The sequence below is a fragment of the Dama dama genome, chromosome 23 (genome assembly GCF_033118175.1).
Source record: "Dama dama isolate Ldn47 chromosome 23, ASM3311817v1, whole genome shotgun sequence".
NCBI lineage: Eukaryota > Metazoa > Chordata > Mammalia > Artiodactyla > Cervidae > Dama > Dama dama.
This window is the reverse complement of record NC_083703.1, coordinates 80,814,990-80,887,078: the sequence shown is the minus strand read 5'-3', so window position 1 is coordinate 80,887,078 and position 72,089 is coordinate 80,814,990. Positions and strand designations below refer to the sequence as shown.

The following is a 72,089-nucleotide window of genomic DNA, read 5'->3' as shown; positions in this document are numbered from 1 at the left end:
CGCATAACTCCTGGAAGCTATTCTTCAGATCTACTCCCACACACTCGGAATAGTGGACAAGGCTGCTTATTGAAGCACTGCTTGTCAGAGCAAAGGGGCGGAAGGGATTTAAATTCTCATCCATGGGAGACAGGTTACATGAGTCGAATGGAATACTATGCTGCAATAAAAAAAGAATGAGGAAGTACTTACTTCACTGATATGACGCCATCTCCAAAATACACTGTGAAATAAAAACAGACAAAAATACAGCACACAGCACAGAAACTGCACATTCACAGAGTAACTCTGGAAATACACGGGAGAAATTTGTAAGATACGTTTTTATCCTGAGAACTAGGTCACTTGAAACAGGGTTAGAAGGAGATTCAACACCCTTTTGTACCGTACATATCATGGCAAGTATTGATTTCTTTAAATAAATAGGGCATTTAAAAGGTTAAATAATATCCCCCCAAAATAAAATATGTGATTATCATATTAATGCATCTTTCCAACGTTTTTTAAATTAAAGTTTAGTTGATTTACAAGGTTGTGCCATTGTCAGCTGGACAGCTAACTGACTCAGTTACACACGCACAGACATTCTTTTTTTCTCTATAATTTTTATTTATATTCAGCCGCGCTGGTCTTTGTTGTTGTGTGCGGAGCCTTTCTCTAGTTGCGGCGAGCAGAGGGGCTACCCTCGCAGCGGTGTGGGGCTCCCCTTGCCGCGGACAGGCTCTAGTAGCCAGGCACACAGGCTCCGTGGTTGGGGCTCGCAGGCTCTCGAGTGCCATCTGGGTAGTTGGAGCTCACAGGCTTAGTTGCTTTGCGGCCTGGAATCTTCCCAGGCCAGGGATTGAACCCGTGTCCCCTGCATTGCAGGCGGATTCTTACCTACCACATCAGCGGGGAAGTCCCACATTCCTGTCATTATACGTTCTTTTCCATCCTGGTTTATCACAGGATATTGAATATGCTTCTTCACTGTGCTGTAGAGGAGGACTGCTTGCTTTTCCACCCTGTATGTAATAGACTACATGTGCTGACCCCAAACTCCCAGTCCTTCCCTCCCTCAAAGATGCTGGAACTTGGGTTTCCGGCTCCTGCTTCGCTGTCTACTCACAAGAGTCTGTTTTGTAAATTAGGCGAGTTACTTAGTCTCCTGCTTTTGAACTGTGGTGTTGGAGAAGACTCTTGAGAGTCCCTTGGACTGCAAGGAGACCCAGCCAGTCCATCCTAAAGAGATCAGTCCTGGGTGCTCATTGGAAGGACTGATGCTGAAGCTGAAACTCCAATACTTTGGCCACCTGATGTGAAGAGTTGACTCATTGGAAAAGACCCTGATGCTGGGAGGGATTGGGGGCAGGAGGAGAAGGGGACAACAGAGGATGAGATGGCTGGATGGCATCACTGACTCAATGGACATGAGTTTGAGTAAGCTCCAGGAGTTGGTGATGGACAGGGAGGCCTGGTGTGCTGCGATTCATGGGGTCGCAAAGAGTCCGACACGAGTGAGCAACTGAACTGAACTGAGTCTCCCTCAGGCTTGTAATCCTCATCCACTAAATGGGAGTAACTTCACCTACCCCAAGCTTTGAAACGCTTACCTGAGGTCGTGGACTCTAGAAGGGTTCAGTCTATGGAAGGTTTTTTTGTTTGTTGTGTAAACCTGTTCTCACCTGTGGCTAGAAAAGGAGAAGGTAGCCTAGGTGGAAAGTCACTAGCATGATGCAGAAAAGACTCAGAGTTAAACTAGCTGAGGTGCATGGGAACTCTATCCAAGCTCCTGGGATAAACCATAATGGAAAAGAAGATTAAAAAAAAAAAACAATGTAAAAAAAATAAATAAATAAAAACAATGTGTGTGTCTAAAACTGAGTCACTTGGCTGTAAGCAGAGATTGACACAGCGTTGTAAGTGAATTAATTCATTAAAATGCAAAAAAAAAGTCTAGCTGAGCTGTTTTTTGTCACTAGCTGTGACAGAACCATTCTGTCACAGACAGACACTTAAAATGCAGTAGGAGCTAAATGCTAGAGAGATGAACCAATAAAGCAAAGGCAGATAAAGCACTAGCTCCGCTTCTCATTGGATTCAGTAACCATAAACTGAATCAAATTCCATAAAAGTTTCACAGGACTTACTTGATTTCTGTACTTTCCACCTCAAAAACAGCTAACAGCCAACAGACCGCCCCGGTCCGCGGGCCAGCCACCCGGAAAGCCGTCCGGGGCCTCAGGAAAGGCTGGTGGGTCGTGTGCTGGGTTAGTCCTGCAGACAGGCGCTCGTGGGCGTCGGAAGGGAAGGTCCGCGCCCACAGACCCTGAAGGCCAGGGGCGCAGACGGCGGCAGGTACGGAGGAAGCCGGGTGCTCGGTAAATGTCATCGCGTGAACCAGTGAACCTTGTAGACTGAGTGGGTGAAGGAGCAGGGGCCCGGGGGAGGTGGGGGGCCGCGAGCGCATCCTGGTTTGGGCCCGTCAGGGCCGGGGTCCTGGCCCGACTTCGGTCCCCCAGGCGCTGCCCGCGGCCGGCTTCCCCGGGCCCACCGTCAGCCCTTGCGGACCCGGCTCGGCGCCGCTGACCTGGGCGCTGGACCGCTGTCTGCTGGGGGCCGGCCTGTGCCTCGTGGGAGGGTCAGCGGCACCGCGGTCTCTACCCAGCGGATGCCAGAAGCATGCCTGCCGGCGCTGACTTCGCCAGGGACCCCCGGGGCAGAAACCCGCTTCTAGAAGCACCGCGTTGGGGTAAGCTGCCCCTCTCACGTCCCGGCCTCCGAGACCCGGGGGTCCTGCTTCCCGTATCTCTGAGTGCGTCTGGGACTTCCCGCAACATCCGCCCTGAGACCCCCGGCGTTTCCCTGCGGAGCCCCTTTCGGGGGCGGGGTCTCGTGGGTGGGTGTCACGCGCGCGCACAAGACACGCATTTGCGGGGCTCTTGTCCTTAATCCAGATGCGTTATTCTGGAAATGAGGATGCCGAGGCCCGGGGGCTCGGTGACTAGCCCAAGTATACAGCGGCTAGCTGGGGGCGGGGAAGGCGATGGGTTATTTCTAACATGAGCTAACTAATTTGCATGCCGACAAATAATGCATTTTTGAGTGGACAGAGGGCGGTCATTTCCCCCCTTGACCTCAAGCAGAGTGAGTGACGGGGTCAAGCGCCCGCGGCCCGCGCCCCATCCAGCCTGCTCCCGGCGCCCCCTGCCCCGCCAGCGGCCTGAGGGCGGCAGGCGGCCCCTGTGTCTGCCCCGGCGGCGGCGGGACGCGCTGAGGGCCTCTGTGAGGTCAGGGGCAGGAAAGACAGGCGGACGAGGGGGAGAGACGAAGTCACGGGGGCCGAGAACTCCGCGAGGCAGTGTTTTGCACCAAACAGTCTGGCGCGAGTGACGAGCTGAGTTTGTTTCTAAATCAGGCCGTCCCGTGCCGCGTGCTGCCCTCACCGAGGCCTCGCTCGCCCGAAGGTGAGTCAGAGCTGGCCCGGACCGCGGGGATCCGGGCTGCGTGTCAGAGGGCGCCCGGGCACCGCTGAGACGCCGAGATGCCCGCGGCTCCAGAGGCGGCGGCCAAGCGTTTGTCCGGACGACCCTGGGCAGCGGTGGTGGGCAGGCAGCCAGGCGCCGCTTGGCCATTCAGTATGTTTTTACTGAGCATCTACTATGCCAGCCACTGTTCCAAGAGCCGGAATACAGTCAGGGCGAGTCCTTACTCTCCTGGAATTCGTACGTAAGGCCTGGGGACAGACAAGAAAGAGATCAGTACCTGAGGTATAAGGGGAATGATACTTAATGAGATCAGTACAGCGGAGTGGATGGCGGGAGAGTGACAGAGGAGATGGGGAAGACCTACAGCAGGAAGGACGTTTGAAGTTGTTCAACAGTGTTTTGGGTGAAACTGAAACACACTTTTGAAGGGTGGGGGAGGGCTGAAACAGATTCTTGGACACCAGTGTTCATCGCAGCGCGAGTCACAGTAGCCAAAACGTAGATACAACCCAGTGCTGAATCGATAAACGTAATACGGTGTATAGTTCAATGGAATATTATTCAGCCTTAAAAATGAAATTCATGGGAGTTCCCTGGTGGTCCAGTGGTTAAGACATAGAGCTTTCACTGATGGGGCTTGGGTTCAGTCCCAGGTCAGGGAACTAAGATCCTGCAAGCCACACAGCGAAGCCAAAAAAAAAAAAAAGAGAAGAATTTAATTCAGACATACAGTACAAATGCATTAACCTTGAAGACATTGTGTGTTAAAGGAAATAAGCCAGACGCAAAAGGAGGAATAATGCAAGATTCCACTTATGTGAGGGACCTAAAGTAGTTAAATTCACAGAAGCGGCAAGTCGAACAGTGACCGTCAGGGCCCGGGTGTGGCGGAGGGTTGGGCGGTACTGTCAGATGGGTCCGGAGTTTCAGCCCAGGATGCTGAGGTTTGGCGGATGGATGATGACCGTGGTTGCCCAACAGTGTGAATGTACTTAGCACCACTGAACTAAACACTCAGAATGGCTAAAATGGTAAGTTTTATGTTACATACATTTTACCACAATTTTTTTCTAATAGCTGGGAGAAGAAAAGGGTAGGTGTCGGGAAGTAGGTGTCGGGAGGAGGCAGGGGGCAGGAACACTTACTGAATGAGGCGTGCTCTGGGTCAGTCAGCCTGCTAGATCTAATTCGTTATCTCATTGAAGCTTTACAGTACACAGAAACGTTAGATATGAGCCCAACTTACAGATGAACAAGCCAGCATTCAGAAGCATGCAGGGCCTTTCTCAGTGGGGAGTGACAAGGCTGTGATTCAGCCTCACGCTCCTGGCTCCCTGCCCGCACTATTAACCTACCACCTTCACCCACACGGAGCACCTCATTATTTGCTTAAGCCGTTTGTAGAAACCACCACCTCTTATGCAACTTTGAATAGAGTTGGTTGCTAAATAAACCCAAAATGGGAGGAGGCTTAAAGGGGGCTCAATTGTGGAGGGTGAATTCATGAAAAAGAGGAGTCCCCTAGCATCTTGATAGTATCTTTTCATTTTGAAAATAGTTCACGACACTCATTCCACAAGCAAATCTAGTGTTTCCTGGGCACAGGAGAGAGTCAAAGAGATTTAAAAAAAAAAAACACACACACACAAAAAACTGGCTATTTGATGAAGAGCCTGGCCTAACCGAATAAGAAGAGAAAATCAATAACACCAATTCTGCATGGAAAATGCTACATAAATGTTAACAGAGACTTGCCCAGGATGCTAAAGAAGGTTAAAGGATCCCAAAGAAGGATTTTTTTTTTTTTGGTCAAGGCAAGGAAATCTGAAAGCTCTTCTTTCCTAGAAAATTTTAGTTACCCTAGGACTTCAACAGAAGAGCTAAGCAAAAATGTTAACTTGCAATTTCTGACACACTCTCACTTCCCCACCCCACTTCCTTCCCACTGGTCAGTTTCCTGGGAAACATTCACATTTTGAGAACAAAAATACCAGTAACATGTCATTAGAATGACATCAACATGACAAGAACATTTTGTTAAAATAACTACAAGTCCTAAAGTACATGTGACAATTATTTTTAAATGGGATTAATTCCACAGCAGGGAGGCACTAACGAGATGCTTTTTTTTTTTTTTAATACAAAAGGATATTTTATTTCTCAGGATGCGTGTCCTTTGGATTAGAACAGAGGTTGAGGCTTAATATTAACTTTGGAATAATTTAAGTGAATTCTGGTCCTCGGAAAGAATTAGCAGAGCCCCCGGGATTTGGTGATGGAGATAGTCGTTTTGTAGCAAAACCTCATTTTTAACTTTCTCCGGGGAAGAGTGGGATGGTGCTGTTTCAGTAGATGTGGGTTTAAGTTATGTCTTGAGCGGAAGACTTTGAGAGTGTGTTGTCCTGGAGACCCGTGGGCTGGCTCTGGGGAGCTGATCTGTAAGTATCTTCTCGACTCTGCCTCTGATGATATCACCACGGTGGGAGTAGTTATGCCACTGAAACTGGCAGACAGCACTGAGCCCCCGAGAGCCAGCCTGTCCACACGCCACTGACGGGACAGCCGTCCGCCTCTGTGCTGAGTGTCTGCTGCATCCCTGAGGCCCGAGACAGGCCGCGTCTGCTCCTGTGAGCGGCGCCCCTGGGGTCGGAGGCGATGCTGCTGTAATTCACCATCAAGGCGGAGCCTTTTCTCTTGCTTAAAGATACACTGCTAGGGTGTTACTGGCCCCAAATGCGGGTTATCATGGCTTGCTTAGGAAGGGGAATTTGTAAAAGAGGCCATTTCTAGTTCTGGCAAGAAACCCTATCTGGGCTCCCAGTAAAGGATTAAGTATCACGCAAACGCATTCTTGAAGCAGATTGATTCAACGGGGAAGAAAGTCTTGCCACAACTGAGGGGTTTAGAGGAAAATAACAAATTGCTTCTCAGAACTGGCGAGGAGGAGCTTGTAAGTCAAGAACACACATATGGCAAAGTACACAGAGTGGAGAGGCAGGGTGAAATTTTTTTTTTTCCCCTGCTTCTTCAGGGAATCATGTTTACCACATGCGCTGGTCCCATGGATTGAAAGCATATTTTACCCTATCTGTAAATAGAGTATTTAAGATTCCTGAAATATTTTTGAGCTTCCTACAGAATTTTACCCTCAATTGATTATGCCTCGGGGACTGAGTTTCAACCTTAGAAAAGTCACACGTGTGGTAAAATCCAACGTTGTATTTTTAAGATAGACAGTACCTCGCTCAGTCACTTCAGTCATGTTCAACTCTTTTTCAACCCCATGGACTGCAGCCTGCCAGGCTCCTCTGTTCATGGGATTATCCTGGCAAGATTACTGGAGTGGGTGGCCATTTCCTCCTCCAGGGGATCTTCCCGACCCAGGGATCAAACCCGTGTCTCCTGCAGCTCCTGTATTGGCAGGCGGATTCTTTACCACTGAGCCACCTGGATAGTACTTTGACTACTTATAAAGTGAGGTCTCATGAAGAAAACTAACTCACTACTTGTGCCCTAGCCAGGAAGTTTGAAAAGCCAAGGAAGCATATCTTTGAGGACAGGGATGTATGAATGCAGTTTGCCTAAAATTGTTCTAGTGTGCAGTGGTGTGCAATTATTCATGTGTATCCTCAAACATTAAAACAAAGACACACTCAGAGGAAGGGACTTATTTTGGCTTTGGTATCAAGCATGGTTTTAAAATACAGTTTCAAGTTCTAGAGAAACCCTCCTTTATCAGGACTTCTGAAGAAAAGACTTGCCTTAAAAAAGAAAACCCCAAACTGTTTTTCTAAGTGTCTCTTCCTGAAGATTAACCAGCAGAATTACAGATGGAATGCTTGATAGGAAGGGGGAAAAAACGTAATCAGTGCAAAACACCTATTCCGAGCTGGGCCGTGAGGTTTGGGTGTGGTTTCTTTTTCATCGTCTACTTCTCCTCCTCCTTTTTGGAAACATTCTGCCTAAAAATTGAATCAGGCAGTTCCTCAAAAAGTTAAACATAGAATTACTGTATGACCCAGCAATTCTCCTCCTAGATGGAACCCCAAAGAGGTGAAAACAGGAACTCGGTCAGGAATGCGTGCCCCTGTGTTCACTGCAATACTATTCACAAGAGCCAAAAGGTGGAAGCAACCAACAGATGAGCAAATAAACGTGGTGTAAACGTGCAATGAAATGTTATTCAGCATTAAGAAAGAACGAAGATCTGATACATGCTACAGTATGAATGAACCTTGAAAACATTAAGTGAAAGAGAGCAGGCAAAAAAGCAAATATGGTCTGAGTCCATTTGTAGGAAACACTAGAACAGCCAAATTCATAGCAGAAAGCAATACCAGTAGTAGCAGCCCCTGTACGAGGTGCTACGGGAAGAGGAATTTATTACTTAATGGTACAGTGTTTCTGTTTGGAGTGATTTTGGAAATAGATAGTGATGACGGTTGCACAATGTTGTCAAAGTGATTAATATAACTGAACTGTACACTTAAAAATGGTTAAAATAGCTAACTTGATATATTATATTTATATAACCATAATTAAAAATGTTTTTTTACAAAGCCACTATAGGGGCTTCCCAGGTGGTCCAGTGGTAAAGAATCCACCTGCCAATGCAGGGACATGGGTTTGATCCCTGGTCCAGGAAGATCCCGCATGCCTGGGAGCAGCTAAGCGTGTGTGCTGTAACTACTGAAGCCCAAGAGCCCCAGAGACTTCACGCCAAAGCAGGAGAAGCCACTGCAACAAGAGTGGTCCTCGCCCTCTGGACTAGAGAAAGCCCGCACGGTAGTGAAGACCCAGCTCAGCCAAAAGTAAATGAATAAATACATTTTTTAAAAAGACACTATAAAAGATTGACATGATTCTATGTAAAAATTGACATAATTCTTTGTAAAAAACACGGGTGCTACCCATAAGAGGGACATACTTCATCTTGCTTCCACTCATTTTTGGTTCTGTGAATCTCAGACTGTAAGATTTTGTTCTTTACTGTCTGGCATTCTTTCCAAAGACAGGCTCTTTAGTCATTTATATAATATATGTATGTTATATTATTGCTGGGATGCATATGATATGTGTGTCACATTACTGCTGGACTGTACATGTAATATGTATATTGTCTCATTGCTGGAATACTACTCAGCAGTGAAAGGGATTGCACCACCACCAACTTGGATGGATTTCAAGAACCATATTCTGAATCATGTTGTGTTGAGTGAAAAGTCAGTTCTGAAAGGTCATACTGTATGCTTCCATTTCCGCGGTATTCTAAGAATAACAAAGCCTTGAAGATGGCAGACAGGTTAACGGTTGCTAGGAGTTAGGATGGCTGAGCAGGAAAGGAGTGAGGATTCCTAAAAGGAGTCCTGTAGGGGAGCTCTTTGCAGTGATGGAGCAGTGCCGTGTCTCGCTGGCAGTGGTGGTCACACGTGCCAAAGGGGCCGAGAACTCCGCTTGCACACATTGCCTCGCTGTTGTTTGCCTGATGTTGACACAGTCCTCTAGTTATGGATGGGAACCAAAGGGGAAACTGGAAGAAGGGCCTCTCTCTGCTGTTTTTGCAACTTCCTATGAAACTAGTTACTTCAAAATAAAAGTTTAAAAAAATATATGTGCAAAGTAAGAACAATTCAGTAGATACTGAGCCCCATAGGAAGAGGACTAGGGGACTTCCCTGGTGGTCCAGTGGCTGAAACTCCATGCTTCCAGTGCGTGGGGCTCGGGTTCGATCCCTGGTTGGGGAACTAGATCCCACATGCCAAGAGTTTGCACGCCATAGCTGAGGATCCTGCAGGCCACAACTAAGACCCGGCTCAGCTAAATAAACAGAAGGACTAAACAAATATGCTGCTCCAAACTTAATTTTAAAACGATTATATTTTCAGTGTTTGAGTTTCCTAAGAGTCAAACCATAACGAGGAGGAAACTGGAAGAAAACAGGACAAATTCTTGGGAGCCTGGCGAGATTTTACTTTTCAGATGCTAAATTCTGTGATACTCCATGGGAGTTTCTTTGTTTGTTTGTTTTGTTTGCTTGTTTGTTTACTTAAGTTCCTAATGGGGACATATTCTGAAGAGCAGTTTCTACATGTGCAGATTACTTTTTATGCCCCTTTCTTGTAGTGATTCTCAATCTGAATCTAAGGAAAGGGAACTAAAATTTGTCAGGCATTTACAGATGCCGGGGGCTTCCCGGGGGGCTCAGATGGTAAAGAATCTGCCCACAATGCAGGAGACCCGGGTTTGATCCCTGGGCTGGGAAGATCCCCTGGAGAAGGAAATGACAACCCACTCCAGTGTTTCCGCCTGGGAAATCCCACGGACAGAGGAGCCTGGCGGGTACAGCCCACGGAGTTGGAAAGAGTTGGACACGACTGAGTGGTGTCTCTTTAACTACAGGTGCCAGGGGGTTTGCATATGTTATATCCTTTATTACCCCCATTTAAATCCCAAGAAAACTGAGATTTGGGGAGCTGGTTAATTATCCAGAGACAAGGGCTTCCCTGGCGAACCAGTGGTTAAGACCCTGTGCTTCCACTGCCGGGACAAATGCGAAGGAGGTGCCCGCTCAACTTTGAAACCCAACTTCTCTTTATTCCCTTGTTTTCACCCACATTCCTGACCACAGTGACTCTTGTCACCACCTCCATCTGGGGCCTGGAGTTCTATAACTCAAGAAGCTTGATTCTGCAAACTTCAGTGTGCATTAAAAACCCTGGGGGAAGATACAAATTCTTGGGCCACATCAGACGCCATCCCTCACTGGTTGAAGAGGGGACAGGTATCCTCATTTGTAATAGTTGCCCTCAGGGATGCGGGGTTGGCCCACTCTTAGTCTGCCCTGGAGGACCACTGGCCAGACTCTCAGGACTCTGCCGTCAGAAAATTCTGGAGTTCCTAAGTATTGAGGGCAGTCTGCTAAGGTGACCAACTATCCCAGTTTGTTCAGGATTGAGGAGTTTCCCCAGATGTGGAAATTTCAGTGCAAAAGCTAGGAAAATCCCAGACTAGTCAGAACCACCTGGTCACCCTGTGGGTTCAAGAGGCCACTCACAGACCAGGCTTGCTCCCTGATGTGCAGAAATGTTGGTAGTTCAGCCACAGTCTGGTCACTTCCCCAGGCTAGTGTGGCTGAGCAGAGAGAAATTCCCCACCTAGGAGTGTCACTAGAGCGTTGATGTCTCATGTTTCAGAGCTGGCTGAATGGACCATCTAGAACCAAATAAAGTACGTTTTCTATCACACTCATAAGAGAAGAATGATCGGCATCTGAGAGTCCTTATACCCCTGTAGTTAAGAACTCAGGCCTTGGGATCTTTTTTCGGTCAGGCTGGTCTTCCTTACGGTGAGGGCGTTCTCCAGTTTCAGAGAGAGGGGGCTACTCTCCAGGAGCGATGCTCAGGCTTCGCCCTGCAGTGGCTTCTCCTGTCTCAAAGCACAGGCTGTACAACTTGGGCTTCCGTAGTTGCAGCACATGGGTTGTGTGGGATCTTCCCCAGACCAGGGACTGAACCTGTGTCCCCTGCATTGGCAAGCAAATTCTTAACCACCAGACCATCGGGGAAGTCCCGTAGTCTACTCCAGAGGATACTCACTTCATTTCTTGAAAGCTCTTCCTATAGATCTTGAATTCTTTACCTCCCTTTTTTTGCATCTACGTATTGCTTGCATTTCTTACTAAAATCTGTATTTATTAAAAGAAACAGTAACCCACTCTAGCTAGCTTAGGTTGAAAGGACAGATTTCTGGAAGGGTACAGGCAGGCAGTCCAGAACTACAGGTCTGACTTGGCATCAGGAAGGACCAGGACTAGGAAGTGGAGGCACTGGGAGCCGGGGAGACACCGTGTCTCCACTCTGCCTCTCTCTGCCCATCTTCTTCCTCCTCTTCCAGGTAGACTGGCTGCATCTGCAGAAGATACAGGTGCCCAGGGCTCGATGTGTGACATGTTTCATTGTCACTGTGGAGACTGCATCTGTTCAGCATGTGGGCGTCTGTGTGCGTGCTCAGTTGTGTCCGACTCAGACCCCATGGATTGCAGCCCACCAGGTTCCTCTGTCCATGGAATTTTCCAGCAAGAATACTGGAGTAGGTGCCATTTCTTGCTCTAGGAGATCTCCCGACCCAGGGATTGAGCCCGGGTCTCTTGCATCTCCTGCATCGGCAGGTGAATCTTTTACCACTGCGCCACCTCGGAAGCCCATCTCTTTGAAAAACAACTCCAGATTCTCAGGGAAGAGCTGGATTTGCCCAGCCTGGGTCAAGTCTTGCCCCTGATTTACTCAACGGTAGTTGGAAGAGCATGGCCTTTTAGTTCAGTCCAGGTGGCTGGGACCCGACCCCTCGGCAGAGGGTGGAGGGAAGGCAGTGAAGGAGCCGCCGTGAGCTGGCCACACCGCGACGCGTCACTGACCTTGAGCTTTCCCAGCCTCACTCTTCCACGCGCCACCGTCAGAAGAAGAAGACAGTGCCAGCTGCCTGGGTGCCCATCACGGCTCTGCCGCTTCCTTGCCGTGTGACTCGGAGCAGGTCACAAAGCCTCAGTTTCCTCATCTGTGCGGTGAGTGTTGTGAATGTTGCCCTAAGTTGACTGGCCTAAAATTCTTAAAGCCCTGATTGTCACAGGACTTCCCTGGTTGGTGGTCCAGTGGCTAAGACTGCACGACCCCAATGCAGGCACCCAGGTTCAATCCCTGGTCAGGGAACTAGGTCCCACATGTCGCAATAAAGACCCAGCTCAGCCAAATAAATAAATATTAAAAAGAAAAAACTCTGATTGTCACATAGTAAGGACATCAAAGAATACTTAGCCATTATACTAAGAGCCTTTATTGTTTTTAAATTTCCCTTGTGGACCACAGAAGATTATTACCACTGATTATTTTTAAAATAGTGTTCTGCTTTAAATATAATGTCTGAGAGAAAACACTTTGTCACTGCTATAAATGGAAATCAATACCATATTCCATAAAAAGAAAGTAACTATTTTAGAAAATGTACAAAAATATAATGCTAAATTCTAGCCATATCGTGTTGCCTGCTGAAGGCGCTTAAGAGCTGATGACCTGCTCTTTCTTGGTTCCAAAGGGAGATTTGCAAGTATTAGAGAGGTGTTAAAGACGTATTAGCGTCACACTGAGATTGTCTTCTTTGAGTAATCATAAGGATGGACCAGACAATGGAAAGAGCATTGTGTTCTCACGTCAGGATTCTCTGTGATTAATGCCTTGTCCCTGTGCCACTGAAACCCTCTCCCAGACCACAGACAGGGAAACTCTGTTGTATCCTCAAGTCTCCATTCACATTATAACAATCAGGTTTTTGTCTAGCAGGGATCGCCACTTGCTGCAGCAGCCCTCCCAGCATCTCCCCCGGCCTGGTGGCGGGCTCTCCAGCATGCTGTGTATTGGCTGAGTCTACGGGTCCTCAAGAACTACTGCACCGTTGTAAACTCGGGCAGTCGCTTTGGAAAGCCGCTGCTAGCTCCTCTAAAGGATAAACCTAGAGTTACGTCACTCCTGAGCAGATGCCCAAGATGACTGAAAGCATACATTCATAACAGCCCAGAAACGGAAATAAGCCTAATGTCCGTTAACAGATGAGTGGATAAATGGAATGGAATATTTGGCAACGAAAAGGGATAAGGTATGGACACATATTGGGCTTCCCTGGTAGCTCAGCTGGTAAAGAGTCTGCCTGCAATGCCGGAGACCCCGGTTTGATTCCTGGGTCAGGAAGCTCTCCTGGAGAAGGGATAGCAGTATTCTTTGGCTTCCCTGGTGGCTCAGACGGTAAAGAATCCACCTCCGGAGGCCTGGGTTCCATCCCTGGGTCGAGAAGATCCCTGGAGAAGGGAGAAGCTACCCACATCAGTACTCTGGCCTGGAGAATTCTAGGGACAGGGGAGCCGGCAGGCTACAGTAGTCCATGGACATGGCTGAGTGATTTTGAAAAAATAACAAAATACGGACACATATTACCACACAGATGGATCTTGAAAACATGAAGTCAAGTAAAAGAAGCCAGTCCTGATGGGTCACGTGTTTGAGAGGTGCGTTCACGCTCAGTCGCTCAGTTCTGTCCAACTCTTTGAGACCCTATGGGCTGTAGCCCACCAGGCTCCTCTGTTCATGGGATTTTTCAGGCAAGAATGCTGGAGTTAGTTGCCATTTCCTTCTCCAGGGGATCTTCTTGAACCAGGGATTGAACCCACATATCCTGTGTGTTGACAGGTGGAGTTCTTTACCACTGAGCCCCTGGGAAGCCCTTTAAAAATGCAGAATAGTCAAGTCCATAGAGACAAGACTTGACTCATCTACTAGAGGGAGGTAGGACTGGGGGGAATTGGGGAATGAGTACTAATGAGGAAGGGGTTTCTTTTTTGAGATAATGAAAATGTTCTGGATTTAGTGGTGATGGTTGCACAATTCTGTGAATAAACTAAATGCCACTGAACCGTATATTTGAATAGGTGAGCTGTATGGTATGCGAATTATATCTCAAGAAAGCTATTTTAAAAATAGCTGACATGCCCGGGGAGGAGTTGGATGACCAATACTACACCTCATAGAATGTGTAGCTAATTGTTGCCCTGCCCATTGCATTGACTCATGGGCCAGGTTGCCCATCACCACACGATTCTGTTTATAAGACAAGGATTCTGCCTGTAGCAACGTATTTGAATACATTAAAATCTTTATCCAGAAGAATGGTCACCATGATGCTTAGTTTTGATTAGTCTTTATCAATCAGAGTGGCTGGGGCCAATCCATTTAATAAACCCATTTAAATTTTAAAAAAAAAATTTTTTTTTTGAGCACCTACTAAGTGCCAAGCAGTGTTCTAGGATCTGGAGGGATGGCGGTGAACGCAACTGAAAAGGACACAGCCCTGACGGAGGAGGCGCCCGGGGGAGAGAGACCGCCACAAACCAGCTCCCGCGGGCACTCAAGGAGGGTCGTGTCAGGAAGTGACACGCGTGCACCTGCGGCAATGAAACAGTGGAGGAGGGCAGCCTTCTCGCGCGTCCATTTGCGTGAGGAGAAGCCAGCCCTGGGGAACACGACCGGAAGGGTGTTCCCAGCGGAGAGCGGCGACTGCTGAGGCCCCGGGGCAGGCAGAGGCTACCAGGCAGACGTGGGGAGCAAGGCTGGCGCATCGGTATCACACGGTGCTCCATGTTGTCATCAGGAACAACATGCAGAGCGGAAGGGGCCACAGGGAGGCAGGTGGCCACGGTCACAGAAGTTCCAGGGCCTTGGGGGGAGTTTGATTAGGTCAGACGGGAGCTGCTGGAGGGGGTGTGAACACATAGGGGCAGGTTCCGATCCGCTTTTCAGACGATCGGGGACTACTGCAGAGAATGGACTGCGTGGAGGCACGCGCAGGGCCGAGAGACCTGTCAGGACGCCAGAGCAGCTGTCTGGCCTGTCTTGTGCTGCCTTATCTCAAAAACAAGACGGAGGGCCTCCACATGTTGTTAAAATTCTCCAAGTATTTACAAGCCTAATTTGTTTGAACAATAATGTAGAGGGATGAGTTGAAACGCAGAGAGCTCCAATGCTTAAATTTATCTGCTCACATACATAGAGTCTTAATCTCAACCGGCCTGAACGCCTGCGTGGATGGACGGCATTGTTCACCAGGCTGCAACATCCTGCAGGTGACCGCTGACACCGCGGTGTGGTGTCCTTCTATGCGAGCACAGACGTCAGCTGGGCTGAGTGATGACTAAAGACATTAAGGTTAGATTGATGGAGATCATATATATATAATTTTTTAATTTATTTGTGTGTTTATAAGTGAATGAAAGATGATGTTTATTCAGTGTATTTGTAAGTAATGAAGGATGAGATACTAATTATAAATTAAAATTTAATAAATGATAATCATTATATATTGTATATTTATGTATAATATAGTCATTGTATATTAAATACTGATATATATGAAGTGTATGTGTGTTATGTGTATATGCATATTCTTTCATACCACATATATAGAAATGTATCAGTTTGCAATTGCCACACATGGGTCTTCCCGAATCAAAATCACTTATTTCCATTCAAACTCATTTAGGCTAACAATTCAAACTTAACCATCAGCATAACCCTGTTCAAGTAGGAACGTGGTTTTCTATCATCCAGCTCATCCAGGTCATTCTACGGCTGCAATACGTCTCAACGTGTATCTAATGGGCTCATTAAAACAGTACTTTTCCCCCTTTGGGGTTAATAATACTTTCTGGATATTGAAAAGCTCTATTATTCTCTTCTTCCCTCTAGGCATTCACAGACCAGCTTAATTCTGTAAATGGACAAATTTGAGGGTATTTTCTGGGATATGTATCCTGCATGTTAAAGGTAGAGACAGCAAAGAACCGCGGGGCTGGCGTCCTTCTAGATGGTTCCGTTTCCACTAAGGCTTTACCCCACGGCCAGTCAGCTGCCGAATCCTGAATCCTCTCCCCGGCGCCCTGGGGGTGCTTCTGCTTGTCCTACCGTCTCTGACTGCATCTTCACGGCCTCTTTAGGTAACAGCTGGACAGCATCTTGTCTCCAGAGTCTTCTGCTTCCCCAGCTAGAAGCATTCATGAGTCAGTCTTGACACCTCTTTTCTCCTCATTCTCCTTGTCCAAACCATCAACAAGTCTGACCAATTTTTAAAAATGTTTACTTATTTGGCTGTGCCGGGTCTTAGCTGTGGCACATGGGACGTTCACTCTTCCTTGCGAATGCCTTCAGTGGAGGCAGTCCAGATTTTTTTTTTTTTTAAAGCTGTCATGTGGGATCTAGTTCCCTGACCAGGGATCAAACCTGGGCCCCCTACACTGGGAGTATGGAGTCTTCCCCAGTGGACCACCGGGGAAGTCCCAGCCCTACCAGTTTTGCTGCCTAGAAATCTCTCACACATCTGCATGTCTCCCACTGACCCCCGTCCAGCCCATCCTCCTGGACTGGACCATCGGAGGCACCTCCGAACCGGCCCCTGCATCAGCTCTTATCCTTGAACAACGCATCCTCCTCCCGCACTACACGTGACGCAGCTGTAAGGCCACACTAACTGGTGTCCCATCTAAATGACACCTTTCACTCCCAGGCTTCCCTGGTGGGTGGCTCACTGGTAAAGAATCTGCCTGCCGAAGCCAGAGACTCAGTAGACGCGCGCTCAATCCCGGGGCTGGGAAGATTCCCCCGGAGAAGGACATGGCAACCCGCTCCCGCATTCTTGTCGGGAAAATCCCATGAGCAGAGGAGCCTGGCAGGCTACAGTCCACCGGGTCAGAGAGTCGGACTGACGCTGAGCATGCGCACTTTCACTCTCCTCCCCCGTATGTTCCAAGAGGACAGAGACCACATCACTTGTCCGTTTGTTTTGTTTGTTTGTTTTTGTCTTATTTAATTGTGTGCTTATTTTGGCCCTCTGGGTCTGGGTTGCTCCCCTCCGGCTTCCCCTAGTTGCGGCTCGAGGGGCAGGGCTTTTCTCGCCGCGGAGCACAGGCTGCAGGCACGCGGGTTTCAGAAGCTGCGGCACAGGCACCCAGGTTGCAGGCTCGGGGCCCTGGAGCACAGACTCAGCAGTTACTGAGTCTCGGGCTTCGTTGCTCCACAGCACGTGGGATCTTCCTGGAGCAGGGACCGAACCGGGGTCCCCTGCATTGGCAGGTGGATCTCTAACCACGGAGCCACCAGGGAAGTCAGGTTATCCATTTCTGAGAAACAAATTATCCCCAGACAAAGCCACTGAAAGCACTGGTGATTTCTGCAGTTAGTATCATAGTGGCTCAATCTGGGTGTGGTTTAATGGATGCCTCTAGTTCCAGGTACAATTAACGCGTAGGCTGGGGGACTTCCCTGTTGGCCCAGTGGCTAAGACTCTGCACTCCCAATGCAGGGGCGTGAGTTTGATGCCTGGTCAGGGAACTAGATCCCATCACGCCGCAGTGAAGAGTCTGTATGCCGCAGCTAAGGCTCCCACACGCCGTAGCAAAAACTGAAGACCTCGAGTACTGCACCCACGACCTGCACTGCCAAATGAATAATTTTTAAGTTACGTAGCAGGTGCATGGAAGCAGTTTAGTCAAGTCAGTCGTGTCCGACTCTTTGTGACCCCAGGGGCCATAGCCCTCCAGACTCCTCTGTCCATGGGATTTCCCAGGCAAGAATACAAGAGTTGATTGCCATGTCCTCCTCCAGGGGATCTTCCCGACTCAGGGATGGAACCTACGTCTCTTATATCTGCTGCTTTGGCAGGCAGATTCTTTACCACCGGTGCCACGTGGGACGCCCACAATGCAACTATGCTAATCATGGAAAACAGAAATCAAGTGCAGGCCGGGGTTGTGCCCTGATGTAAGGTATTCACCTGGGAAGGGTGTGAGGTTGTCAGCAGAACTCGGCTCCTGGTGGCTGCTGGACTGTGGGACTACGTGGGTCTCTGGCTGTTGACCGGATGCCTTGCTGAGCTCCCGCCAAGTGGGCCCCCTCACAGGGCAGCTCACAACACGGCAACCGACCCTCTCAGGGCAAGTGAGCTGTGAGACAGAGCAACAGCGGGCGAATGGCACAGAAGTCACAGCCTTTGTGTAAGCAAGCTTTAAAATGACACCCCCTTACTTCTGTCATATTCTGTTCATTAGAACTGAGTCACTGGCTTCAGCCCACACCCAGGGGTGTGAATACCAGGGGTGAGGGCCACTGGAGCCGTCTCAGAGGTCGCCTACCCTGGAGCCTAGCTCTGTTTTCACTCACCATTATTTGCCCAAGTTATTTGACCATGTGGCTGGTGCTTAGTAAATAAGTAAATAGTCCATAGTAAACCCCTAAGTGATTCTACCTAAAACGCCAACTGAATCATGCCACATCTGTGTTCAAAAACCTTCAGTGGGCTCCTGCTTCCCAAATTATAGAATTGTGATCCTTCATAATCCTCTTATAAACTACCTTTTATTTCAGAAACTACTTGCCACTATCTAAAGGCATCAACAGGGCTTCGCAAGTGGCGCCAGTGGTAAAGAGCCCGCCTGCCAATGCAGGAGATATAAGAGGCTGGGGTTCGATCCCTGGGTCAGGAAAATCCCCTGGAAGAGGGCACAGCAACCCACTCCAGTGTTCTTGCCTGGAGAATCCCCATGGACAGAGGAGCCTGGCGGGCTACAGTCTATGGCGTGCAAAAGACTGGGACATAACTTATCAACTAAACAGGAACAGAGCTTGCTGTGGTGATCATATCACAACATATTAATATGTAAGTCAAGTCATCATGCTATACACCTCAACCTTATACAGCGCTGTATGTCAGTTTCAATAACTGAAAAAAGATAAATGTATGCATGTGTTATGGGGGGCTGGAGAGAGAGGAATTGGTGGAGCACTCACCACCATCATAAAAACCGGCGGGGGATTCTTAGGGGTGTGAAAACACTCTGCATGACACTGTAATGGTCAATATACGTCCTTATATGTTTGTCCAAACCCATAGAACGTCCAGTGCCAAGTGAACCCTGATGTGAACTCTGGGCTTTGGGCGATGATGCGTCAGTGTAGGTTCATCAGTCACAACAAATGCCCCCTTGGGTGTGAGATGCACCGGGCCGGGGGGAGGAGGAGGGCACCAATATTTAGGAAGACTTTGTACCTTCTGCTCAGTTTTGCAATGAACCTAAAGCTAAGCTCAAAACTAAAAACAAAACGTATTTCTTCATAATGAATTTGTCAACTTTTAAGAATAATTTCAATCATCGAGCAGAACACAGGAGCTTAATAAGTCAGCCACCTGTTTCTGACTGTATTTTAACGATCTTCTCATTTAATCCTCATAATGTCATTAGTGAAGTGAAAGTCGCTCACTGGTGTCCGATTTTGTGACCACATGGACTATATAGTCCATGGAGTTCTCCAGGTCAGAATACTGGAGTGGGTAGCTATTCCCTTCTCCAGGGCATCTTCCCAACTCAGGGATGGAACCCAGGTCTTCTGCATTGCGGGCAGATTCTTTACCAGCTGAGCCACAAGGGAAGCCCAGTTTAATGTCGTTAGGGAGGTCACTATTATCTCCATTTTCAGGAATGAAAAACTGAGCCGTGGCAAAGCCAAGTATGCTCTACACGGCCATGTGACTCGTTACAGGTGGAGCAAAATCCAAAGACAGTCTAACCTCAGAGCCTGCTGCTGCTGCTGCTAAGTCGCTTCAGTCGTGTCTGACTCTGTGTGACCCCCATAGACGGCAGCCCACCAGTTTCCTCTGTCCCTGGGATTCTCCAGGCAAGAACACTGGAGTGGGTTGCCATTTCCTTCTCCAATGCATGAAAGTGAAAAGTGAAAGTGAAGGCGCTCAGCCGTGTCCGACTGTTAGCGACCCCACGGACTGCAGCCCACCAGGCTCCTCCGTCTACGGGATTTTCCACGCAAGAGTACTGGAGTGGGGTGCCATTGCCTTCTCTGAACCTCAGAGCCTAAACAGAATCAAACCAAAAGACATCACACTTTCAGTTTCCTTTTCAGAGGAGGGAAGATATACAAGTCAAGTAAGGCTCTAGGCCCTGTGAGTGCCTTAGTAGTTTTTCTTCTCAACTCAACCAGACAGGGTTCCTAGAATGCATGCAGGCTGTGAGTGGTCTTGCTTTGCAGCCAGACAGGTTTGGTTTTGTATCCAGCAATACCATTTAGCGGCTCTGCATCCTTGAGCAAGCTGTTTAACCTCTCTGGGCATTTCTCATGGATGATACAGGATCATGGTATTACTTCTTCGAGTGGTTGTGAGGATTAAATGAAATGACCCCTTTAATGCTCTTAGCACAGGACCTCTGTAAATGTAAAAATAAAGCGATAATTTTCCAAACTGGGTTTTCACCGACTCAGCGTTCACAGCTGCCTGTCACAGAGCCCAGTACCTGGGTGTTTAAAAACATACTTTGGAATTTATTTCAATTTCCAGTCTGCAAGTTGTATTTCATGCAATCAAACTCAACTGTAGTATTTAGAAATACGTTTTTTAAATGCCGTGTGTTACTGCTATTAATTAATTTCTCATGAGAGGAGGCCATCTCATACTCCAAATTATGTAGTAAACAGCACATACTTTACAACAATGAGAAAGCAGTTGATTTCTTTTAAAAGAAAGAAGGGTGAAAGAGAGAGTGAGGGAGGAAGGAAAAGAAAAAAAAAAGGCAGGCCACAAAGTTTCCCCACAGAAGATAAAATATCTCACAAATCAGTGTAATGAGAAAGGTCCAAAATGCCATAGGCAATCGTATGGAATAACAGGTATAATTTCAGTTCTAATATTACAGTAATATGGTTTTCAAAGAACTCTTTCCTTTTTAATCAAATAGTTACGGGAACAGTATACCGTTGGCACAGAAAACCATAAAAAGTATTTTATTAGAGAAAACTAATTAAGAAATGTAGTACACATTTCTCTTAGCATTTCAACGTACCAGAGACTTTCTTTTTTTTTTTAGTCAAAAATAGAAAACTTTCAGTTCTCTTTTGAGTTAGCGATCCATATTGTGCTCAAAGAATCACAGTTGAACAAGGCACAGGTCTCCAGGCAGTGCACCGGCGGGGGAGGAAGGCAAAGGTGAAATTCGAGTTCCCGAATATCCGCTCATCCGCCCGCCCCCTCCCCGACCGGCCGTGAATCAGGCCCCAGACACAGCGGCTTCCTCCCCCAGCCACCTGCTTCCAGCTGTGAGGACCGCAGGCGGCCTCCTCTGTCTCCGTCTCCCCACAGTCACCCCCAGCAGCTGGGGCAGCGGCGAACTGCAGGCTCACCCCAGCCTGCAATTCAGCGCGGTCCAGTCCCATTATGATGGAGAGTTGGATTCCGATAAGCTCAGGGGATGAATTAAGATCAGTCAGAACTTCCTGAACTCTCCCTAGAACACTGAAGATAAAAGACTTGGTGTTTACAGAAAGAAAATATCTGCTCAGCTGGGTCTGGTCCCCAGAGAGGCAACTTTCTGTGTGTTTAAAATAGATGGGGAATTTATACAAATAGGCAAGATTCTAGACTCATTGCACTAATAAGGTTCACTCATTACTAAGTAACATTAGACATTTCAAGGACTGACTGCCTTTATAAAACACTTCTCTGTTAAATGGGGGTAAAACTAGAACTGGTCACACTGGGACATTGTGAGGGTGAAATGAATGAATACTTGCCCAATAATTATCATCATCAAATGCTCAGTCTTCCAGGGTCTTTCTGAGGGTGCCACAACGTCTAATAAGGAAAATGAAAATGTGAGCTCCTTTTTAAAAAATTACTAAGAATTTTGAGCTGGTGACAGCAGAGCATTAAGGCGAGCGCAGGACCCATCCGAACCTGGGGCCCAGACGCAGGCTTGTCAAGCCCACCCTGTGTCTAATAAGGAGAACACCAAGGCCGAGGTGTTCGCTCACATTGTGCACGACGCGAAAACATCAACGCCTCTGCTCAGCCCCAGGCACAAGCCACATTCTCTGTGCCCACGGGGATAAAACTTGGGGATTATGCTGCAGGATCAAGTATCCTTGGCTCGGGCGGCTTCGAAATTTATAAACACTCTTGGGGAGCGGGTCTGAGACTGAGCGGAGGCACTGGTGTTTTAGGGTGACCCCCCACACTGTGCACCAAATGTGGTGTCTGTGTGTCCTTTCCGGGGGACACCAGCCACAGAGGATCCATGAGTCCATCCCAGGAGAACAAAGGGTGGGAACCGCTCTACCGGGCTTCACATCCCTGAAATCCTCGTATTCCCAGCTCTCGGCATAGTGTCTGGTGTTTAAGGGACAATCGGTAAATGCCAACTGGCAAAGCTGGGGAGAAGGAATGAGTGAGTGGGTCCAAGAACAAGGAGCATGAATATGAAGGTGGCTCCTGTTCACACCCCAACATCACTGTCACTGGCTGTGTGACCTCACGTGTGTGAGTCACTTACAGAGTCAAGCTTCTGTTTCTTCATCTGTAAAAGGAGAGTATTAACCAGTACCTCCCCCCTACACTGCTCTGGGGGTTAAGTGAGCTCATCACTGAGTCTCCATCTGATCACCGTGCCTCACGTTCTTCTTCTGTTCAATTTGTTGTAACTTCAAGCCAATCTGGAAAAGAAAGATTGACCTTCCCAGCTCTTAAATTATATGGTATGGCACATCAGTTTATAAAGAAACAAGCAATTTTTAAAATTAACTTTTTTTCCCTTAATTCTTCCAGAAGGATAGAAATTAGCTATTGATTTTCACTTTCTATTTTATACCTTTCTGCATTGTCTGCATTTTATTTTAAGGTCAGCAAATATTACTTCTGCAAATAAAGCCAAATAAAGATACATATTTTCTAGGTCCATGGATCTCAAAGTGTGGTTCCCAGAGCAGCAGCATCACCTTTAAAGCAAGTATTTTACAAAGAACAAACTCAAATGCAGTGAGGGAGGTCCTAAAGGATAAGAGATTTTAGCAAAGTTCACGCCATCAACCTGAACTCGCAGTTACTCAGCCATTGTTGTCATGTGGGGAAACTGCCGGACTTTCCCATTTTTATAGGGGACTTCTTTATTTTATTTATTTATTTGTTAATTTTTGGCAGCACCCCGCAGTGCGTGGGATCTTAGTTCCCAGATCACACATCAAACCCGCAAGGCCTACAGTGGAAGCACTGTCTTAACCACTGGACCACCAAGGATTCCTGGGAATATGTGAGTGTGCCAGCAATCTGCCTCCTTCTGAAAACCTCTAAATACTCCACGAACGAAACACAACATGTCTGCAAGTGCCGTCTGCCCTTGGGTCACCACTTTGCAGCCTTAAATTCTAGGACAGGGATGCTGCTGTCCTTCCTCCTCTACTCAAATCCAAAACTGTTACCTGGCAAACATGACATGATGCTCCTTCCTCCATGAGCTCGTACATCCACTCTCCCCTTCAACCCTGCTGTCAACTATTTGACAGATACCATTATCCTCCCATTTTACAGATCAGAAAACTGAGGCTTCCAAGCTCTAACTAGCCTGCCCAAGGTCACACAGCCCATATATGATGACAGTCAGGACTCTTCCTTAGGACGGATATAACATTGGTTAGTCCTCCTGACAACTGGGGCCTTTTAAATCTGCTTTCACAATCGGCTCTAGGCCTACTTGACAGCCCTTTCTAGGTCTTCTCTGTCCATCTCAGCAAAGCACCTTCCCTTATCACCTGGTGCTTGGGTGGTTGAGTGTGGTTGGCTGCCTCTCCCAAGCTGTGCTCGTGCTGGGGGCAGAGTCACGATGCCTTCTGTCCTCAAGTGACACGGCCATGCGCCGGCAACCAGGCGAGGAGCCGCTCAGGGCACTTGCCGTTGGTTGGTTACAACCATCAATCCAGACTGTTGTCGCTGCCGGCTGGAGGGTGAGGAAGGCCTTTTCGGGTTCCATTTGTTGCCACCGGTTTTAGACACCTCCCCGATTGTCTACTCTGAAGGTGCAGTCCATTTCTAATCCAAAAAAGGTGGCAAGGGGCCCTGGGCAGGAGGCTGGCGCCCAGCCCGGCGTAGCGGGGCGCGGGCAGCAGGGCGCGGGCGGCGGTGCCCTGCTCGTGGCGGCCGGGCCTTCACCGGGGACCGCGCGCACCAGGCTGCCTGCAGCGGGGCCGCAGCCTCCGGGGGCCACCGGGGGTCCTCAGCGTCTCCCGGCTGAGCCCCAGGAGATGCAGAAACACTGCAGACACCCCCATTCCAGGCGAAGGCTCAGTCTGTGCGAGGCGCCTTCCACCTGCAGCAGACGGGGTCGGAGCCCAGGAGCGCCAAGGAGCCGAGTCCAGCCCGCACGGGCTGCGCGACCCCGCGCCCGCCGGCTGCCCGCAGTGTAGGGCCGGGAGAGACGGGTCTTCAGGAGAGAAAAGGATGGGAGAGGAGGAAGGGCCGCAAGGAAAGGGTAATGGCTGAGATCAGACACGGGGTACGGTCCTTACCTCACAACGCTGTGTTCCCCTTCTCCAGGCTCCCAAAAATTAGATTGTAAAAAATTGTAACTATTACAACTTACAGAACCTGCAAGGCTTACCTCTGAAGGAGAACCGCAGCAGAAGAGTTGGGGGTCCGGCTGCACCACACCCACAAGTGCTGACGCTGCTCTTACTATAGTTACTACTGACTGTCTATTTTTGGATAAATTTTCCTTTTCTTTTTTACACAAAACCAACAGCTACTCCCTGTAACCAATAGAGCTTTATTCCTCGAAGCTCAAGTTTATTATGCTTTTCAGAAAATACTTTTTCCACAAGGGCAGAACATAACCTTCATGTAACTGTAAAAGTGTTTACCTTGGTAGGGATTGAGTCCAGCCTCCAAACACCTTGTTTTCTAACGTGTATGAACATTTTCCAGGTACGTGGATTTAGAGGCAAGCCATTCTAAGTTATGACCAATCACACAAAAGCCAGTTCATCAAAACAGAAGCTATAGAAATGATTTTAAGCAAATCCGTGACCACCTATTAAACAGCTTCTGACACCTGCCAGGAACCAGAGGTGAGTGTTGCTCCGTATACATCATCTGCTTTAATTGTGGCAATGACTAAATGGAATAAATTATTACACCCATTTTACAGGTGAGAGGATGAAGGTACAAAGCAAGTGCTTAATTAATTTGTCCAGGACCTTAAACAGTAGAAAGATCAGCCCAGCAGCTGAGCACTTCACTTTTCCTTCCAAAATTATTATCTTGCATGAAATCACAGTAGCTTCGAGTCATGAACAATTCCTGGAAATGTGTTGACAAAAGTTAACTCTCTCCCCATATTCCTGATTTTTTTTTTTTTTTTGCCCCCTACCTTGTGTATATTTCTGGTTTAAAAATAACATTCTTTTGGAACTTCCCTGGTGGTCCAGTGGTTAAGACTCCCCAACCAATGCAAAGGGCTTTTAGTTTTGATCCCTGGTCCACATGCCCTGCCCAGAAAAGATTTGCAAAAGAAATATACTACATCAACATAATAATCCCAGGATGATTATCAAAATCATGAAATTACCATTGATATAGTACCTATGATTTAATCTACAAACCTTACTCAGATCTGACCTATTGTCCAATGTATTTCTTTTATAAGAAAAATGTTACAATCTGATCCAGGATCCTATCCTCATGTTGTGCCCAATTTTTCTTTAAAAGCACAATCTATATTATTTATGTGACACATAAAACAAAAAAGCTGTGGTTGGCATTGTGAATGTCATGTCTTTCCTTAAGAGGTGCTGTTTGTCTGGCCTCTGCATACTGTCCTCTAGACCCTGAGCCAGAGGTGATTTATAGAGAAAAATGCCACACACATTCCCTAAATAATCAGTATCCCATCACTTTCAGGTTAGAACATCTCGACTTGTTTCTTTTTAACCGTCTTCCATCTATTTTCCTGTGTTCTGCGTTCTCATCTGCTAAAAATATTCCAACGTGTTACTTGTTTTAGTTCCTGGTGCCAAGACCTTGATATATGCCTTTGCTCTCACCTCAGGAATTTCCCAAATAAATCATGAAATGGAGGACCATTGAAGTTAAGCACCAACCCCTGGAATCTAGAAAGAAGTGGCCTCGATAAACATCACCTTCTATGTCCCCTGTTTTCCCTTCCTGTCCTAATCCTATCATTGTTCTTTATAAAAACCACACTGTACTTAATAAAAGCACCTGGTGAAATCCTGATTTATTTTTGTCTCTTAAGGAGTTAGCTATCAGATGTTCTCAGGATTGCTGTCTCTGGCCTGCCAGCGCTGGCCAATTAGTCCTTCCAAGAGCGTTCATTCACCTCTTTCAGAGCCAGCCCCCCTGCCTTTCACTTGGGGAAGCCTTAAGTCAAAAAGGGCCTTTGAGTCCATGGCCCAGGAGATCTCAACCAGCTCTTCGCCTTCCTGATAGCAAATGGGAAGCAACAGCCGCACAGGCTGCTGTAGACTCACAAGTTCGCCCTAACGAGACTAAAACCGGCCCCAGGCCACCAGCAGTCCTGTACACGGGCTTCGCGTTTGGGAGCACAGGGCTGTTCGAGGATTTCCAGGTAAACAGTTCTCTGAAAACGGCCTGCAGTCAGGGAGGGACTCAGAACCGACTGTACATTTTTTGAGCTTGAAATATGATTTTTTTGTTTCCTTCTTCAAAATGAACATTTAAATCGCTCCCTCTGCCAGTTGTATTGTAAGTACTATAATGAGCACTATTTAAACAATGTAGCCATAACTAAACCAGATTATCTATCTGGATTTAATCTAGTGAGAACAAAGAAATCCATTCAGTTTGCCCTGAAATCCGATTGAATACATAAACATGAATGGGCAAAGTCAACATCCTGGGTGACTTTAATGTAATCATATGATTTTTCAAGTACAATATGCCAGAGGAAGGTAAATGTCTGTACCATTACAAAGGCCACAGACTCCCACTTGCTACTACTATTTCTCACTTAGGGGCCGTCCTAACTCAGGAGGAAGCCGTGAGGCAAGCTTGCGCTGGAAGGTATTCATCGGAAATTGCTTTCTACATCACAGCTGTTTGTGTATTCCAACACCCTCCCAGAAGCAAGGTCCTCCAAACTGGTTTCTTTCATCAAGACAGAAATATAAACCAGTGTTCAATAAAAATACAGCCTGGCATCCAAAATGCCAAACTTCTAATAGCAGGTAATGTTAGAATTAAATCAAAGAGCGTGATTAGAGTATCTGTGTTCCTAGCTCTTAAAGGAATCAGGAACTAGGAAAAAAATGCTAAATGTTAAAAAGATATTCTTGTCTCTTCTTCACTTGATGTCTTTCTGCTTTGATAAAACTCAAGTGTAGCTTTCTTTTTCCTTTTAATATTGCAATCCAAGCTTTAGAGTTATTATTATTTTGTTAACATCCAATATGTTCGAGCTTTCTATGCCACCTTTGCTTTTGTTTAATGCTATTAATTATATTCTTGTTCAGTCTGCTATAAGCTGCCCCTGTCAGCAGAGATTCAAGGAAGATTTGAAAGAGCAAGCATATTTATCAAAGGAGAAAAAAAATGAAGAAAATAAAGACAGCGCTGGAGCATATTGGATATATAAACTGCTCTTTCTGAAAAGATAAATGATTTGGTAATGAATAGATCCTTTAGGCCATAAAAAATCCATTTATTTTCTTTTGAATTTGAATAGGAGAGATTTGCATTTTTCCGGAGCAGTTACACTTAAATTAAAATGCAGAGCATGAGGCCAGCATACAATCAAACTAAATAATAACCGAGACATACTGTATTATTCATAAAAACAAAATTAATAGTTTGGGTAAAGGAAGCATTATGGTAGGAAAAAAAAAATGTACATTGACACCAAACACCTACTGTTGGAGAAAATAAAGCGGATTTACAGTACCTACGAATTGGTTATAGAAGTTTGGCATTTATTCTTAGTTATTCGAAGGAGGGGGGAATGGGCGATGTGTTTATCTTGTATGTAATGAGCTATGTAAAAAAAGTCTGCTTTTCTGATAGCAAAGTGTTAAGAAAGTTTCTCTATTTTTTATGTCTCATTATATAATAGGAAGAAGCTAGTTTTTTGCTTAAAGCAGAGTAGAATCGAGGGTTTTTCCCCCTCCTCAAAATATGTTTGGAGTAAGTGTCCTGCTGGGGTCAGAGGAACAGCCAGCCAGGACTGGCCGAGAAGCCAAAGGCCGGCAGCGGCCCCGCGTCCTCTGCGTGTGGGCCCTGCGGCGCCCCGCCCCCGCCCCACGTGCGGGGAGAAGGTACCCGGGGCTCTGATTGCCATCAGCCTGCGGGGAGAGTTTGCGGAGAGACGAGTCTCTCCAGAGAGCTGTCCCTGCCAGTCTGGGGCAGACAAAGAACAACCGAATACAGGTTATCACGGGAGGCTCGCGAAGCAAGCACTTAAAAACTGGGAGGAGAGAGAACTAGCCAGTTTCTCTGAATTTCAAGAATAACCTCAGATAAGAAGATCTCCAAGGTACACAGTCCAAACTTAAAAAAAAAAAAGGTGTGGCAAAATCCAGATGCCTGCGGGGCCACGCAGGTGGGCCGCCGCGCCCGGCGCGGGGTGGGCCCGGGCCGTGGGGGGCGGCGGTGCCTCGCGCCCCGCCCCCCATTGTCTGCGGCCGGAGCGCGCCTTCTGCCCAGAAACGCCAGACCTCCAGGTTTCTGTGTAAAAGCTTACTTTAGAAACGGTGGCCATCATTTCAAAATATTTAAATACCACCTGAACCGAAAATATTTTTAAAAAGCCATGCGTGTGGCGCTTGCGCACCCGTTCGCTGCCTCTGTTTATGGAGAACGTGAAAGTTCAGGAGAAGATTTGCTCGGAGCTTGTGCGTAACACCCATCGGTTACCTATGAACAATTGCTGATCAACTCGAGCTGATTAGATAGATTCTGATGGATAGGAAGGACACGACTTTGTAACTTTGCCTATGACATGTATTCATTCAGCTATGTTTTTGTTTTTTTTTGGGGGGGGGGGCAGAGCCCTGAGCCCGCCTGCGGGCCGGGGCGGGGCCCACCCCCCAGCTATGTTTTTAAATTGAGCATTTACTACATTACCGGAAGTAGGCGTTGTTTGAAGTGCCCTTGTCTAAAGGGAAATCCATCTTTAGAAACCCATTCAGGAACTTCCCTGGTGACCCAGTGGTTAAGATTCCACTGCACAGGCCGAGGTTCAGTTCCTGGTGGGGGGACTGAGAGCCCACATGCCTTTAGGTGAAGCCAAAAAAAATAAATAAATAAACCCGCTCATTCTTCAAGACTTATTCGGTCAATAATTCCAAGAATGTTTCATGAAGCAAGTTCCAAATGGCTCAGAGGGTAAAGCGTCTGCCTGCAAGGTGGAAGACCTGGGTTCGATCCCTGGGTCAGGAAGATCCCCTGGAGAAGGTAATGGCAACCCACTCCAGTACTCTTGCCTGGAAAATCCCATGGAGGGAGAAGCCTGGTGCAGGCTACAGTCCATGGGGTGGCAAAGGACAGGACTGAGCACTTCACTTTCACTTTCAAAGGCAGTATCCTCCCTTAAGTGATCAGGTTGTCTATTGTACTTTAGGTAACTAAATCTTGGATTTGCATAGATTCTTATCTACTTAAAGAGAATCCTTAGGCATTTTCCAAACATTGGAAAAGATGAAACTTTTTCTCTTTTGTATCTGTGTCATCTCAGATAGTAAACAATCTGCCGGAAATTCAGGAGACAGGGGTTCCATCCCTGGGTCAGGGTGATCCCCTGGAGAAGGAAATGGCAACCCACTCCAGCATTCTTGCCTGGAGAATTCCATGGACAGAAGAGCCTGGTGGGCCACAGCCCATGGGGTTGCAAAGAGCCAGACACGACTGAGCAACTAACACACACATCTGCGTTATAGTATTGAGTCCAAATTTTCTCTCTATCCTGCTTAAAGAACTACTAATTCTCTCCTTATTATGTGGACAAAATGGAAAATTAACTGGATTCCATATTGTAGGCATTTTTTTTTTTTTCTTCAAAAGTGACCCACTTCACAACAGAACTGATCTTTTCTGCTAGGGAATAGTAATACTTTAAAGTGTAGATCAAGAGTGGTCTTATAAATGTATAAGAATTGCAAGTATAAAAGAAGCAATTTCTTGCACATTTAGAATGAGGGTGGTACTAGTGATAAAGAACCCGCCTGCCGATACAGGAGACATGAGACCTGGGTTCAGCCCCTGGGTCAGGAAGATCCCCTGGAGAAGAATATGGCAACCAACTCCAGCCTGGAGAATCCCATGGACAGAGGAACCTGGTGGGCTATAGTACATAGAGTCACAAAGAGTCGGAACTGACTTAGCATGCATGCAATTTCATACAACCTTTTTGGAAAAAAATTTGGCAACATGGTACCAAACATAAGACAGAGGTACACTTTGTCACAGATATTATTAGAGGTTTACCTTAAGGAGAACATCTTTTAAGTGTGAAAAGCTAGACACACAAGGGTGTTCCCACCAGAATTGTTAATAATCACAAATTGCAAAAAACCATAATGTCCCTCAAAGGTAGACAAAGGGTTACATAATGTATGGCACAGTCACACCATGGAATATTTTCAGCCGTTAATAAAAATGAGGTTGGACGATGTTTATTACTGCAGAAAAAGGCTTGTGACACATAGCAGAGGGTGTATGTACTGTAAAGTTACCGTGTGTGAGAGAGAAGTCAAGAAGGAAGGGCACCAAAGATACACGCGCCCTAGCGCTCACAGCAGCGCGATTCACAACAGCCAAGACATGGACGCAGCCTGAATGTCCATCCACAGATGAACGGATAAAGAAGACGCGGAGCATACACACAATGCAATGCTACTCGGCCTCAAAGAAGAATGACACCATGCCATCTGCGGCAATGTGGACAGACCCAGAGACTATCACACTAAGTGAAGGAAGTCAAAAAGACGAACATCATGTGATGTCACCGATATGTGAAATCCAAAATGTGACACAAATGGACTTATTTGCAAAACAAACTCGCAGACACAGAAAACAAACATGACTATCAAAAGGGATGGGAAAGGATGAACTGGAGTGTGGGGTTAGCAGATGTAAACTACTACACAAATAGTAGATAAATGACAAGATGCTGCTGTGTAGTACAGGAAACTATATTCAATAACTTGTAACAAACCATCTCAATGGACATGAGTCTGAGCAAACTCCAGAAGATGGTGAAGGACAAGGAAGCCTGGCGTGCTGCAGTCCATGGAGTCACAGAGAGTCGGACATGACTGAGCCACTGAACAACAAATAATGGAAAATAATATGAAAAAGAATATATAAATAAATCACTTTGTTGTACACCAGAAACTAATACAACATTGTAAATTAACTATACTTTAATGAAAATTTTTTTTAAAACAAAGAATGAAGTTCATCAAACCGTTGAGTACGCTTTACTACGTGGTAAAATCTTATAACTTTTACTCTTTGTACTTTATTTAAAGCTGAACACAGGTGGTTTAAACAACAACAACAAAATCTCCTCTCCAAAAATTTAGGACTGTATTAAACTATTAAGCAGAGAAATGAAAATGAAAAGTATAAATAAGCAAGATGAATAAGTAACTTTCTTAAGTAATGTGGTGGCAATCATTTTGAAATATATAGAAATACCAAATCACTGTGTTGTGTACCAGAAACTAACATAGTGTTATTGGTCAATTATATTTCAAAAATGAACAAACTCATAGAAAAACAGATTGGGCTCTTGGTCAGCAGAGGTGGGGAGTGAAGGAGGGAGAATTGGATGAAGGTAGTCAAAAGGTACAAACTTCCAGTTATATGATAAGCGTCAGGGATGTGCTATATAACATGATAAATATAATTAGCACTGCTCTATGTTGTATAGGTGTGTGCATGCCCAGTCACGTCCAATGCTTTTCAACCTTAGACTGTAGCCCTGCCAGGCTCCTCTGTCCATGGAATTTCCCAGGCAAGAATACTGGAGTGAGTTGCCATTGCCTTCTCCAGGGGATCTTCCCCACCCAGGGATTGAACCCTCGTCTCTTGGGTTTCCTGCATTGGCAGGCGGGTTCTTTACCTGCTGAGCTCCCTGGGAAGCCGCATGTTATATATACAAGTTGTTAAAAGAGTAAATTCTAAGTGTTCTCATCACAATTTTTTGTTCTGTCTCTTGAATGTTGTCTCTTTAATTTATATGTTCACTCATCTTGTGGTGGTCATCATTTCATGATGCATGTAAGTCAGATCATGCTGTCCACCTTCAGCTTACACAGTACGTAAGCCAATTATATCTCAATAAAACTGGAAGGAAGAAATAACAGTGTTGACTCAAAACTGAGTAGCAGCCCTCTCGGCGACATCCTGAAGTGAGAACAGCCTTCACTGCCTATAAATAGGCGCCGCTTGACACGACGTAGGCTTGCCCTTTGCCCCGAGCACGGTACCACAGGGCCGTACCCGGCACGGGGCTGCGGCCGAAAGAACCAAGCCCTGTTCGTGCTTTTGTCTCACTGTGCAAGCAACAGACGGCACCTTTTCTGCTTCCTTACTGTGGCTGTCATTCACCAGGTCTTCTGCCGTTCGCAGTTCAGCTTTTGAAGCCGCATCTGCACACAAGCACAAGAATCGGTTGAAAAATGTTCGAGCTGGTCATTTGCCTTTCTCCAGCAGTGCTCTTGGAGTTATGTTCCGATCCTCGTGAGCAAACCTCATGTTTGCTTGGATTTCCTGTAGACACAGCAATAGGCTAGAGCTTTCCAGACTGTGTTCCACAGTGTTAATAAGTGATAGAAGACATAAAACAACAGCAGCAATGTCTGTGGTCAGTCAGCGTAGGAAATGCTGGGTTACTGAACACCAAAGTGTTTTCTTTCCTACAGAACTTCTTAGCGCCTTTACTATGTAAACATATGCTGTGGATTTTCAAAGGGAGGAGACTGTGTTTCCTGAATTTATTGACTATGAAACTCGTCCCTCCCCCGAAGAACAATTAAGTTCTTCTAAAGGATAATAATCTTTTTTAGTTCTTCTAAAGGCAGAGGAACCAGAGATCAAATTGCCAACATCTGCCGGATCACTGAAAAAGGAAGAGAGTTCCAGAAAAACATCTATTTCTGCTTTATTGACTATGCCAAAGCCTTTGACTGTGTGGATCACAATAAACTGTGGAAAATTCTGAAAGAGATGGGAATACCAGACCACCTGACCTGTCTTTTGAGAAATCTGTATGCAGGTCAGGAAGCAACAGTCAGAACTGGACATGGAACAACAGACTGGTTCCAAATAGGAAAAGGAGTACCTCAAGGCTGTATATTGTCACCCTGCTTATTTAACTTACATGCAGAGTACATCTTGAGAAACGCTGGGCTGGAAGAAGCACAAGCTGGAATCAAGATTGCCGGGAGAGGATGAGATGGTTGGATGGCATCACTGATGCAATGGACATGAGTTTGAGTGAACTCCGGGAGTTGGTGATGGACAGGAAGGCCTGGCATGCTGAAGTCCATGGGGTTGCAAACAGTTGGACACAACTGAGCGACTGAACTGAACCGAAAAGATAATGATGTGTTAGTCATCCTGGCTTGGGGCTTCCCTGGTGGCTCAGTGGTAAAGAACCTGCCTGCCAGTGCAGGAGATTCAAGAGTGGGGGTTTGATCCCTGGGTCGGGAAGATCCCCTGGAGAAGGAATTGGGAACCCACTCCAGTATTCTTGCCTGGGCAAGCCCATGGATGGAAGAACCTGGCAGGTTACATACAATCCACGGGCTCACAAAGAAACATGATTTAGCGACTAAACAACAACAACAATATCCTTGCTATAAAAAATTTTTTTTTTATTTTCCACTACTATTTCTTACTACTGTTCTTTGAGTCTTTCATCCCACTTCCCTTAGACCAGTAGTATGCAAAAATTCAGAAAGAATGATACACACACACACACATATATATATATATATAAATCTGTTACTCAAGGGGGAAAAACTTTGTTGGGTTGGGTGTGATATATTTTCATGACTTAATCTACCTTCCTTGATGGAGTCTAGGGGTGATGATTAGAGAATGCCTGACACAGTAAGTGTGTGTGCGTTCCATCTCTCAGTCGTGTCTGACTCTTTACGACCCCATAGACTGTAGCCTGCCAGGCTCCTCTGTCCATGCGATTTCCCAGGCAAGAATACTAGAGTGGGTTGTCATTTCCTTCTCCAAGGGATCATCCCGATCTGGGGATTGAACCTGTGTCTCCTGCATTAGCAGGCAGATTCTTTACCACTGAGCCACCTGGGAAGCCTTATGACATAGAATAAGCACAAATAAATATTATGCAAATGTAACTATCCTTGTAATTACAATAATTCAGCAAGCTAAACCCTCTTGGCTCCCTCAATTTACAGATGAGGCAATGGAGGCTCAGAACAGTTAAGAAAGTTGCACAAAGTCACGCAGTCGTGAACAGGGGTCAAGCAGGAAAACCCAGGTCATCTGCCCCAACAGTGCAAACTCTTAACCAGAAAATATTTTAATGGGCCAGACAGAAAGCAAAATCTCCCTTGGTAACTATGATTATACTTGTGCTAAATGCTTGATTTAAGGGAGTAGTTCTCTGGGCTAGACTCGACTCCCATCCACTGAAGAACCTGAGTAGAAAACATGTTTGCATCAACCCTCGAGAGTGAAACAACCCCAGTATGCATCTCAGCATGAAGTAGATCTTTTTCCTCAGGACACCCCATTCCTTTTAGTCTTCCTTTCATTTACAGCTGTATCTTAAGCACCTATTAGAAGCTAGTATTATGTCCAACACTGTGAATACTATCCTCAGCCCACAAAAGCAAGGTTCCCACAATCCTCAGAGTGACTATCTTCAAAACTTTGTGAATTAAAAAAGGTCAGGATTGAAGGTTAAGTAAGGTGTTTGATTTTCAGCCATAAACTTGGAAATAATTTTATTGTATCCTTTTGGGCCTAAAAATGGATTTACAGTCACAAAAGAAGCAAGTGCTTCTTGGGCATAACAACTGATAATGTGTGAGTGGCACATTGGACTTTAAAATAATGTGCTTGTACAATGTTCATACAAGTCTTTTTATACACAACATCTTTTTATATTTTTATTTATCTAATGAAGATATAGTTGATTTACAATTATTACATAAGTTTTAGGTGCACAATATAGTGATTCACAACTTTTAAAAGTTACACTCCATTTATAGTTATTATAAAATATTGGCCACATCCCCTGGGCTACACAATATATCCTTGTAGCTAATTTCTTTTATACGTGGAAGTTGTGCCCCTATGGCTCTCTTAAATCTTAGGAAAAGCTGAGATGGAAAAGCCAACCATCGGGAGGGTAAGTGCTTTGCACCTGGTTAGGTGTCGGTATGGCATTTTTATTGCCGTATGCCAATCCCCGCATATCTCCAGTTATCTGAGACTCTTCCTGACAGGCTTCAAGGATCTGATGTACATTCACAAGGCTGTGGGCTGTGTATGCAGAAGTGTATATGCATAAATTCGCTCTAAGAGCTCCACTTTAACGCTAAGTTCGAAATGTAAGTAAAGTCCCACTATTTGAGAATACCAATTCTGGGGACTTTGCATTAGATGTAATTTTTTAAAACAGATATGGAGTTTGAAAAAGCCTTTAAGATTCTTCTTCTTTTTTTAATGCTATAACAATTTTTCTCGTATTGGAATCAGACCAACCATGACCACCAAAAACAATGAGAGCAATGATAGTAACAGCTAACGTGTAACCGGCCTCCTCGGGGGGAGGAGACATCCTCCGTCTCTGATGCTGTGTCCAGCCTTTCACGCATGCTCTACATATGATCCTCATAAGGCTCAACGAGGTGGGTGCTATTATTAGCTCCATTTCACAGATGAGGAGACTGAGAGATTTAAAATATTTGCTCAAGGTCGTGTGATCTGTGAGTTAGCCCTGGAGACTATTAAACCCAGGAAGCAGTGATCCCCAGTGTGAGGAGCGTCACGGGTAGCAGATCTCCAAAGAGGAGAGGGTGGTTGGTGGCAGGTGACCCACTAGGGGGGCAGAAGGAAATGTCAGCACTTTCATTTCTATCTGCTTCTTATATTGAAGAAAGAAAAAGAAAGAATTTAAGCCTTACTATTACCTAACATACAGTCGACTCCCCACTCTCTCACTTGGTCACTTTCCTGGTGGAAAAGTGGAGATCCACAGCATAGGGGTTAACAGTAGATGCCAGAAAACGCACAGATGCCCTGTTAAATCTGACTTGCAGACAAACAACAAATAATTTTTTAGTGTAAGTATAGCCCCAACTGTTGCATGCTGTTAATAATACTGCTTGGCTAAATCTGACAGTCCTAGCAGTGATATCACCTCTCCTATGTTTTTATTCAGTCGCTTATTTCTGCCATAGTAAGTCGATTTACTGATTATACTTCTTAGTTTTGGCTAGACCAGTTTTCCCCCATGGTGACACTCTGTTATTGTTATCTTCAAGTCTCAGAGCTGTGGCACAGGGCCTCAGATGAGACTCAAGGCACTTTGTATTATATATTTCTTTTTTTTTTTTAATGTATTTTATGTGTTTATTTGGCTGCAGCAGGTCTTAGCTGCAGCATGCGGGATCTTTAGTTGAGGCCTTCAAACTCTCCATTGCGGCAGGTGGGATCTAGCTGCCTGACCAGGGATGGAACCCAGGCGCCCTGCTTTGGGGATGCAGTCTTAGCCACTGGATCGCCAGGGGAGTCCCAGCGCTTTATGTATTTCACTCTTTGAGGCCGTCAGGTGAAGTTCAGGCTGTCCTGCTGGGGGATGAAAGACCTCCTGGAAGAGACAAGCCGTCCAGGCTGAGCACTCCTCCACTGTCCAGCAGGACGGCCCGCAGACACGCGAGGGGGGCTGCCCTGCGTCATCCAGCCTGGCCGCTGATCGCAAATGCATCCGGCAGCGCACTTGGATAGAGTTTCACTGAAAAGAATATGACCTAGAAAAAAAAGATTGGAAGAGGTTGTGCATATATGAAAGCAAGGGGTTTGGGGGAAATCTCTACCTTTCTCTCAATTTTGCTGTGAATGTAAAATTGCTCTAAAAAAAAAAGTCATAATTTTTTTTTAGTTAGTTGACTTAAGCCACTACATTTTTGGAGTGGTTCATTAGAAAAATTGTTTAATAATTTGATAATTGTTACACTGAGTAAAGATATTTAGCTGGCCAGACCTAGCATTGGCCTTAAAACTGTTTTCTTACTTTTACTTTTTTGTTTGTTTGTTTTTTGGGTAAAGCTTGGATCTGCTCTCAGACGCCTTCTGCTCTGAGGACGTAAAAAGCATTACCTAATTGCTTTCATATTTTCTGTTGTTGTTCAGGCCTAGAATTCCTTGGATGCTCACCTGTCTCCCACAGGTATATATTTCCTTATTGTTTCTCCTATTACAAAAGCCTAATACATTTTATACGCATGGTTAATTACAGGGGCAGTGTGCACACAAGCAAAACTGTGGTTGGAAACTTTTAATTGGGCGTGCAAATGGCCGCCTGATCTTCAGATTAAACGGCTACCTATCCATCCACTACACTGCACACACAAGGGAAATTTCTCCCACAACTTTTCATGATCTCAACTGGTGCCTAAAGTTCAGTCTATATCGCAGTAGCTGAGACGGATGGACACCATTCATTCATTCATCCATCTGTTCATTAACACAGCTCCCATCCCCTGCTATGTGCCAGGCACCCTGCCAGGAGTGTGGGATACAGCAGAGAACATAACTTGGTTGGTCCTGCCATTATGGAGCTGGTGTTCTATAAACAAAATGCTTTGACTTTTTACATTTCCTTGGTGAGGGCCAAGTCAAGAAAGTTCTATTTAGCACCTACTCTTTGATGCAATTCTTCATGATACCAAATGATGCATTTTCTGGAAAATTTTTTACAGAATTTCCTGGGTATTTTGTGTGTGTGTGTGTGTGTGTGTGTAAGAATAAAGAATATATTGTTTTGAGCTTCGGAGTGGCATCTACCACGTGACGCACTGCTTGGATGCCTAAGGCTAAACTTCACAATCGCTACAACTGGTGAATTGTAAAAACCCACCCACATAAGTGAGGTCCTGGAGTGCTGACAGCTCAAAAGAAAGTCATCTCTCTTTTTTTTTAAATTGAGTTATAATTGACATATAATATTATATTAGTTTCAGGTGCACATTTGCATACATTGCAAAATGATCGACACAGTAAGTCTAGTTATCATCCATCACCAGATAGTTACACAGTTTTTCTTCTTGTAATGAGAACTTTTAAGATCTGCTCTCTTAGCATCTTTCAAATATGGTGTCATTAACTATAGTCACATTATAACCCCCGGGCTTATTTAGTCATCTTTGATTTGAATTATTTGGACGACTATCTCCACTTCCCCCCATCATCATGACTGAAAGCTTGGGAGTGGGAATGGTGTATAGACTACTTGTTCATTCAGCAAAATAATATTGAACTATTGCTGTCTCGGGCATTGTTCTGAACGCTGGGGACAGGCAGTGAAGAAAACTAGATAAAAACCCTGCCCTCATGGAGTGGACATTGTAAGCTGAAGAGACAGATTAATTGACACAGTAAATAAGAACAGTAGGTGCTATTTGGGACTTCCCTGGTGGTCCAGTGGCTAAGACTCCACACTCCCAATGCAGGAAGCCAGGGTTTGATTCCCGGTCGGAGCGAGATCCCACACACCACAACAAAGATCGAAGATCTGCATGCCATAACCAAGACACAGTGCAGCCAAATAAATAATATTTTAAAAATTTAAAAATAAGAGGCATGGAAAGGATGCTCCAGGTGGAAGAGCACAAGCTAAGGCCAGCATCTCCACATGACGGGCAGGAATACGGAGAGGCAGGACAAAACCGCCAGCTCTTTGGAGTTCCCAGGCCACACGTGAAGTGGGTTGTCTTCTATAACGGTGCATCTCTCCAGCCGAGACCAAAGCCTTTCCACAGTAAATCGCAAGTTTGCATTCTCAGAATACTGAAGTGGGTTGCCACTTCCTCCTCCAGGGGATCTTCCCAACCAGAGATCCAACCTGCATCTCTTGCGAGCGTGTTCTTTACCACTAGCGCCACCTGGGAAACCCCCTTTCCAAGTATTTACTTTCTTCAAACTATTTGACAGATAAATATAATACAGAAGCAAAAACATTTCTTCACGCCCATTGAAATCTTTTCCCTCTTCAAAACCGTTCAAATAAAATGAGTCTTTCCTGTGGAATCTGTTCTATTGATTTAAGAAAAGATCCCTCCTAAAGAGAGAAAAGCCACCTTTGATCTGACTTAACAAAAAGATCTAATCAAACAATACAATCTATGAGGAAAAGGGGGGGAAAAAAAACAAGCGTCTTTGAGCCACATCAAATATATCAAAGAGAAAATACTTCATTTAAAGGCTGAAAAGAAACACAAAACAGCTTGAAATGTAATAACCTCTGCAGAATAACTGAGACCACATGTTGATCTGACATGAGCTCCTCAGACACAATTAAAGGTCACTTCATGTACAAACATCTCATTTCTCATCGAGAAGCCTGAACTGTTCTCGGCGCTTTTGGCCACGGAGGGGCAGGTGCCGCCACCTGGCCCCGTCGGCGAGATGCCGCAGAGGAGAGTAAGGGACCAGTCCACAAACCCCGGAAGTCTGCAGCCGAGCCCCCGGGAAGTGAGCACCCTGGATTTGGGCAGTTCCTGCCTTGAAATCCTAGGCGACAAGGGAGAGATAAATTACAGAATTCTTGCTAACTCAGAGCCTGTCTCTCTCCCACGGAAGCCGGCTTTACTCGGACGCAAACAGGCTTGCTTTCTGCGTTGCCCACCTCCACCTTCTCGGGGGCCCCGGGGTCCAAAGACAGAAGTCCGGGCCCTGCCCGGGGGCAGGGGGTGCCCCGAGCCGCCGCGCCGCGCCGGCATGCCTCCCAGAGGCCGGGGGTTCAATCCGAGACTCCCGACGGGGAAGGCGGGGTGCTTGGGGAGGGACTCCGAAAGCGCTCCCGGGCCCGTGGCCTGCCTCCTTCCACCCTCTCCCTTCCAGAAAGGATGCGCCCGAGGAGGACTTCAAAGTCTTCCCTTCCAAAGGGAAATCACATCTAGAAAGCTTTTCTCAGAAGGAGAGAGAGGCAGATTATTTGATTGGAAAGAGAAGCAAATCTTAAGAGCAAAACGAGTTGGTTCGTCTGAACTGAAGACGGGAGCCTCTCCAGGGGGGCAGGACCTTTTCCGATTTCGGGCAAGACATTTTGGAGACAGCGCGCCAGTGAGGATCAAAATCAAGAAGTGAGTCTGCGTTCCAGAAAGTCACGTGGTCCCTCCCTTTCTCTCTCTCTCTCTCTCACCGACTTTAAAAGACCTGCCGTCTCTGCACACTATGGGGAAATCCGTGGGTGGGGGAGGCAGAGAATGAGAGCAAGACGCCCTCAGAAAGCAGCGGGAGTGGCCCCCACCTCCCTGCACCCCCCTCCCCCCCGTTTCCTCCTGCCCGGCGCCCCGCAGACCCCCTCCGGCTCACCCCTCTGCTCTCTGCTCCTGGGACCTGGAGGGTCTGCCCCGCGGGCGGCAGATGGTCAAGGAAACTTGGGGCGTTCTCTTTGCAGTTTTCTTATTTGTATTTTTAATTATTCAAGTAAAATCTGAATACATTCTTGTAAAAAAGTAAAATCTCCAAGCAAAACAAGCAAACAAAAAACCCGCCTTTCTGTTAGCTTGATTCAGTTAGGAATCATCTGCGAAGGGCATTTTCCGGTTTTAGCTTCCTGGTCTCCATTCTACCAAGTACTATTCTCAATTTGCTCTGAACTTTCCAGATCTTATAGATAAGGATATTATCTATGAATCTACATAGGAGGAAAGAGTTAGTGAACCTGAAAGCAGGAACCTGTGACAAAAAAAAAGATCAATCACTGGTTCTTTGCAAAGTTCAATAAAATTAAGACAGTTCATCAAGCATGAGTAAGAGAAATAAGAGGGAACCCACATATAAACAACATCAAGAATAAAACCAGGCAACTGTATCCAATATCCTATGATAGACCACTTTGGAAAAGAATATGAAAAAGAATATATATGTATAACTCACAGAAATTTATACAATGTTATAAGTTAACTATATGTCAAGAAAAGAAATTTTAAAAAGAATAAAAACATTAATTACAGGTAGAGAGCAGACTTTTAAAAAATTTAGGCACTGTTATTCATCATTTGGCTTGAAAATCTACTTCTAAGGGAAAAAATGAATTGCCAAAATTACTCCAGATATTCTATTTACACCCAAAAGTATTATTTTTCCTTGCCTATTTGCTGGATGCGGTGTATGTTCAATGCCCACCGTAGAAAATTGTGGGGGGACTCAGTTCCTCTTCTCGTGGAATTACTCTGTTCTTAGGAGACGAGACAGGTTCAAGTGTATAGAACTTCTAATCTAAAAATGAGCTCTTTTAGAAATTAATTTAGCTTTTAGAAGCTTCTGTAGTGGATAAACCATGATATCAGAGAGAGAAATTTTCTCAAGAATCACTGACTTTAAATGCTTTCTTAGACATTTAGTTAATCCAGTTCCAGGCTGAAGAAAATCACCATGACTGGGTAGTTTCTTAACAGACAACCCCAAAACAACCACAGAAACCGTGGCCACCCCTTATTTAGAGGTTACTCTGTGCCAGACATACGCATGAAGATATTTGGTTCTCATAATGATGCTAAGGCTGGATACTATCATTATACCCATTTTATAGATGGCAAGACTGAGGTGTAGAGAGGTTGCCCCAAGGTCACACAGCTTTGAGTGGCAGAATGGGGATTCCTGTGGGAAATGGCTATGACTGCTTCGGATGTCACAGACTGTACCTGCTGCCATAAGAAAATCCAGCTCTCTCTCTCTCTCCTTATCACATCTGAACTGGAAACCTCACAGTTTCACCCTGGACGGTGCACCTGTCTTACCTAAGGCCCTTAGCAAGAAGAGGAGTTTAAAGAAGGAAAAACATCACATGCCCTCAGGAAAGATGACTAAAGGATTTCAGGAAACAGGGAGTGGCAGCAAGGGTGAGGTTTCCCTAACTAGATAGTTCAGGCAGTAAGACTAGAAAGCTCTTCTTAGCCCAGACCTGCACTTCACAAACATCCATACTAATGAACAATCGTCATCCTTACCATTATTGTTATTATTACTCCATGTATCCCTCCTTGATTGAAAAAAACAATGCCTTTTCTTCTCTCTCCCTCTTTTCTCTGCCCTCACCCCTCCCAAAAAAAAGAAAGAAAGAAATCCTCTGACTGACTATGTGTCAATCCACTCAGAAGGCCTGACTGGCTGTGAATACCATATCTGCATTCCAAAGGAGAAAAATTATATGTACCACAGCTATTAAGGGGTGGGCGTAGAGAAATGCTCTTGAGGCTCCGGATCCTTCTAAATTCAGCTCCTCCCTCCCCTCCTCCCCCTGCCCCTCGGGGAGCTATCTTCACCGTCTTTCCTCTGTCCCCCCACACCCCATCGAGAGAAACCGGCTCGGGAGAAGCCTGTGGGACCCAGGCCCGGAGTCCCTGCATCCCTCTGCAAGGGCAGGACGGCCACGCCCGCGGTGCTCCCCGGGGCTGTAAACCCCTCCAGGGCCCGACAGGGCTGCCTCCTTCTGTATAACATTCAATAAATACCTGTTCCTCCATGGAGAAATTGTTCAAATACTCTAGTAACAGAAAACAGAAAATACACTGTGAGAACGCCATCTTGGGTTTAATTTACACAAGAATGGAATTACTGTTTTGTTTGGGTTTGGTTTGGGTTTTGATTACTGAGTTTCTAGGTGTGTATGTATTTACCTGGAACGGAGTCCCCTGAAATTAGCTGGGGGAGGAGGGGCAAGTCTTTGAAAGGCTCCTTCTTGCTGTTAACTGTTAAGCCGTGTGTCTCCCTTCCGACATGATAAGAAAGACACAAACCATTTTCTTTTCTTGAAACCATAACTCCAGTGGCTTTTTAAATAGCTGAACTTCTCTGTGGGCAGAAGAAAGGGAAAAAACAATTCACCTGCATTTATTTCATGAGCTCTGTAGAGTTTTAGACATGTTATAACAGCTCAGTTTTTATTTTGTTGCTTTAAGTGAATCAGGTGCTTTCAGATGCTTCAGAAATCCCTTTCTGGGCAGTGAGATAATTCCATCTGACCTTTCCAAATTCTTAATAATACTGCGAGTTTGGTCATAAAGGTGAAATCAGTCGAGAAGCAGGAATGTGGTTGGTCGGTCAGTTGTGTCCCGCCTGTGTTCTGTCGTTCCCTTTCTCAGGCTTGTTGTGTTCAGAAGACACACATTGAGCAACTTGTTTCTGAATTAAAGTATTACTCAATCTGCTTGCTTTCTTAAGAAGAATTACACTAAACCACTGAACTATGTATGTATGAGATCCTGGTTTTGAACAAGCCAGTAATGAACTTTTAAAGTTTGGTCTACCAAGATGAGTCAATGTGATTGATTTATTAATTAGTAAAAGCCATCCTCTGAAATTACCTTGCATTAATCACAGTTCATGCAAAATATATTCAATTATTCTGAGGACGGAGGTTTGACAAACTCTCCCTTCTTCAGAGACCACAGTCAATTTTAATAACTCTTGCTGGATAAATCATTCATGTTCAGTCTAAAATGATGAGTGGTTGAGGAAATTCCCAAAAGTACAAGGGACCCATTCTGGCAAAGATGAAAACTATGCAAAACAGACAGGGAGGTGGGGTGAAGCCGGAAATGAGATTCTGACAATTCTGGATATTCTAGTATCTGCTGCCACTTGCACTAAAGGGATCGACTCTAATTGGATTCTTCTGAGTCAAAAGCTGGTGAAACTGTATAGGAAATGGGCAGGAAACCCCAGCTGCCAGAACCCAGCCTTTTGGTGAAAGCTGGCTAATGCCTGTCCAGGGCAAAACCAAACTGATTCGGGACTTCCCTGGCGGGCCGGTGGCTAGGACTCTGTGCTCCCAGTGCAGGGGGCCTGGGTTCAATCCCTAGTCAGGGAACTGGATCTTACATGCAGCAATTAAGACCCAGCGCAGCCAAATAAATAAATATTAAAAATAATAATAATAAATAAACTAATTCATTTGGTGGAAAAGTGGAGCTGTCGAGTCACCCTGAGACCTGGATGTCCTGTTTTGCATGATCCAAACCCTAGCTCTCAAAATCAGATACATTTAAATAACTTAAAATCATGTTTCCCAGTGGACCCACTTTACAGATGAGAAAATGGAGCCCCTTCAGGTGCAGAACAGAATCATATGGTAAAACCAGAGCCTGCATCCAAAGACACCAGAGCATGCTAACTAGCCTTTCTCAGTCTGAATTTCCCTTTAATAATCAGAGGTGGAATAAAACTGTGTGATTTCTGATTCTCAAGTGCTATGGTTTTGGCATCTTGAATCCTGATCTACTTTCTCAACAGTCTCCCTGAGCCTAAGTATTTGTGAGTGTATAAACATATATAAATATATATGTGTATGTCAAAGTATATACTTCAAAGAAATAGGGACAAAGTTTTGAAGATTCAGATTTAAAACAACTTATATATGACAGAATTTTAAAAACAAATGTCTAATATGTTCACTTCCTATTATTGCATGTGGGTTTTTTGACCTACTGACTATATAAGAAAAAAAAAAGGGGAAGCCAGATATGCTGGAGATTTAAAACTCTCTACTTTTGTGATACAGTGAAATTGATTAGAGATATGGGGAAATAGTGGAGTGTTTTTAATCCCCCTACTTTTATTGCAAAGATTGAAATCTCTCTAGATTTTATTAGAAAAGAAGAATGTAGCAGCTTGGGCAAACTCAAGTAACAAAACAGTGAATTTTAGTGAGTGCACTTCCTAAAGATAGTTCACTGCCGGTGGAGTGTGGTTCCTGAATAATCTTGAGCGCCAAGTGATTAATCAGAAATGAAGGGACTTCCCACGCAGTCCAGTGGCTAAGACTCTGCTCCTGATGCCAGGGGAACACGTTCGATTCTCGGTCAGGGAACTAAGATGCCACATGGTGAGGTCAAAAATTTAATAAAAAGAAGAAAGAAATGAAGTCATGAATAGAATTCAGGGAGGTTTTAAGAAGAGGCAGACAATGTCCAGAGATAATGTTACTGGAGGAAGCCGTTCCCTTCTTGACATGTTTGACATTTTACAAAGTAAACGAGGACATACTCTTGAGTATTAAGGCCCTCCCCAGGAGTTGGGATTACTAAAAGAGAGAAGGGGGTGGGAGAGACAGCCCTGCCCTGTAGACTGGGAGAATGCTCACAGCACAGGCACTGGAAGACAGAGGAAGCTTCCATATTTAGAAGCAGGAGAAAATTGGGGATGATAACCCTTGCAAATGAGTTTACCGCTTCCTTAACTTTGAAACTCTTTAATTCTTGAGCACTCCCCACATAGCTGGCTTCAGTTCAGCAATTAAGGAAATAAAACCCAAAACTGGGTAATCCCTGAGCTCTGCTTGGTCTCTGCCTTTCCTTTCTGACCCAGGATCCTCACTCAGCAAGCATCAAAAAGGAGAACCGGTTTTCTGGGTCCCTTGTTTAAATGCAGTAGTGCCATGAACAAAATACATAGCGGGGAGTGCTACCTCTTAGGATGAATTTCCAGAGCAGTTGATCTTCACTGAACTTTTTTCTTTGGTTCTGAAAGCCTCTGGGGAAGTTGATAAAGTTATGATTTATCGTTTTGTAAGGGACATTCCAAAAAAGCAGTTTGTTTAATTTTTTTAAGACAAGTAAAGGTCATGGAGACCAACACAGCTTTTAATCTAGCTTCTGGAGGGTTGTTTTGAAAAGAGGAGTGTTTAAAGAAATTTGGAATCTTTTGATATATCTGTTGAGAATACGTGGTTTGAAAAAATAATTTTAACTATATAATAATACCTAAATGCATTGCAGTTGTTTAAATAAAAATCACTATATAGTGAAAGCTTTATGAAAAAGTGGATTTCATAAGGGGCATCCAAAACAAACCAAAACATATCACCATCGAACATGTTTAAAGCTAGGTCAAGGGAACAGTGGTAACTTTCCAAGGAGAAACTCCGCATTTCTAAAACCAGATTCTCAGTTCTGGCCCACACGTGCTAATATGTTTGAGCTACTTTTTTTTTTTTAATTGAATTTTTAGCAGCCAGCTGAGGCCTCTGTTTCCTTCAAGTATGAGACAATCCGAGTGACTTCCTTCTGCTCCTTCCCCCTGTAAGCCTGGAGGGCAAAGGCAGAAATGTTTCCCCTCACTGTCAGCAGTGGAAGAACCACTGCTTTCCCCCAGGCTTGGGTAGATCTTCTCTCAATGTTAATATGTATCAGTTTCCCACCTCACTCCCCTAAAAGGAAGTATTAGTTCCTTTCCAACTATAGCTTTGCAAACCCTTGCCTGGCTGGAAAGATCTACCTGCTGCAAAATAGAAATGGCATTTTAAGAATGCATGTTTGGTGATGAACACCTCTAAATGCCACAATAGCTCTTGAATTTCTCCTTCCCAATTTAATCTTTCATGGAGCTTTCCCAGAAATGCAGTGAACCTGCCACATGCTCTTTAACAATAAAAATATAAAAACAGAACATTGAAAGCCCTAAAAACTTGAAGGATCCCTGCCCAAATCACTCTATAAAGAAGCCTTTGAAAATAAAACAAGCAAAACGCCACCTTCAGAGATGAATTACAGGGGATTGATATTGAGAACTATATAATGCTGGCATGAATGAGCTTGATAACCAGCAAAATTGAATTAGCCTCAGTTTGAAAACTCACAGTTAAAGAAGCAAACGGAAAAAAAAAAATCTACTGTGAGAAGTGTTTAAACATCAGTCGCTGTGAAAGGGGGTATGAAAATAAAACCAAAGAAATGGAAGAATTGCTCTCCTAGTGCAGAGGGAAAGTCTACCCAAATGACAAACTGTCACGTGGGGATGTCCCCAAAACATTCTTAAGTCTGTTCGCTTTGATCAAAAAGGACAGACAGAAGCCCAGCGTTGGTGTCTGTGCTGGTTGGTCATGTTCCCTCTTTCCTAAAGTAATTATGTGCCACATCCATGAAGCAATGTGTCTGATACCTTAATGTTCCGGGTACAAAGACAAGTGTGGTCATGTGACGTTGCTATATTTAGAAAAGGACTCGTTTTCTGTTTTGCTCAACCTTTACAATTTTCTGCTCTGAAGAAAGAGGAGTTTCAAACGTACATTGATTTTTTTCATATCGTGAATGAACTGAATAAGCACCTGTTTTCAACTGCCAACGTACGTATTTTTTTTAAAGGGGAAAAAGAAGTCTATATACTCTTAATTCAACATGGGAGGTATAATTTTTCCCCTGCTTTCTTCCAAAGAACATAAATAGAAAGGCACAGTGGTAATATTTACCAAATTTTATCAGTGCTAACGTAGGTACTTAACTGAACAAAGCAACGATGTGGAATGTGATATTCCAAAGAAATTTAAATGAAAACATTCCCATCCACTCTCCCTAAAATAATAATAATCATCTTGGGAAAAACGAGCTCATGTAATTATGCAAAGTGACTGAAAAATTAACTCTAAGCAGGATAATAATTGATTAGTTACAGAAACGTGTGTGACTCCTTTCTCATAAAATGTCTGAAAATAGTAATAGTTTAAAAAATGAATAGTCTTTTTTTTTTTTAAGATAAATGTCATAAACCTCAGTTGAATACAACAAGCCCAATGCCTTTGAAAGAATGACCATTCTCTCTGTGGGAATCATCCAAAAATTTTTCTGCTGTTGAAAATTGGACTTATTAAATTAGTGGGTTAGGATCAGGCATCCATATGTACAGAAATCATTAATTCAGTCAAGATGAATTAAGATCCACCTCCTAAAAATGGTGACTATTGATTTACCTATCCAGGATAGACACAGGACAGGTACTCAATATATGAGTGTATTTTAATATAGCTTCATTGCATCAAAACGATGTCAGGTTCTTCTAAAAATATTCCAGGTTATCCGGAGTGGGATTACATGGGCACTGCTATTTTAATTAAGAAAATGTCCACCCAAGTCTTCCTTATTTTTGTATCATTATAGCTTTCCATCTGCCTTTCTCTAGGACATTTGTTGTTGTTTTACATAATTTCCAGTGCTATTTATGAGCAGAGACTCTTTTCAATTGTAGCCTTAATTCTTCTATGTCTCATTCATTCATTATTTTTTTTCATTTGGTGATCACTGATAAACTGAATTCTAGGTGCTCAGGGATCCTAGAGTTTCGATTTTACTAGAGTTTAAGATTTTTCGAGTTAGTCAAAATTTCCAAGAAAATGGTTATTTAAATACTCAATTGTTTGGAAACAGACAATCTATAATACACTCATTTATGCTTCATTGTCATGGTTTGGGGTGACCCAGGAGTAGTTTTTACATTTTAACATAATTGAAATTAGCCTGCATTTTGCAATTACACTAGGAAGGCTTTCTTTCTTTCTTCATAGTCCATGAAATAATAATGGAACATCTTCAAGTGATAAAGCTTCAGCTCTGACAAAAGGCTATAACTATCTCTTTCAGTTTTCTGAATTATTTTGGTGTTATTGCTTGAGTAGTTCTTCCACAATGGACTTCCATAGGACAGATAACACTGTTGAAAACAATAAAATAATAATAAGTACTATTTACTGAGTGCTTCCTAGGTGTCAGCAACTGACATGAATTCCCTTCACAGTTAATCTTCACAAAGCTCTAAAAGGTTATTGTTTGGTGGTTTTGCTTTTGTTTTTTTGTTCATTTGTTTATTTCCTTTGGGCAGATTCTATAAGCTTAACAGTTAGGTCAAAAGGAATATTTATGTAAAATGTGAATGTATATTGTCTCATTTTTTACCTCCAAAAAGTTAACTAATTTACACTTTGCAGTATTTGTGCCTTCCCCAACTTTTGCAAATCTTAGAGTGGAAGATGATGTTTCATTGTTATTTTAATTTAGGTTTCTTTGGTTACTAATCTGGCTGAAGAGCTTTTCCTATGTTTTGGGGGGGCAGTTTGTTTCTTCTTTTCAAATTGCTCTGTTCATGAGTCTTTATTTGGGGGGAAGAGAAGATTGCTTCTCTCACTTTTAATTGATGTAAGAGTCAGTACTGCTGACACCTCATTCTGCAGATGCAGAAGCAAGGACAGGACATCTCGCCCCTCCCTCGCCCCACCCTAATCTCAGTCCTGTCTTTATTTAAAAGTTTGATAACTGGTTCAGCATGGCATTTTTTGACATGAATTTGATTTTTAAAAAAATATTGTGTTAAATAATATATGTCGCAATCACCGAGTTTTTCTGGTGCTTGGGGCAAGTGCCTGCCTTGCCTCATCCTAGTCTGCGCTCTGGATCAACAACCAAAATTCAGACCCAGGAAGTTTGATGTACTCCCTGAATTTTTAAATTTTTATGTTGGCATATAGTTGATTTACAGTGTTGTGTTAGTTTGAGGTGTACAATAAAGTGATTCAGTTATACATATAAATATATCCATTTTTTTAAAGATTCTTTTCCCATATAGATTATCACAGAATACTGAGCAGAGTCCCTGTGGTTACGGTAGGTCCTTGGTGACTATTTTATATTAGACTCTGAATTCTTTTTTTTTTTTTTTTTAATTTTTTTTATTATTATTATTATTATTTTTTTCCAGTGGGTTTTGTCATACATTGATATGAATCAGCCATGGATTTACATGTATTCCCAATAGACTCTGAATTCTTAATGGCACCGTTTCCTTCATAACATTTGTCAGGATTAGGAATAATGAACTTGTTTGTTCACTTGTCAGCCTCTCCCTAGTAAAATATTACAAGCTCCAGGAAGGCAGGGAGCTAGTTAGCTCTCTGACTACTGTATCACCATCAATTGGAACAGGACCAGCTTATACCTCCTTTCAGCATATTGCTGAATTCAGGCTACCTGTCAAGTGGTGTTAGATATTGGGAATGGAGCTGTGAACCAGTTTCTGTCTTCATGGGTTATAGCCTTTGCATAAACAAGTAAAAAATTAAATAAAGCAAGATGATATTGGTTGAATGAACACTATTAACACTGTTTCCTGCACCAATTGAAGAATAAGTGGCTAATGCAAAACAACTGGCTAGTTCCCAAACCACTTTATATTTGGCTTTAAAAAGTGTGACTACTTCAGGCCAGGGACTTCCCTGGTGGTCCAGTGGTTAAGGCTCCACCCTTCCAGTGCAGGGGGCCACAGGCTGATCTATGGTTGGGGGGGTACTAAAATCACAGTGTTTCACCCTGTGGTCAAAAAAGTAAGGGCAAACTAAACAGATTATATATATAATATATATATATATATATATATATATATATATTTTTTTTTTTTTAAGTACTCTGGGCTAAAAGCCTTGGTTGTCTTCGTTCCTTTTTGTCCTCTATTAATGGTAAAAATGAGTGGAAAGACCCAGTGACTGGCAGCAAGTCAGGGCAGCCCACAATCAATCTGCAGACTGGGGAAATCAGCTTGCTTTTACAAAGGTAAGGTGGGGAAGCCACAAGGCTGGTAACTCTCTTGGGAATCCCTGGTGAAGTTCTGTGTGGGAAGTAACATTCCTCCCTTAAAAACAAAATATCCATTGAGTGTACTTAAAAGCGCCCATGCTGGGACAGCAGCCTACTTGCAACTGCGATTTTCAGCTGGGATGATGAGCTAATGACACTTCCTGCCATTCTTCTTCTGTCCTGCTTCCCACCTTCCTCCACCCTAACAGGACTGTATCAAATTTGATCCAGTATTTTAGTCTATTTTGTGTCTCCTCTAAAAAAAGCAAACTTAAAAAACACATTATTTGAAGTTTGCAACTTGTATTTACATTGTTCTTATAATCACTATTCGAAAATAATAAAAGATTGCAGAGATGGAGAATTTCCTGGCGGTTCAGTGGTTAGGACTCCGTGCGTTCACTGGTCAGGGCCGGGGTTCAATCCCCGGTCTGGGAACTAACAGCCCACAAGCTGCATGATGTGGTTAAAATTAAAAAAAAAAAGGCATTCAAATATTATATAATTTCTTGTGTACTAACAAAAGTGGTAGAATACCATAAAAGGAAATTGGGATCTTTTTAAATTGGAAGTGTGCCTTAAGTTTTATTATTAACCAGTTTTCTCTGAATGCTATGTCGTAACAATCATGTTTTATCACTAATAATAGCTAACTTTATTTTTTTATAAAGCACCTAATACGTGCAGGGTCCTGGCTGGATCTGGGAAAAGAAAGAATGATCAATGCGAACCAATGTCTGCTCTTGAAGCACGTCACACATCAACGTTGGTGTCCTTCTCTGGGGGTAAGGGACGGGATGCGTAGGCCGGGAATCATCACGGTTCCTGGAAGAGGTCGGCGCACATTTTAGGCTCTGAGAGCCATACAGTCTGTCTCCACCACCGACCTGCGGCGGGAAAACGGCCTCGGACCATCCCTACAGGAAGGGCACAGCGGCGTCCTGAGGAGACTTGATCTGTGAGGCAAGCGGCTGCCGGGACTGCCGTGGGCAGCAGGCCGCGAAGCGCGCGCCCGCAGTGCTCACTCACTCAGGGGCTCCGCGCACCCCGGGGGCCAGCGCCGCCATCGTTCCCGCCGAGTCCTTCCAGAGGGGACACACAGCCAGGGCCTCTGGGCCCTGGGGTTTGAGGCCTTTCCCGGGTCGGTGACGAGTCAGGAACCGTGCAGACCCTGGGGCCGCGGTCGTGGGTTCGGAGCCGGGCCCGCCCCTCGCTGCCCGCGAGCCTGCAGGCGGACCTGCCCGCCCCGCCCGGCCGGCGCCCCTCCCCCGCCGCCCCTCCCCCCGCCGCCCCCCTCCCCCTCCCCCTCCCTCCCCCTTCCCTTTCCCCCTCCCCCCTCCGCCCCTCCCCCCTCCGCCCCCCTCCCCCTCCCCTCCCCCTCCCCCTGCCTTTCCTCCCCCTTCCCTCCCCTCCCTCCCCCTCCCCCACCCCAAGCTCAGTCGTCTGGTCTGCTCTATCCATCTGCCTCCTTAGACAAAACCACTCCCCTCACCCGGCCTCTATATTTCTAAAGAATTGTATTTCCACCTGAAACGTGCGCTAAATCATCATCCGCTTGTTATTTGCTCGCCGTGGTGAGAATCTGTTACACGAAGGTGGAGATTTATTTCTATTCACTGTGTCCGTAACAGTGACAAGCACAGGGGAAGTCTTCAAAAAAATACCTGATGAATGAGTGAATGAATGAACGAACAAGCAAGCAGGCCAGATGGGGTGGTTCTGAACTAGAGTCCATGTCCCATCCAAAGTGGGTACTTCATACTAGGTTCCCCCTCCTTGGGCTCAGAGGGAATCTAGGAACATCTTGCAGTTTTTCATGTTAAGCCAAAAATCTGGATTTTATCATGCAAACTCTCCAGGTTATTTCATTTATTTTATTAGAAATACTCTTTTATTATCTCACGTGCAGTAAATGTGCATTTTGTAAGCACCTGTGAGCTCGCAGTGAGTTAACGGCCCTAAAATACAAAGAACTGGGCCTAGTGCATAGTAAGTTCTGTTTATGTTTGCTGTTATTTTCCCCCAGCTTTACTGAAGTATAATTGACAAAATTGTAGTGTATTTAAAATGTACAGTGATGATTTAATACTGTATACATTGTCAAATGAGTCCCATAATCAAATTTTTTTTTCAATTTTTAATTAAAAAAATTTTTTTTACCTCACTAAACAGCATGTGGGATCTTAGTTCCCCTACCAGGGTTCGAACCTGAGCCCCTGCAATGGAAGCCTGAAGTCTTAACAGCTGGACAGTCAGGGGAGACCCAGAATCCCAAGATAAATTAGTTGACATGTCCTTCACATGATGGTTACCTTCTGTAGGTGTGTGTGTGTGTGTGTGTGAACTTTAAGATTTACTCTTAGCAAAGTTCAAGTATATAATACAGTGTTATTACTATAGTCATCATGCTGTACAGATCGTCAGAACTTATTCATCTTACAACTGAAAGTTTGTACCCTTTGGCTGACATTTTCCCACTTCCTCCAGCCCCTGACAACCACCATTCTACTCTCTATTTCTATGAGTTCAACTTTTTATTTTTTAATTCTGCATGTAGGTAGTGCCATATACTATTTTTCTCTGTCTGGCTTTTCCTCCCCTTATTGACTGTATAGTGTTCCATTATGGAAATAGACCATCATTTATATAACCAGTTCACTAATGATGAATATTAATTTTGTTTTCAATTTTCTGCCGTTAAAATGTTACCATGAATATCTTTGCCTTTATATATTTGTACGCACGTAGGGATGAATTTACAGATTAAATGCCTAGAAGTGGAATTTGTGAATTAAAGAGTACAAACAGTTTACATTTCAATAGATTTCACCCATATGCCTTCCAGAAAGCTCCAAAAAGTCAAGGCTAGTTTACCCACTAAATGTATGTGTCCATTTCCATAGAACTCCATTAACTCTAGGGAGACCATCCATTAAAAAATATGTTTTGTACTTCAAACACATTAAAAAACAGTTATATGTTTGTTGAAAACTCATTTTCTCAGTGATAGAATAATGTTCCATTGAATAGAGGCACAATTTATTTATTTTCTCCAGATTTGAGTACTCAGTTGATTTTTATTTTGAACTGAAGGGTTTTTTTTTTTTCTTTTTTAAAAAAGCAAGTACAAATGGTTTTCATAATTGTGACAAGTCACTGACAGATTTTTTTAATGTTAAAAAATATTTGTCATCTTTACATTGGATTTGTGATTATTTAATCAGTGTTTCTATAAAATGGCCTTCCTCCAGAGCAGACTTCTTAACTAGACACTAGGCCCATGAAAAAAGTTTTAATGTCTTTTAAAACCAGAAGAAACAAGTGACCTTTTAGGTTGAAGAAAATGTTTTACTATTTAATGTTAATGTATTTATTTTTATATCTATGCAGTCATCAAATAAAATTTATTTTATCTTTTCTGGAGGAAAGGACGCATGAAAGTCTGCATAGCTTTAGCCTGAGTGTGTGTGTGTGTGTGTTTGTGTGTGTGCGCATCATGTCTGACTCTTTGCGACTCCATGGACTGTAGCCTGTTGGGATCCACCGTCCACGAAATTTTCCAGGCAGGAATACTGGAGTGGGTTGCCATTTCCTTCTCCAGGGGCTCTTCCCAACCCAGGGATGGAACTCGTATCTCTTGTATCTCCTGCATCAGCTTCTTTACCAAGATGGATTCTTTACCACTGCACCACCATGGATCAAAAAGAATGAGGCTGTGACATTTGCAGCAACCTGGTTGGACCTAGTGAATATCATACTAACTGAAGTAAATCAAAGACAGATATCACACAATGTCATTTATGTGGAATATATGGAATCTAAAGAAAAAAAATGATACAAATGAACTTATTTGCAAAACAGAAATAGACTCACAGCCCTAGAAAATAGGTTTAGCAAAAGGGAAAGGGGGAAGGAGGGATAAATTAGGTATTTGGGATCAACAGATACACACTACTATAAATAAAATAGATAAGGGACAAGGACATACTGTGTAGCAGGGAACTAGATTCAGTATCTTGTACTAAATCTGTAACGGAAAAGAGTCTGAATCACTTTGCTGTATCCTGGAGGAGGGCACGGCAACCCACTCCAGGATTCTTGCCTGGAAAATTCCATGGACAGAGGAGCCTGGTGGGCTACAGTCCATGGGGTCCCAAAGTCAAAATGACTGAATACATACACACACACACACACACACACACACACACACACACACACACACACACACCCCGTACACCTGAAATACTATAAATCAACTATATTTCAATTAAAAAGTTAAAAAAATAAAAAAACCATATGGATCAAATCTGGTTGCTTCCATACAGAACATATGGAATAAAAGTAGCAACTTGTATCTCAGTGTGTAGAATGTTCAGATAGTTTTTCATTAATAATGACCAATTTTCAATTCTGAAATGTAACTAAATAAAGTAAGATGGGAAATGTTTCACATCACTTTTTTGTGAAGAATGATGAACCTCAGGGTCAGCCTGCCGTTGGCCTTCACCAAAACCTTGAGAAGGAAATAAAATACACGTTTTTCATTTTTTAGATTCCCGTTTGTTTTATTCTTATTGTTGGCATCTTTTTTGTAGCTAATAGGTATGTTCTTTGTTCACCCCTCCCAGACATTGCTTTAATGCGATGTTTTTTGTTTAGATAAAAATGTATTTCATTAGAAAAAAATCAAGGTATATTTTATTTTTACAACTTTGGATTTATCCTGAACATTTTTGGATTTTATTTATTCACTCATCCAACGCATTTAAGTGCAACCATGTTTTAATCGCATAAAGTTTCAGTGCAAAACAAGAAGACAGCCTGGCGGGGCCCATCTGGAAGCAGAGGGTCAGATGTGAATGCTGAAAACTCATAAATTTGCGGGTTTCTTTTAAAGATTAAATTTGGAGGCTGAGTTCCCAGCGTCAATCATTTGCAGTTGGACAGAGGAAAAAGAGAGCCAGAACAGGGCTGCAGGGAAGAGGCTGGGCTGGGCGTGGGCACTTCTGAAGGCAGGACTGGGCTGAGGAACCGCCCAGTGCAGGTAACTCGCTTAATGACCGGCCTCCTTCCCTGGGTGAGTTTGAACACTTTCGGTTACAGTATTGCGGTGAATCATTTCCTTCCAAGGCTCGGGGTGATCTCTCACATCGGCACCTTCACTAGATTTTAACACGTATGAACAGAAAAGGTTCCTCATTTCAGCAATGCAAAACAAATTGCATAAGAAATATGTTCTTTTTCTCTCTTTTTTAAAATTTTTATTTCCTATTGGAGTCTAGTGGATGAACAGTAGTTGTATTAGGATAGTTAGCATCGTACAGTTGTGTTAGTTTCAGGTATATGAAGTGACTCAGTCATATGTATACGTGTATCTGTTCTTTCTCAGATTCTTTTCCCGTTTAGCTTATTACAGAATATGGAGCAGAGTTCCCTGTGCTACACAGGACATCCTTGTGGGTTATCTAGTTTAAATATAGTAAGAAATATGTTCTTAAAAAAAACAAATCCACATAAAAGTCTAATGACTGGAAGGAGAAATTATGTATGGGAAAACAAATCTCAAAAAAAAAAAAAAAAAAAAAAGGCTTGTCCAAGAAATGGACAAGCTCTTTGCTCTTCTAATTTATAATAGTGACATTCCTTTCTGAAGTCAGGAACTGGGCCGGGGAGGAGGGAGAGTGGGGCGGGGGAAAGGAGCTGGGTTCATTTTCCTCTGCTGAGCTTGCAGGATTTCACTGAGGACGAGTGAGTCAGGACTGGGAATGGTGTGGAAACACTGGCTCTTGTCTATCACTGCTTGTACTACAGGAGGGTTTAGTTGCCAAATCCATACCTTGGTTGTCCTTGACAACCCCTGCAGGTCTGTTTTCAATAGCTGGCTACACGGGTGGAATGACACTGATTACTTAGCAAAGCTTCACCTTTGATCTAGTGATCTAGTTAGGGATGTGTGGCAGGGAGAGCCTGTGGCCAGAGAGATCATTAACAAATTCAAAGGAGGGGAAGGCGACAAGTTGCAGAAATACAGGAAGTCTGAGGTTTGTCAGTTGTTGAAACATTTGATACTGTCTTTTAAGAGTCACAGAGCTCTAAGGGCTTTTTTTGGATGACAAAATACTGACATTTAAAAGCAAGGACAACAACGGCAAAATCACACACACACACACACACACACACACACACACACACTCTTCAAACTCAAGAACAGTGGACAGGTTCCAAGTCCAGAAGTGGTGGCTGGCACTGTTTCCACTTCACTTTCTTAAGAGATACGTGCGCTTAACACTGTGTCCCTTTCTCATTGATACTATAGTGAGATGAAGGGTTGTCTTCACAAGTTTTGTGCTCATTAAAAAGTGTGCGCCTTTTACACTTTTATTATTATTTTTTAATTAATGGACTATTTTTCAGAGTGGTATTATAAGTTACAGAAAAACTGAAACATTACAGAATGTTGCCATATATTCTCCCACCTCCTATGCAATTTCCCTATTATTAACATCTTGCGTTAGTGTGCTACATTTGTACAACTAATTGATTATTAACTAAAGTCCATCATTTGCATTAAGATTCATTCTTTATGTTGTGCAGTTCTATGCATTTTATGCATAGTAACCTGTATTCACGACCACAGCGTCATATAGAAGAGTTTCACTTCCCCCCAAATCCCCCTTTCTCTTCTAGCAAGAAGCCCTTCTAAATTCTGTACTTTCAACATAACTGCTATTTTTTTCCCTTTTTTTTTTTCCCCCCTCTCCAATGGGCTTTTATTTTAGGAATAGAAGAGAGCTGATTCTCCTCTTTGGCAGAGACCCACGGAAAGTCACTTTGTTTGGCTGCAACTTACATATCCCTGGAAAATCTCCTCTCCTGGTGTTGGTGTTTTTGCCTGTGCTGGAAAATACCAAAACTTGCTTTGCCAAGTGTCCAAGAGGAAGCCCCTTTCCCCGAAATAGTAGAGCAAACACGCAAAGAGCTGGCAGGGGTGTCCTGCTCCTGCCCTGCACTCACCTGATTTTATTTTATGATTATTATTATTTAAATATCTATTCATTCCTGCCCATCTCTTGAAGATGTGACATCTTGCTCCCAATCTCCTCTGTGACATGCCTGGCTGGTGTTAAGCTTGACTTCTAAACTGAAAGATCGAGAGGCACATTGCTGGGCTGTAGGGTAGAAGAACCTAGTGAACAACAAGGGTAGAGCACGCAGAATATATAAAGTAGAAAATCATCTTTCTTCATCCTCACCTTTATTTGGCTGTTGCTCCTGTTTTGTTGTTCAGTCACTAAGTCGTGTCTGACTCCCGCCCCATGGACTGTAGCACACCAGGCTTCCCTGTCCTCCACTCTCAAACCCATGTCCATCGAGCCAGTGATGCCATCCAACCATCTCATCCTCTGTTGTCCCCTTCTCCTGCCTTCAGTCTTTCCCAGCATCAGGGTCTTTTCCAATGAGTCAGCTCTTCGCATCCCACGGCCAAAGTAGTGGAGCTTCAGTCCTTCCAATGAATAGTTAGGGTTGATTTACTTTAGGATCAACTGATTTAATCTCCTTGCAGTCCAAGGGACTCTTAAGAGTCTTCTCCAGCACCACAGTTCAAAAGCTTTATTTAGTATTCAAGAAATATTTGAGTGCCTACCGTGTTGGTCAGGCTCTGCCCAAGACAAAGTTCCTGCCCTCGGGGAGCTTAGAGTCTCATTGTGCAAAATCACTTCAGTCATGTCTGACTCTTTTTGACCTTATGGACCATGGACTGCCAGGCTCCTCTGTCCATGGAATTTTCCAGGCAAGAATACTGGAATGGGTTGCCATTTGCTTCTCCAGGGGATCTTCCTGACCCAGGGATCAAACCCAGGTCTCCTGCATTGCAGGCAGATACTTTACAGTTTCGTCTGAGCCACCAACGGCTAGAGTCTCATAGGAGAAGAGAAATACTGAACCTAGGAATTGACAGACAAAGCAGGGGCATGGTGAGCAGGGAGCTATTTGGTTAGGTGAGTCAGGGACAGTTCCTGCAGGGATGGTGCTTTGTGGAGCTGTGAATGACGTGGGCCAGCAGGCGTGTAAAAGTCTGCAAATGGAGCGTTCCAGGCAGAAGGGGGAGCAGACAGGGGGCCGAGGACTGACTGCATCAGTCAGTCGCTCAGTCGTGTCCGACACTTTGCAACCCCGTGGACCGAAGCACGCCAGGCCTCCCTGTCCATCACCAACTCCTGGAGTTTACTCAAACTCATGTCCATTGAGTCGGTGATGCCATCCAACCATCTCATCCTCTGTTGTCCCCTTCTCCTCCTGCCTTCAATCTTTCCCAGCATCAGGGTCTTTTCCAATGAGTCAGCTCTTCGCATCAGGTGGCCAAAGTGTTGGAGTTTCAGCTTCAGCATCAGTCCTTCCAATGAATGTTCAGGACTGATCTCCTTCAGGACGGACTGGTTGGATCTCCTTGCGGTCCAGGGGACTCTCAAGAGTCTTCTCCAACACCACAGTTCAAAAGCATCAATTCTTCGGTGCTCAGCTTTCTTTATAGTCCAGCTCTCACATCCATACATGACCACTGGAAAAACCATAGCCTTGACTAGATGGACCTTTGTTGGCAAAGTAACATCTCTATTTTTTAATATGCTGTCTAGGTTGGTCATAACTTTTCTTCTATCTTTTAATTTCATGGCTGCAGTCACCATCTACAGTGATTTTGGAACCCCCAAAAATTAAGTCTGCCACTGTTTCTCCATCTATGTGCCATGAAGTGATAGGACCAGATGGCATGATCTTTGTTTTCTGAATGTTGAGCTTTAAGCCAACTTTTTCACTCTCCTCCTTCACTTTCATCAAGAGGCTTCTTAGTTCCTCTTCACTCTCTGCCATAAGGGTAGTGTCATCTGCATATCTGAGGTTATTGATATTTCTCCTGGCAATCTTGATTCCAGCTTGTGCATCTTCCAGCCCAGCGTTTCTCATGATGTACTCTGCATATAAGTTAAATAAGCAGGGTGATAATATACAGCCTTGACGTACTCCTCTTCCTATTTGGAACCAGTCCATGTCCAGTTCTAACTGTTGCTTCCTGACCTGCATACAGATTTCTCAGGAGGCAGGTCAGGTGGTCTGGTATTCCCATTTCTTCAAGAATTTTCCACAGTTTATTGTGATCCACACAGTCAAAGTCTTTGGCATAGTCAATAAAGCAGAAATAGATGTTTTTCTGGAACTCTCTTCCTTTTTCGATGATCCGGCGGATGTTGGCAATTTGATCTCTGGTTCCTCTGCCTTTTCTAAAACCAGCTTGAACATCTGGAAGTTCATGGTTCACGTACTGTTGAAGCCGGGCTTGGAGAATTTTGAGCGTTACTCTGCTAGCATGTGAGATAAGTGCAATTGTGCAGTAGTTTGAGCATTCTTTGGCATTACCCTTCTTTGGGATTGGAATGAAAACTGACCTTTCCCAGTCCTGTGGCCACTGCTGAGTTTTCCAAATTTGCTGGCATATTGAGTGCAGCACTTTCACAACATCATCTTTCAGGATTTGAAATAGCTCAACTGGAATTCCATCACCCCCACTAGACTGCAGAGGCTGAATCTTCTGGAGCAAAGGTAAGAACGATTCAATTAGAGCTGATGGAACTGGAAGAGGAGAAAGCCGATAGGAGCATCAGTCAGAAAGGGTCGACTGTCTAAGAATTTAGGATTTTATTATGAAAAAAGATGAGAGCTGCTGGGGAGGCTGTCGTTGGATGAAGTGGGGAGGAGGGGAGCATCCCGGGCGTCCTATTAGATCTCTTCTGTCTCATCCAGACTTCTGGGCAACCACAGCCTGCTGACTCCCAACAGGTGTCCCGAACCCCAGCTTTACCCCTGGCTCCTGCCTCCCTGATCCAGCTCCACTTGAGTGTTTAAAACCAGCTCCCTTAAGTGTTTAAAACCATCTCAAGGAACTCCCTGGTGGCATAGTGGTTAGGAGTCTGCACTTTCCTGTAAGCCAAAAAAAGAGAGGGAAAGAAAGAGGAAAAAAAGACAGTATTGCTTTTGGGAATCCCCTGGTGGTCCAGTGGTTAGAACTCCGCACTCCCACTGCTGAGAGCCCACTTTCCATCCCTGACCAGGGCGCTAAGGTCCTGCACATCCTGCAGTACGGCCAAAAAATACATAAAAGTGAAACTATCTCAAATTTAGCAAAACCCAAGCTGAGCGCTTCATCTTGTCTCCACTCACTCTACTGCTCCCGAAGTCTATCACAGCTCTGTTAAAGAAAATTCCAGGCTTCTGTTGGCTCTGGCCAAAACCTGGGAGTCAGCCCTGACTGCTCCCTTCACTCAACTCCTGTTTCTACTCCTGAGCAAATCCTGTCGACTCCGCCTTCAACATTTACTCAGGATCTACTAGCTAAACCTCAGCCACTCTCTCTTCCTTGGTTCATCACCTCACCATCCCTCACCCAGAGTGTTACCATGACCTCATAGCTGCTTTCACTGTTTCCATTCTTGTCCTACCCCACTGCACTTTACTCTTAAAATAGGAAACTCTGTTAGAACAGACCACATCATCCCTCGCCACCAAGCAGCGCTGGCTCCCATCTCGCTCAGGCTGGGGGCGAAGGTCCTTGGGGGAGACCGCTCATGCCGTGGACCCCTGCTTTCTGAGCTCATCTGCTTAGCTCAGCCTCAATGCGTCCCTCGTCCTGCCGTGGTCCTACCTCAGGGCCTCTGCACGCGCTGTGACAGCTACTTGGCTACTCCCTCGGAGAAATGCGGTCAGTATTTAGGCCCTGTGGGACACATGGGCTCTTGGTGACAATACTCGGCCATTGCTGTGCAGAGGGGACATGGACGGTAAGCAGACAAGCAGAGCTGTGATGCAATGAAACTTTATTTATGGACAGTGAGATGGAACTTCCTTTGATTTTCATGTGTTCCCGAATGTTGCTCTTCTTTTGAGTTTTATTCCAACAAGTTAAAAATGGAAGAGCGGTTCTTAGCTCACAGCTGTATAAAAACAGGCAGTGGGCTGGACTGGCCCTCGGTTCCTTGTGCATCCACCCGCCTCAGAGATGACTTCCCTGGCCATTCTCCCGAAAATGCTAGGAGTGGGCCCCGCCTCTCTCTCTGTATCTCTCTCTCTCTCACACACACCCACACCCTTTTCTTCACAGCCTTCTCTCTTACTAGCTGATCACCATCTGGTTTTCTCTATATTTAACTTACTACCTTGTTTATGATTATATTTTGTAATCTCTCCTCCCAAATCTCCACGGACAAGCTCCATGAGGGCAGGGATTTTTGTTTGTCCTGGGCGCCGACGTGTCCGGACAGCCCGGAGGTCCGGGCCTGTACGGGGGCTCGGGGCGAGGCCGAGCGCGGAGTCAGCGGCCGAGACTGGAGGCCAGCGGCCTGGCACGCCCGCCCTGGGGCAGGGGCGCGGAGGCCGCCTGGGTAAGCACACGCTCCGCGCAGGCTTCCTCCAGACGCGCCGCGGAACACCTTCCAGCCGAGAGGAGGGCTTGGCGCCGGGGACCAGATGTTTGCGGGCGACCATGACGCACGGTGGGCAGGGGTGGACTTCGGTTCCCAGACCCGGCTCTGCCTCCCCGACAGAGTTCTCCAGAAATGGAGTCTCTCTGGCCGCAGGCTACGCTCACCAAAATCTGAATCCCTTGAGAGGCAGACAGTTGGGAGATAAACCCAGACTCCACCAAATACTGACCAAATGACCTTGGACGAGTTACTTAATCGTCCTGAGTGTTTACTGCAGCGTGGGGACCGTAATTACCTCATGGAATTGTCACGAGGATTCCATGAGCTCATGCGAGCGAATCTGTCCGCACGGTGCTTGGCACATGGCTTGCAATAAATAGCAGCTCTTATTTACTTCACGTGAGAAAGGCATCCTCATGGGGGGGAATAAATAATGAGATATGGATGAGCAAAAATAAGACAGAAAATAAGGTCATTCTACTTCCCCAAAATAACTACAGATAAGATTTTTCTTTTTCTTTTTTTTTTCTGGTGTAAGTCCTTCTAGATTCTGATCTCCCTGTGTGATTTTTAACACAGTACAGAGAACTGGTTTGCCTGTCTTAACAGCACCGAGGAATCAACTCTGACTCTGATCAAGGTTCTAAATCTGACTCCTGGCTTACAGCGAGTCCAGAGAACAAAGAAGCATGTTAAACGACACGGGGGTTGGAATCAGCAGAGTCTGAGCTGTGGACATATCTGCAGGACAAACACCCCAATTTCTTCCATAAATGCATTGCTGGGGCAAAAAGGTCAGGAGCATCCACGGAGCAGAGCTCACCGGCAGAACTTTCTGGGTTGATGGCAGCGTTCTGTACCTGTGGCTATTTCACACTTGCGAGGCAGCCGAAGGACTGAATTTTTAATTTAAATAGCCTCGTGAGGCTGGTGGCTACTATGTGGAGCCGTGCAGCTATAGATTAAAAGGGCCTGGTGGGGGATAGATTGGGAGACTGGGATTGATGTACACACGTTGCTATGTATAAAATAGCTCATAAGAACTTGCTGTGTGACGCAAGGAGCTCTACTCAATACTCTGTGTGGCCAAGATAGGAAAAGGCTCTAAAAAGTGGGGAATGTGTATGGATAGAACTGAGCTGCTTTACTATACAACACTAACACAACACCGTCAATCAGCCATGCTCCAATACACATTTAAAAATAAATAAAAATAAAAGGCACTGGGAGACATATTAGCAACTGCATTGCAAACACTCTGGTTGGATTCTTAGTCAAACAAATGAATCTTCAAGAATAGAAATCTATGAGACAACTTAAACACGGATAAAAACTGTGGTGATGTTAGAGACATTGCTAATTGTGATAATGACGCTGTGGTTAAGCTTTCTAAGGAAGTCTTTATCTTTTAGAGATACTAAAATATCAATAGGTGAAGTTACATGATATCTAGAATTTTTATCGTAACGTGGTGGAGGGAGTGGTGTGCAGATGATGTAAGTGGTCCCTCAACAGAAGCTTGGTCACTGTGGAAGCTGTGTAACGGGAAGGCGGAGATCCATTATTCTCTTTCCTCGACCTAGTATTTGCTTGACATTGTCCATAATAAAGAAAAGTCATAAAAACCACCTAATCAGTTGGTTTTACGTGTATGTCTTTCTTCCTTAGGGAGCTCCATTATAAGTGAACACTGACATTTATAAATGAAAAGCCATCCATTCCAAAATTATTGTTAGAGTTTTAAGTAGAAGGTAGGGTCAGGCTTTTTATAAAGTTCGCAGTTAAGCCCAAGTTACCAGCCTCCTTCAAGGGGACTGAGATCACTTGTATTCTTTGTGATATTCACATGTCAAACTGACAGGCTAGGATGGAGACCCTACTTGCCTCAATATCTGTATCCCTTTCTCTGTCAGCAGTAAAATGTCCAACTTTTAGTTGGCACATGGCCATCCAGATAAAAGAGCATTTTCCTAGCTTCCTTTGCATCTGAGGATAGTTGTGTGACTATATTCTGACCAATGGTTTTTAAAGGGAAGTGGTGTATACATGACTTCCTGGAAGTATCTTTAAAGAGGTATGTCTCCTTTTCTGATCTCCCCTCCATTTCCTGCGTGTTGGAATGTGTTCTGACGGCTGGAGCCTGAGCAGCCACGTTGGATCTTGAGTCAGAAGCTACATGAAAGAATGGGGGAAGAATAAGATGGAAAGAGTCGATCTCCTGACATGATGGAGTGCCACACAGCCCTAGACTACTTCCAAGTTTACTTTTCATGAAGGAGAACAAAACTCTTATCCTGTGTTTTCTGTTGTTCAGAACTAGTTCTGATCCTAATTTTTTCAAGTCCCTAATATTTGCAACTTACTTTATAGGTTGTATCATGTTAATTGCTGTGACAGAAACAAGGTAAAAGTTGTAAATTCAATTTAATTGAGAGAAAGATACACAAAATATAAGATGATTAATCAAGATGTGCATGCATGCTCAGTTGCTCAGTCATGTCTGACCCTTTGTGACCCTGTGGACTATAGCCCACCGGGTCCTTCTGTCCACGGGACTTCCCAGGCCAGCATACTGGAGCGGGTAGCCATTCCCTTCTCCAGGGGAGCCTCCCAACCCAAGGACTGAACTCATGTCTCTTGCATCTCCTGCACTGCCAGGTCGATTCTTTACCACTGCACCGCCTGGGAAGTTCCAGTTAAGAGATGATTAAATAGTTATTACTAGTTAGCACATGTTGATTACTTCTTGTGTACCAGATATTGTTCTAAGCACTTTACACATATTTAGTCCTCAAAACGAGACTGAGAGTTATTATCATTCCCATTTACAACTGAGAAAACAGAAGCCCAGAGACGCTAAGTAACTTGTCCAAGGTCAGACGGCTTATAAACTGGGAGAGAGGACAGACAGATGGCATTGATTAGGAAGGTTTCAGAAGGAGAGAAGAAGCTAGGGTTAGTTGGCAAATCTGTAAAGAAGACAAGATCTCGATTCATTCAACAAATCTTTGTCGAGCGCTTGCTGTGGGTAGGATGCCGTTCAGGGTGAGAATGGGGCCTAAATCCTCGAGGACGTGAAGACAGAGTCGTTGTGATTGGGAGGCATGGTGCCAAGTCGCACAGCTCCAAGGCTCGGCTCCACGAACGGCGCCCCCTGGAGTTGTGCAGACCCACTGCCGTGACCCTGAACTCGAGGCTCACAGGCTGAATGTGGCCACAGATGCATATTGGTCAGTATGTGGTGTTTAGAAAGTTGAGAGACTTCACAAAGATCAAGTGAAACCTCAGATATTTGGTTCCTTTCGGAAAAGCGGTTCATTCATCAATATTAGAGCAGCATGTCCACCCCTTGGCATCCGGCAGATGCTGCACATGGCTGCCCCCCTCGGAGCCCCTGTTAGAGGGGAGCATGGTTACGGGCGGCCCCTGCGGCTGGGAGGTGACCGCCCTGCACCCCGTGCTGCAGGCGCGGAGCGAACGTCACAGTGCTCACGGTTACTTCTCTCTCTCCTCCCAGGGACCAGAGCAGCCGGTGTTTTGAAGCCCAAATCTTCTGGAATATTCTTAGAATCTGACAGAAAGCTTTTGAGAGTTTTCCAAACTGTAGCACTGGTAATGACGACCTGGCTGTCGTGCCTAGCTATCAAAGTGCCAAGGAGACTTCTGGAAGACAAAGAAGCTGCTTCATTCTATGCACAGAAAACAGGACTATTTTCTTCTTTTTTCAAAGGAACCCCCAATCCCTAACAAACAAAAATCTAGAGGCTTATTTGACATTGAAAAATAATAATTAGGGGCTTCTCTGGTGGCTCAGTGGTAAAGAATTCAGGAGACACAGGTTCGATCCCCGACCCGGGAAGATCTCACTTGCTGCACAGCATCTAAGCCCAATGTCCTACAACTACTGCGCTTATGCTCCCGGGCCCGGAAATCCAGCTGCTGAAGCGCCTGCACCCCAGAGCTCCTCACTCCTCACCAAGAAAAGTCCAGGCTTCACAACCAGAAAGCAGGCCCCGCTCACCGCAACTGGAGAGAAGTTGGAGCGGCAAGGGAGACCCAGCACAGTGAAAAGTAGATAAATAGAATTCAAAGAAAGAGGTAATAACTAAAACTAGATACTCATGCACATTTTGCAAATCAGTAAGACGAAAATCAATACATGTGAAAGGTTTACATCCTCTTGGATGCAAACTAGGAATTAAGCAAAGAGGGGTGGGTGGATGAGAAACAGGACCGTGTCTTCTTTGCTGTCTATGCCTGGCATTGACTGGCCCCGACACAGTGCTCCCCCTCCTCCCCACGCCGGAGTCCCCCTGACCCCACTGTCATTGGCTCCTCCTGTTTCCATGCTCTTCCCGACCCCAGGGTCTGTGCACCACCGTGTCCCTTTTCTTGGGCTCTCTTCCTTTTTCTAATGCCGCCCTGTGTATTCCTCCCTACCCTGACTTTAATATAGAGGATTTCTATTCACCCTGCAGGCCTCAGCTCAACTGTTCCTCCTACCTGGAAGCCTTAGTCAACTTCCAGCTTCCGCCCCCTCCAGGGCTGCATCCCTCGTGTTTGTGTATCTATGTATGTATATAGTTGTTCAGTTGCTCAGTCATGTCAGACTCTCTGCAACCCCAAGGACTGCGGCACATCAGGCTTCCCTGTCCTTCACCATCTCCCGGAGTTTGCTCAGGCGCATGTCCACTGAGTCGATGATGCCATCCAGCCATCTCATCCTCTGTCATCCCCTTCTCCTCTTGCCCTCACTCTTTCCCAGCATCAGGGTCTTTTCCAATGAGTCAGTTCTTCGCATCAGGTGGCCGGAGTATTGGAGCTTTAGCTTCAGGATCAGTCCTTCCAAGAGTATTGAGGGTTGATTTCCTTTAGGATGGACTGGTTGGATCTCCTAGCAGTCCAAGGGATTCTGAAGAGTCTTCCCCAACACCACAGTTAGAAGCATTAATTCTTCGGCACTCAGCCTTCTTTATGGTCCACCTCTCACATCCATACACACACACACACACACATATTCCCAGACTGCTGGGGCTGAACTGAATCATGACCGCTGTGGGTCCAATGTATTTTTGCCTGTGTGGGTCACTTCTTCCATAAAAGGATGTTAAACATTGTATTTTGCAACTGCGGATACATAAATGAATAAAGTTGAAGATCATCCAGGCTGGACTTATTATGATATATTCATGATTATTATATTCATTTTTTTTTCTGACTTTAAAAGAAGTGAAAATAGAAACATTTTTGTGGGCTCCTAAAAGTATCATAGATCCCGGGTACCATACCCCTATTCCACACAGAGAATCTGGCCTTCACAGCAAACGTGATTTTTCTATTGAGCGTGTATCCCAGCTGTTGCTAGCTGCTTCTGTGAGGTGCAGACTAAGAAGCTTCCATCTCTGACTTCCCTGGCGATCCAGTGGTTAGAACGCTGCACTTCCATTGCTGAGGGCCCCGGGTTGATCCCTTGTCAGGGAACTCAGATCCCCAAGCCTTGGGGCCAAAAAAAACAAAACACAGAACACCTACATCTGAATCCCCGGGGGGTCGAATTCAGAGTGTGAGACCTCTAGTGTCCCAGGGAAGGACCTTCTCAGGGGGCCAAGCCCACCCTGCATTTTTAATCACGGCTGTGGTCATGCTGATGCTGACAAATGACTGGGATCCACGGTAACTCACTGTGTGAGGCTGTTTGCTGCTTGCTGCTTGGTCGCTCAGTCGTGTCTGACTCTGGGTGACCCCATGGACTGTAGCCCACCAGGCTCCTCTGTCCATGGGGATTCTCCAGGCAAGAATACTGGAGTGGGTTGCCATGCCCTCCTCCAGGGGATCTTCCTGACCCCAGAGATCAAACCCAGGGATGGAACGCAGGTCTTGCGCATTGCAGGCAGATTCGTTACATCTGAGCCACCAGCGGAACCTTAAGTCTGTTAACCTGGCTAAAGTTTTGAATCCAGTTAGGACCCTTTTGTGTGTGAGCAGTTGTGTCCCAGCACAGGTCCCAGTACATAGTAGATGTTCAATAAATTTTCAGTGACTAAGGAAAAAAATGTACCTGGACATTTTCACAAGGCTCCCATTTTGCCTTGGTTGTGGGAAGGTAACTCTATTTTCAAGGACCTGTGAGTCTAATCTATCAGTGTACCTCCTTCCCCTAAAATATTGCCTGGCAGTCTCCAGTAGACTACAGTAGACGTCTACAGTAGACGACCTATTGAATGGTAGTCCAGGGGTGTGACAATTTCACATAGCACCCTTCCATGATTTCACCCAGATTACAGGTCAGTCATTTCATCAATCTCTCTCTCCTTTTTCTTCTTTGGCCTCATTGTATGCCATCTCAGTTCCCTGCCCAGGGACTTAACTCGTGCGCCCTGCATTGAGAGTGTGGAGTCTTAACCACGGGACCTCCATGGAAGCCCCACAAGTGCCTTCTTATCTATTTGAGTTTGAGGTCTGTAATGCCAGAGACATAGGAAATCCATGGGTTTCACATAGGTGATTCACTTGGCTGAACTTGCTTACTGTATTTTCTTTTAGTTGAGGTTTGGGTGAATGAAAAACAGCCTATATATGGTAGAGAGAAAGAAGGCTCCTTCTCATAGAGAAGGGATTCACATAGCCTTTTGCGTTCACGATGTTTGGCTTTAGCAGTATAACTCTCTAACGTGAGTAAGAATTTAAAAGTTCACTGAAAAAAAATAAATAAATAAAAGTTCACTGAGCTCTTTCATGCCATAAAATCATTTCAACTTTCTCTGTGGGATTTACATTGAGTTCACTTTAAGATGAGAATCTTCAGGTCTTTTCATTAACCACAGATTGGAGAGCTTAATTCAATTACACTCGTCATAGCTTTTGTGTGTGTTCTTTAGTGGTTAGCAACTTGATAATAATAAGTTTTAATGACCCATATAAATTTTGTATATTTCAATTGAGTCCCAGAGATAGCATTTCTTCCTGTTGTTAAAATTGCACTGCAATATCCATAAAGTGGGTACTGCATTAAAAATGTGTGTGTCTCTGTGTGTCTGTGTGTGTCTGTGTGTGTCTGTGTGTGTCTGTGTGTGTCTGTGTAAAAATGGAGACCTTTTTTTTTCACTTCCCTCTTGGAAGGAGGAAGAGATAAATCATGAGAACAGAACTCATATTAGGAATTTAGTCCAAAAAAAGAAGTTTCCAGGGAATGCTGTGAAGTCCATGTAGGTAAAAGTTAAGACACTTATTTCATCATGAATGATTAGTCAATTCAGAATGAAAGTATTGAAGAATTACTGAAGAATGATGGATTATCCATAATTCTTTTTTTCTACTGTGCTTTATTTTATTGATATCCAAACTTGTTTCATAAAAGATGTCGTATTTCCTGTATTACACATGTTTAAAGATTGGAAAATATTTCCTGTACATTTAAAAACGTATAAGAAATATTTATATATATATATATATAAATATATTTTAGTATGTATTTAGAATATATAAAAGCGGAAACAAAACTTTTATTTGTGGACATCTGAGTACCTGGAAAATATAATTAAACAAGTTCTGCGTTTTCTCAAGCATTACGGCAAGATCGAACTGGCTGTTTGCTTGGCTGTGTCTGTTCCCTTCTGGTTTCTTTCTGGTTTGCTTGTTGATTGCTTTTTTTCTGTTTTAAGAGAGTTAACTCTGAGTCCTCCAGCTAGTGAATAAAATCCTCTATGTTTTGACATTCTACAGTTTGCTTCCTAAGCATTTAAAATGAATTTAAATGCATCTGCTTGTTCAAAGCTAAGGTATCTAGCACTCACTAGGAAGATCCGTCTTATTTGCTAGCCTATCTGACTCTGCTAGGGAACCACAGTTGACTGATGTTGCAACAAAATGACTGACTCAAGTGTTTACAGGGAATGTTAACGGTAGAAGTAAAGTGTTGCTGCGGATCCATGCCCTTCCCCAGTGGATCAAAGCGCCCTGCCGAATCCCAGACTCGGGAGGAAGAGCTCCCCACCTTTCACCTACACGCCTTTGACTTTAGGGAAAAAAAAATCTGTCTCTGGGACAAAGGTCAATGAGCTAACTTCACTGAAGGTCTGCAGGCTGCTTTAATGCCTGAAGGCAGGCAGCTGGGAGCAGAGTCTGAGCCTGGCACCTGGCTGTGTGCTCTAGGGCGTCTGTGAACTGACATTTCTGTGCCTTTTTCCTCCTCTACAAGATGGTATCTGCCCCAGGGGGCAGTGGTGAGGATCCACGGAGCCCAGACGTAAAATGCTTGGAACAGCACTTTGAGACGTGGGGCTGAGCTGTATAAAAGTGTTTGCGTTACTGTGGTGTGAGTTGGTGATGACCCCCTCCCTGCCCAAAGGCTACAGTTTAGCAAGTAAGAGTCTGCTCAGGAGGGAGTGATCTGTACCCACTTGGGGGGACGTCATGGACTACAAGAACAAAGTTTTCTTTTATGTATTTTGAAAATGGGGTCCTTCACAGGAGACAGTAAAGAAGAGAAAACAGACTTCTTCCAGCCTGTGGCATCAGGAAGGAGGGACTTTTAGAGCCACAGGGACTTTTAGCTGAGTAATAAAGTAATATTCCTCACGAACACCACCCTCCGACCTCCCCGTGATCATAAAACAGAACGTTCAAGGTCTCCTAGGTGTTTTACAAAAATCACTTGGGAAAGGTTGCCCCTAATCATCAATTTCTAACCAGTGCTTACTGGGCATATTCTAAATAAGTGATACCCAAACAACTGTTTAATGGTTTGTCACCAAGCTCTGTACTTGTTTTTCTCCCGGTATTAGCAGTAAATATCCATTGTGTGAATTATGCCACGTGAGTTACACAAAAATGATAAGATAGTTTTTAAAAATGATTTTTCTCTAAATAACCAAAAAAGTGATCACTGTTTTGAAAAATGTGAAAAATAAAGACACATACACAGAGGAAATTAAAAATTATGGGTGATTATTAATAACATCTTAGTGGATGAGAAAGGGTTTTTTAAAAAATCCCTCGTATGTGGGATTTTTTTTTTTAGGTGTCAGGATAAAATAAGACCAAAATAAATTTAGGGAGAAAAAGAGGAAGCTATTCTACACAAATGCCAGAATGGGAGACCACTTCCTTTTCCAATTGGTGCATCCTCACAACAAACAGCTTGTGAGATGGGACCAGGCTCTTCAAGGTAGGGGGCAGAAGCAAGAACATTCCTTGGGAATCCTAGGAGCTGAAAAGCACGGTTTAATGTCACAGCAGCAGGCATGGGAGCCGACAGACTCTGTACAGAACTGGACGTGCAGAAGTTACAAGGGGCCGGGTGTGTCAGAGGAAGGCCAGTGCTCTTTGCCAGAAGTCCTGGATTTAAGTTTGAGCTCTGCAATTAACTAACTTTGTGACCTTAGAAAGGTCAAAGTCTCTCTGAGGCACGGTTTCCTAATCTGTGAAATGGGACCATACACTTCCTCTTTCTCCCCTGCAGAGTCATATTAAGATAAAGTATCTGAAAAATTCTTTCAGTAGTACAACGCAAACAGACTGCTAAGAGGCACAATTCCAAGCTGTTTCGTATTGTTTGGATCAAAGCATTATTTCCTTGTCTACATTATTTACCTACATGGACTTCCAGTTGTTCGTAAAGATGAAATGAGTAGGCTCCCCAGGGCCTGTTCAGAAACTCGGGTGGTTTAATTCTTTGCACATTTATCTAAAGTCATGTTTTTAAAAATAAGTGTCTAGAAATATGCTTCCTCAGCTGTCCTGGGGTTAAAACCACCTCACTCACAGTTTATTCCGGACTGAACATTTGTTGACTGTTTTTGGACATCGTCTAATGGCCTAAGCTGAAGCGCTCTTGATAAATGGATCAAGAAGGCAGTATTTCCTCGCCAAACACATTCTCATCTGCACCCCATCTCTGGCCAAATTCTGTAGGGCTCCGGCCATAAATATGTAATGCCTCCTAGGAACACGGGCCTGCCTATCTGCGGGCCCACGCCCATCTGCTGTTCCACACGAAACTTGGAGGCAGGCCAGGCTATGGCCAAATAATGACTGTGCCAGAATGAGTTAATCACAGGCCCTCCAGAGCAGGGGAGGGGGCCAGAGCCCCGGGCGGGCTGCGGAGGCCGTTCTGGTGGGGCAGTAACCCTTGGGGGCAGCAGGAG

At 44.7% G+C, this 72,089-nt stretch overlaps 1 protein-coding gene across 2 annotated transcripts; it reads left to right on the top strand.

Moving 5' to 3' along the window:
- Nucleotides 1-39,271: 39,271 nt before the first annotated feature.
- LOC133045231 (uncharacterized) lies at nt 39,272-66,988 on the top strand. Of its 2 annotated transcripts, none has more exons than XR_009690153.1 (2): nt 39,272-40,213; nt 51,142-51,672. XR_009690153.1 is itself a non-coding variant. In XM_061127533.1 (2 exons), exons 1-2 carry the CDS (start codon nt 39,537-39,539, stop codon nt 65,517-65,519), a joined length of 735 nt encoding a protein of 244 aa, XP_060983516.1. In that variant the 5' UTR covers nt 39,272-39,536; the 3' UTR covers nt 65,520-66,988. The 2 variants fall into 2 exon arrangements, 1 of the variants encoding a protein (XP_060983516.1); XM_061127533.1 differs by lacking the exon at nt 51,142-51,672 and adding an exon at nt 65,462-66,988.
- The last annotated feature ends 5,101 nt before the right edge of the window (nt 66,989-72,089 follow it).

Bases quoted from the DNA above. Each gene is read 5' to 3' on its own strand.
- LOC133045231 (XM_061127533.1), top strand. From the start codon at position 39,537: ATGCCGCAGAGGAGAGTAAGGGACCAGTCCACAAACCCCGGAAGTCTG. The intron at 40,214-65,461 runs GTGAGTCTGCGT...CTCTCCTCCCAG, and splicing joins GTGAGGATCAAAATCAAGAA to GGACCAGAGCAGCCGGTGTT.